At 44.2% G+C, this 72,089-nt stretch overlaps 1 protein-coding gene across 3 annotated transcripts; it reads left to right on the top strand.

Annotated features, from left to right (window-relative positions):
- The first annotated feature begins 15,567 nt into the window (after window positions 1-15,567).
- On the top strand, window positions 15,568-56,963 carry LOC137621585 (ADP-ribosylation factor 6). 3 transcript variants are annotated; one of them, XM_068351998.1, is made up of 4 exons: window positions 15,568-15,724; window positions 30,115-30,311; window positions 53,505-53,703; window positions 53,993-56,963. In XM_068351998.1, exons 2-4 carry the CDS (start codon window positions 30,126-30,128, stop codon window positions 54,133-54,135), a joined length of 528 nt encoding a protein of 175 aa, XP_068208099.1. In that variant the 5' UTR covers window positions 15,568-15,724; window positions 30,115-30,125; the 3' UTR covers window positions 54,136-56,963. The 3 variants fall into 3 exon arrangements, with proteins under 3 accessions (XP_068208099.1, XP_068208097.1, XP_068208098.1); XM_068351996.1 differs by lacking the exon at window positions 15,568-15,724 and adding an exon at window positions 15,798-16,016; XM_068351997.1 differs by lacking the exon at window positions 15,568-15,724 and adding an exon at window positions 16,105-16,305.
- Window positions 56,964-72,089: the final 15,126 nt, after the last annotated feature.

Genomic DNA, 72,089 nt, shown 5'->3' with positions numbered 1-72,089 from the left:
AAAGCATTTGATTCTGTTAAAAATTCAACAGTAATGAAAGCCCTTCAAAACAAGGAATTGAAGAATTTTATGTTAGAACACTTGAAGATACCTATACAGGAAGTAAAGAAATCCTAAAACTACATAAAGATAGTGAGAAAATTCCAATTGAGAAAGGAGTTAAACAGGGAGACCCCATCTCTCCTAAATTATTCACAACATACGTGCATACCTAGAAGAAGTGTTTCAAAATTTAGACTGGGGAAAAGTAGGAATTAATATTAATGGGGAATACCTTACCAACCTAAGATTTGCAGATGGCTTAGTTTTATTTAATAAATCAAGGGAGGAATAGCTAAAGATGATAGAAGATTTGAATGCAGAAAGCTGAAATGTAGGACTTAAAATCAATATAAGAAAAACTAAGATAATGCTCAATGAAAATGCAGACAAAAAAATGCAGTAAGGAGTATGGACGAACCTCTGGAGATTGTTAATGAATACACATACTTAGGACAGACAGAAAGTATTTCCACAGGACATAAGGCTAACCTTTAAAGAAGGATAAGCATAGGATTGACAGTTTTTGATAAGAAAAAAAATAACATTAGGAAAATTAAAATGCCACTTTCTCTAAAAAGAAAAGTACTTAACCAGATAGTTGTAGCCGTATTAACTTCTGCATCAGAAACTTGGAGCCTTACTAAACCCTTAGAACATAAGTTGTTAAACTCAAAGAGCAATGGAAAGAATAATGATGGGAATAACACTAAGAGACAGGAAAAGAGCAACACTGATAAGTGAACAAACTAAAGTAGAGGATATTCTAACAACATGTGAGAAAAAGAAATGGATGTGAGCAGGATATTTAGTAAGAATGACAGATAATAGATGGATAAGAAGAATAACAAAATGGGTCCCTATGGATTGCAAACGAAGCAGGACAGGCAAGAGAAGACGATGGATTGACGAGCTAAGGAAATTTGTGGGTATAGACTGGCATGGAAAAACCATAACCGGATGCGTGTGGAAGGACATGTCAGAAGTTTTGTCCTGCAGTAGACAAGTTACTGCTGATGATATATATATATATATATATATATATATATATATATATATATATATATATATATATATATATATATATATATATATATATACATATATATATATATATATATATATATATATATATATATATATATATATAAATATATATATATATATATATATATATATATATATATATATACATATATATATTTATATATATATGTATATATATATATATATATATATATATATATATATATATATATATATATATATATATATATATATATATATGAGATAACTCAGAATTTCCCGGGTGGTGGTACAGTAATAAAATGGAAATATTCACCAAATACAAGTTAATAGTTCTATTCTAGATGAGATCTGATGTTTTGGTGTCAGCTAAATATAATTTTTACTCTTATTATTATTATTATTATTATTAGCTAAAGTACAACCATAGTTGGAAAAGCAGGATGCTATAAGCCCAAGGGCTCCAACAAGAAAAAATAGACCAGTGAGAAAAGGAAATAAATAATCTCAAAGGGAAGTAATGAACAATTAAAATAAAATTTAAAGGACAGTTATAACATTAAATAAATCTTTCATATATAAACCATATAATGGCGGGGCTCAACCACACTGGAGAGAGGCATTAGTCTAGCAACTTCATCATCATCATCATCATCTCCTCCCACGCATATTGACGCAAAGGGCCTCGGTTAGATTTCACCAGTCGTCCCTATCTTGAGTTTTCAAATCAACACTTCTCCACTCATCTCCAACTTCACGCTTCATAGCTCTCAGCCATGTAGTCCGGGGTCTCCCAACACTTCTAGTGCCTTTTGGAGCCAAATTGAAAGTTTGATAAACTAATCTCTCTTGGGGAGTGCGAAGAGCATGCCCAAACCATCTCCATCTACCCATCATCACGATCTCATCCACATATGGCACTCGAGTTATCTCTCTTATAGTTTCATTTCTAATCCAGTCCTGCCATTTAACTCCTAATATCCTTCTCAAATCTACAAAATCTGTTGGATATTGTTTCATTGTCATACCAAGACTCATATCCATACAGTAACACTGACCTCACCAAACTGATATATATCCTTATTTTTATGTATAATTTCAGGCTATTTGATTTTCAAATTTTACTTAAACTAGCCATTGTCTGATTTACTGTTTTCAATTTTTCATTAAATTCCCAAATCAAAAGATTTTGTATTAGACATCATAGTTCCCAAATATTTAAATGAGTCTACCTCGTTAATCCTATTTTCTTCCAATGATATTTCCTTTTCCATTGCATGTTCAGTGGCCACTTTCCTCTTGGTAAGGATAGAAGAGACTCTTTTAGCTATGGTAAGCAGCTCTTCTAGGAGAAGGACACTCCAAAATCAAACCATTGTTCTCTAGTCTTGGGTAGTACCATAACCTCTGTACCATGGTCTTCCACTGCCTCTGGTTAGAGTTCCCCTTGCTTGAGGGTACACTCGAGCACACACTTCTATCTTATTTCTCTTCCTCTTGTTTTGTTAAAAATGTTATAGTTTATATAGGAAATATTTATCTTAATGATGTTACTCTTCCTAAAATATTTTATTTTCCTTATTTCCTTTCCTCACTGGGCTATTTTCCCTGTAGGAGCCCTTGGGCTTATAGCATCCTGCTTTTCCAACTAGGGTTGTAGCTTCGCAAATAATAATAATAATAATAATAATAATAATAATAATAATAATAATAATAATAATAATAATAATAATAATAATAATCTGTTCTCATCTTCTATTTATCTTCAGCCCAACCTCGTGTAATATTACATGTATTCTGGTAAGCAAGCATTGCAAATCCTGTGGTGTTTAGACAGCATTATCAGCAATTCTAGGTCTGCTAATTTCCTACCACCAATCCAGTCCAATTCTTCTCCATCATCTCCAGTTGTTCTACACATTACAAAATCCACGAGAAGGATAAACAACATAGGTGACAGCACATTCCCTCGGAGGACTACATTATTCACTGGAAATTCATTTGATAGGACTCCATTAACATTAAATTTGCACTTACTATGCTCATGAACAGACATAATCATATTTACATATTTAAGAGGAACTCCATAATAACGCAGGACTCTCCACAGAATTGGCCGGTGCACACTATCGAAGGCTTTTTTATAGTCCACAAATGTCATCAAAAGTGGATTTCGATATTCTACACGTTCCTGTACAACCTGTCTTTAAATGTTGTATGGCAATGTGTAGAATGTAAAAATCCACTAGCAACTTCACACATTCAATAAAAAAAGAAAAAGTTTAGAAGCAAGAACCTTTTGAGGTGACAAATACTAAAAACTCTGTACGTACTTCCTCATCTTACAGTTAATTGGAATGCGTGGCTTTCTAAAACACTCAAGTTCAGAGCTCCTCATAATTCCGTCGATTTAACAGTATTCTGTTCCATTTCGCTAAAAGTGGCCCCGCCCACTTTCCCGTAAGGCCGGTGGTGATTGGTTGCATGTCACGTGACGAAAGCTCACCTCTATCGCGTTTACGATTCACTCTGGTGACCAGATGAGGTGGAGGAATGTGTAACTGTGACGCTCCTCTCTCTCTCTCTCTCTCCTCTCTCTCTCTCCTCTCTCTCTCTCTCTCTCTCTCTCTCTCTCTCTCTCTCTCTCCAAACTTCATCATGATTTAATTCTGCCATTGATGAAGTACACTACTTGCATTGGATAAATTGACAAATAGTGTGCATAAGTTTGACCTCTCTCTCCTCTCTCTCTCTCTCTCTCTCTCTCTCTCTCTCTCTCTCTCTCTCTCTCTCTCTACAAACTATTACAGGAGCTTACATTAAAAAAATCGACAAATGGTGTGTATGAATTTTACCCACCATCTCTCTCTCTCTCTCTCTCTCTCTCTCTCTCTCTCTCTCTCTCTCTCTCTCTCTCTCTCCAAAACTATTACAGGAGCTTACATTGAATAAATCGACAAATGGTGTGTATGAATTTTACCCCATCTCTCTCTCTCTCTCTCTCTCTCTCTCTCTCTCTCTCTCTCTCTCTCTCTCTCTCTCTCTCTCTCTCTCTCGTTATACTTACAGGAACTTGCATTGAGTGAATCGACAAATGGTGTGTATGAATTTTACCCCATCTCTCTCTCTCTCTCTCTCTCTCTCTCTCTCCTCTCTCTCTCTCTCTCTCTCTCTCTCTCCTTACAGGAGCTTGCATTGAGTGAATCCACAAATGGTGTGTATGAATTTTACTCTCTCTCTCTCTCTCTCTCTCCTCTCTCTCTCTCTCTCTCTCTCTCTCTCTCTCTCTCTCTCTCTCTCGTTATACTTACAGGAATTTGCATTGAGTGAATCGACAAATGGTGTGTTTAAGTTTGACATCTCTCTCTCTCTCTCTCTCTCTCTCTCTCTCTCTCTCCTCTCTCTCTCTCTCTCTCTCTCTCTCTCTCGTTATACTTTCAGGAGCTTGCATTGAGTGAATCGACAAATGGTGTGTTTAAGTTTGACATCTCTCTCTCTCTCTCTCTCTCTCTCTCTCTCTCTCTCTCTCTCTCTCTCTCCACACACACACACACACAATAATTCAGAGAATAGATATATAAGTTTTTATCCTACCATTCTTGGACAAAACCGCTCGCGCAGAATCAAGCAAGAAACCGCAAGCCACGTTACTTGCAAAGCGCAGCCCAGTTGTTGTTGACAGAGGTCATCTGAGCTGTAAAAGAAGAATAGGAAAGAGAAGAATATTAATAAGAAAAAGAAGGAAAATGTGTTGTTGGTCTCTAGCGTTGAACAATAAATTTGTGGATTTAAATATTGGCGTTGCAAGTCCATAGGCCTAGGGAATTAAAACTATAACTGTGTGTGTGTGTGTGTGTGTGTGTGTGTGTGTGTGTGTGTGTGTGTGTGTGTGTAGAAACGGGATATCTATCTGATGTCTTGTTTTTATTCAAGATTTTTTAGGAGACATAACCTTATTCAATTCATGCTTCCGTTTTCCCTATTTATTTTTTATCTAAAAATACAATAGATATGTCTTCCTTCTAATTATTATTATTATTATTATTATTATTATTATTATTATTATTATTATTATTGTTATTATTATTATTATTATTATCATTAATATTAGCAAAGCTAGAACTTTAAACTTTATCATATTTATACTTTATTCTTCATCATTTGATTTGATTAAGCTATTACATAGAACATTAATATATATATATATATATATATATATATATATATATATATTATATATATATATAATATATATATATATATATATATATATATATATAGTATATATATATACAATGTGTGTGTGTGATGCTTGTCCCACCCCGAAAGCGCTTAGGCCGGGTTCCTGGTTATAACCATTTGATTGTAATTCCATATCATCTTTCTCTCTATTATCAGCATTTTAATCTACCGTTCTATATGTAGCTACTGTAAGACTATTCTTGAATTTTTTTTTTCTCAAAAACAGCTTATTACAACTAGCTTTTTCGACCTTATTTAATAATTTCAAAGAAATTCCTCTCTATCGAAGTGATTTAATTTTAAATATACATTATTTTAAGAAGAAAATATCTACTGTATTAATATCTTTTATCTAACTCGAGATTTTCACTGATAAATGAGATCATAGATAACACTATCGAGTATTTAAGAAAAGATTTAAATCGTCAATATTCTCCGTTCCTTCTATCGTCGCCAGCCATAGTCTCGACACTGCATGACAATGTTCCGGGGGGTGGTGAGTCTAGGCCTAGGGGAAGGGGAATGGCTCTAGGGGAAGGGGGATGGCTCCTAGGGGAATGGAATGGTGGGGAGAAGGTATGGGGAAGTAAACGTGAGTGATATTGAGTCTCCAATTCGCTTTGAATGTTTTTATTCCCGCCTTTTTTTTTATACAAGTCGCCATTGTTATAGAGTATCGTAATCACAATGGCGTTTGCAGACGACTTCACAAAGACTGGTCTATGGAGAGTTAGTCTATAGGAGATATCTAGAAAGAGAGAGAGAGAGAGAGAGAGAGAAAGAGAGAGAGAGAGAGAGAGAGAGAGAGAGAGAGAGAGAGAGAGAGAGAACATGCAAGTCTTAAGTGTGGGAGAGCGAGAGTGGGGGAAAGTATAGGATTATAGTAGAGAGAGAGAGAGAGAGAGAGAGAGAGAGAGGAGAGAGAGAGAGAGAGAGAGAGAGTAGACTTCACATACAAGTCTTAGGGGAGGGAAAGAGGAGGGATTCCGAGGGGAACAGAAAATGGACATGGTGAAGCCCAAATATAGAAACGAAAAGCGAAATGGGATTTTATTCTCAATGAAAATGTTAATTTCGTTAGATATAACAGCGTTAAACAAGTTAAAGTCCAAACGACCATAGAATGCTGAGAAGTGAAAATATATCTAGATCGAAGGAAAGAAAGAGAAAAAAAATAATTTTTAGAAAAATAAACACTCCTGTAATAAGAAGAAAATCTGATGAGTTTAATTAATACAAAATAAATACTGCCAATTACATTCTGAAGAGAAAAAAATATAGAAAAATTAATAGTAATTCAACAAAATTTGTATTGGAATCAGCGCAAGAGATAGGTGGAAAGTTTCCTAAATGAGATCAAGGAAAATCATCAGAAAACACCAAACCCATAATAATGAAAAGATTGGAAATGAGGGTTAAATCCAAGAGAGATGAAATAGAATTAGCAAAACTATCCAAAACAATAAACAAACTGAAGACCCAAGACAAACAGACCAATATTGAAGAAACACTAAAGAAAGGAGGAAGGATAGAGTTAATGAAAATAAGACTTGGAACAGGGAGCCATTACACACTGCAGAGGATTTCTGTACAATGATATAAAATAATGATATAAGAAATAACTTCACCAACAGAAATGATGAAAAACCTGAGCCGGTACCGGAGAAGCAAGAGTAAGAGAAATGAAGGAGGCATTACAAGGCATGAACAGGAGCAAAGCAGCAGAAGATGACCTGATAATTGATTTAATAACCGATGGATATTTCATAGTAGTAAAACTGGCGGAACTTTACACGAAATGTCTGCAAGAATGCTTTTAACCTAGAGATTGGAAAAACTTTATTATTATAGTAATTCACAAAGTGGGAGACACAAAAGACCTGAAAAATTACTGTTCAATAAATATGCTCTCAGTAATGTATAGAGTATTTACAAAAATTATATTAGGCCTAGCAGAAAGACAGCTACTCTTTAATCAACCAATTGAACAGGCCGGCTTTAGAAGCAGGTATTCAACAACTGACCATATCCATGTAATTAACCAGCAAATGGGAAAATCAACAGAATAAGAGAAATCTCTTTGTATACCATTTATAGACTATGAGAAAGCTTTTGATTCTGTCTCAACTTCAGCAGTTATGAAAGCCTTTCAAAAATAATAAATAGAAGAATCTTATGTTTTAACACTTGAAGAAATTTATACAGGAAGTACAGCAATCCTGAAACAACATAAAGATAGTGAAAACATTCTGATAGAAAAAAAAGTTAGATAGGGAGAACCTATTTCTGCATGCCTAGAAGTTTTTAAAAATCTAGATAGGGAAAATGTAGGAATTAACACTAATGGGAAAAGCTCGAACAACTTCAGATTTGAACAGAGAAAGCAGAAATGTAGGACTGAAAATGAATATGAGTGAAACTAAGATAATGTTCAACGAAAATGCAGAGACAACAAATAAAGGTTATGGACGAAGTTGTAGATTGTTAATGAATATACGTACTTAGGACCAACAACAAATATTCCCTGTGACATTAACCCGAAATCAAAAGAATGATAAACATGGGACGGAGAGCTATTGGGAAACAAAATGAGATTAGGAAATGTAAAATGTCGCTTCCCCTAATGAGAAAAGTATTTAATCAGATGGTCCTACTTATGCATCGAAAACATTGAGCTTTATTGAAGCCTGAGAACATAAGCTAGTTACAACACAAGAGCAATTGAAAGAATAATGATAGGAATAACAATAAGAGACAGAAAAAGAGCAACATGGATACGAGAGCAAAGTAAAGTAGAGGATATTCTAACTTATAAGAAAAAAAAATGACGTGTGCAGGACATATAATGGCAGGTAAAAGCTGAACATTAAGAATAGATCCCTAGAGATTGCAAACGAAGAAGGGGAAAGTATAGAAGACGAAGGATTGACGAACTAAGAAAATTTGTGGATATATATACTGGCATAGAAAGACCATAAGCAGTCGCTAATGGAAAGACATGTCTGAGGCCTTTGTCTTACAGTGGACTAGCTACAGCTGATGAAATATATATATATATATATATATATATATATATATATATATATATATATATATATATATATATATATATATATACATACATATATACGTGTATACATATATATATATATATATATATATATATATATATATATATATATATATATATATATATACGTATATGTACACTATATATCATATATATAGATGTATTTACACGCACACACACACACACACACACACACACACACACACACACACACATATATATATATATATATATATATATATATATATATATATATATATATACGTGTATACACACACACACTCATATATATATACGTATATGTACACCGTATATATATATATATATATATATATATATATATATATATATATATATATATATATATATATATATATATATATATATATATATGATTAAAAGAGCCTATGAAAGTCTTGAGAGAGAGAGAGAGAGAGAGAGAGAGAGAGAGAGAGAGAGAGAGAGAGAGAGAGAGAGAGAGAGAGAGAGAGAGAGAGAGAGAGAATGTAATCCATGTTTACTTAGTCTTAACTTTTTACATCGTTCATTTGGATCTTATAAGCACTAGCATTGTTCCTGATTATTTTTTATTTTGTTTATATTTCTATTAATGATAGCCAAAAAAAAGTAAAGAAAAAAAAAGTTCAACAAAGAGCTTCCAAATAATGACTATTTTTGGGGGTAAGAGAAACTTTTAGCTAACATCCTCATTAGAAATGATAAATCCATTTTTTTTTTGTACCATTTCCAAAACAAGAAATCATCTGCAGACGATAATCATTGTTTTATTCATATAACTTTGGGTAAAAAAAATTAAATTTTAATAAGCTTTCAAAGCAACAATGCTCGACTTTGAAGACCCACCACATGAAGGCTGTAAAATATAAAAATATTACAAAGAAAGAACTTTAATGACTAATTCATATACTTTTTTGTCTCCATAAGACAAAAGATTGCTTAGTCACAAAGCCCTTTAATACAAACGATTTAATATCCGGATCCGGATAAGTATTTTTTTTCCTTATAGAAAGGAAACGGTTGCTTTTACGTAATCTTTATTATGACGTTCGGTTTTATCTCGACCTCGTAGAATTTTTAAACTAGGTTTGTTCTGTGATTTTCACTCGAAGAAAGAAATAAAAGAAAATATTTGAAGATGATATATGGAAAACTGATGAAATTTTAAAGAAAGTTGAATTATTATTATTAAGGACAAGATTCCCATCCTCAGACTAATAACTTTTTATTATTTAATCTTTTCTTAGAAGCTATTAAACTTTTCATGACGAGAACCAGGCAGTTAAAATCAAAGGAGAGAGAGAGAGAGAGAGAGAGAGAGAGAGAGAGAGAGAGAGAGAGAGAGAGAGAGAGAGAGAGAGAGAGTGTGTGTGTGTGTGTGTGTGGCTGAGATATAGCAAAGCGTCCTTAGGGACAAAAATGTCACACCACACGCGCCAGTGTTTGACATTTAAAATCCTCCTGCGTTATCAAACCGTTCTCAAGGATACTAACTTTCCCCTGTTCTGCTTATAACGAAACAGGAAACACATTTCCTAATCGTTCAGATCAGATAGATTTCCATCGTAATCTCTCTTACAGTCATATTTTCATATATAAAACGTTTTTGTAATTTCCGCGCTTTTATTAAAATAGCACCAGCAAGAAAAACTTATATCAGTTAAAATGTCTTTATTTTAGATATTCGCCAAGAGGTATAACGAGAATCACATATTCATCTATAGAATTATAGCCTACAATCTGAGCATGTTAGGCAACTTAAGGTCGGCTTCACAATTGAAGCAGCAAGAGAGGAAGTGTGATGTGGCTACTGGCTTAACCCCTGCTGAGTACTTGTTGAATCCTTGCTGGCATAAGGCCAGTTATCTAAAAAGAATAAATGCTTATGCTAAATTGCCGAACGCAAGATTTGCGTATGCTTCAAGCATGATTTATGGGTTCCCCAAGGTTGGACGTCGGTTAATTACAAAAGAATTGGCTATCTGATAAAAAAACACGTAATTAGAATAAATCTGGGACATTTAATTTACATTTGCTCAGACTTCGTTGATAATTCTTTTCCCCTTGCCTTTCTTCTTTTTTTTTATCATATCGCATTCCTCCCTAGCTGATTACAGATGCCGTTAGAGTTACAGTACTCTTGCAGCAGTCGAATTCAGTGTGCGTGAATGATGTACAAAGCCCACAGTTCCATTGTTTCCTTCTCTGTGTCATTTGGTTGTTCTTGTACTTCAAGTGCTACTTCATTTATTTTAGAAGCTGTCTACCTATTTAAAATTCTTGAAATATGTGAAGTCTTTGCGCAACTGGCAAGTGGCAACGCTGTCTAGGTCTATCATGGCATTCGTTATCAACTCTCAGATCTCCACATTTGGACATCCAATTGGTCCTATCTCTACGAAGACAATAAGCGTTTTCATCAATTTATTGCATATTATGCTATGTATAGAGGCAAAGTCATGCATATGACTATGTTCGCAGAAGAATTGCGATGAATTTGGTCATTAACATCCGTAACATTGCAACATAAATAGATGCTTAATGTTGTAAGGGTACACGATGACGCACACTGTGACGTCATTCACTTGTGGCACAACTCGTATCCTTTGATGTGTTCCATCCGTTTTTTTTTCTTTTTTGTAACGAAGGATAAAAGTTCTCCATAATCTAATCTGGGATTGATAATGCAGTAGATAGTGCTATCTCAATCCTATCCTGTAAAACGAAGGATGTTTTGTCATGGGCAGTAGGTTGGCCAGGGCACCAGCCGCCCGTTGAGATACTACCGCTAGAGAGTTATGGGGTCTTTTGACTGGCCAGACAGCACTACATTGGATCCTTCTCTCTGGTTACGGTTTTTTCCCTTTTCCTACACATACACCAAATAGTCTGGCCTATTCTTTAAAGATTCTACTCTGTCCTCATGCACATGACAACACTGAGATTACCAAACAATTCTCCTTCACCCAAGGGGTTAACTATTGTGCTGGCAATTGCTCAGTAGCTACTTTCCTCTTGGTAAGGGTAGAACAGACTCCTTTACTTGTGGTAAGTACCTTTTCTAGGGGAAGGACACTCCAAAATCAAACCATCATTCTCTAGTCTTGGGTAGTGCCATTGCCTCTGTACCATGGTCTTCCACTGTCTTGGGTAAGAGTTCTCTCGCTTGAGGGTACACTCGGGCACGCTATTTTATCTAATATCTCTTTCTCTTGTTTTGTTAAAGTATTTATAGTTTACATGTGAATTTTTTTATTTTGATATTGTTACTGTCCTTAAAATATTTTATTATTCCTAGTTTCCTTTCCTCACTGGGCTATTTTCCCTGTTGGGCCCCCTGGAATTATAGTATTCTGCTTTTCCAACTAGGGTTGTAGCTTAGAAATTAATAATAATAATAATAACAATAATAATAATAATAATAATAATAATAATAATAATAATAATAATGATAATAATAATAATAATAATAATAATAATAATAATAATGAAAAGTCTTGAAGAACTTAAACCATGACTAATCGTTTCCGAATAAGGCAATGATTTAAAGAAACCAGCAATAATTTACGCGGGGACAGGAAAGAAAAATAACCAAAAGCATTAACAGACATACAAATTATGAATAGAAATCATGCATTATGTTTGCCACGAAACAAAAGATTGGTAAAAGGCAATATGTCTTAAGCCCTTGTCCTAGCAACTCAATTGCAAAGGAACCTGGCTGCAAGAGAACATTGTACTTTCCCACGGCAGGATAATAAGATTTCCCATTTACATCCTGATAAAACAATCAGTCGAGCTCATGCATTTCCTCTGTGCAATAGGATATATTTTCTAACTTTTCCTTTTCAAATTAGACACACACACACACACACACACACACACACACAAAATATCATAAAACGAATAGTTATAACTCAAAGAGCTATGGAAAGAATAATGATGACACTGAGACAGAAAAAGGGTAATCTGGATACGAGAGCAAACTAAAGTCGAGGATATTCGATGTGTTTGAATAAGAGCCACTTGGCCACACACTGGGACTGGGGAGACCATTCTCAAGGTGGAACAGAGACAAATCCCAACAATTACGTTTTAAAAATTGAAACTAGGTCTAGCAAAAACCAAATATCTCCTAAAACGTTATCAATACAATAGAAATAAAATATTCATTGATAGCTATTGAAATAATTCAGAAAATAAGTATCTAAAATTCCTTTTCACGTTAACTTCTTTTTAAAACTATTCATAGTTTTAAGTTTGGGGTTGTTAACTAAGCAAATAGGACTAATTATAATTATCAGCTTCTTCAACAGCTATGGACATCGACATACTAATCTTACTAATCATATCATATGCATGGCCTACTGCTGTTATTTATGTTGATAATAGTATCTCTATCTCTCTACTATTTCCGATAATAATAGTACCACTACTGCTGCCACTAAGCAGCTCTTCTAGGCGGACACAAAAATCAAACCATTGTTCTCTAGTCTTGGGTAGTGCTATAGCCTCTGTAGCCTACAATTGCATTTCAGTGTCTTGGATTAGAGTTCTCTTGCTTGGGAGTACACTCAGGCACGCTCTTCTGTCTTATTTTATTTACGTCCTGTGTTTTGAAGTTTTTTTTATAGATTATATATATATATATATATATATATATATATATATATATATATATATATATATATATATATATATATATATATATATATATGAGATCTAATTTGATGTTGTTACTGTTCATACAATATTTTATTTTGATTGTTTATTACTTCTCTTGTAGTTTATTTCCTTGTTTCCTTTCCTTACCGGGCTATTTTTCCCTGTTGAAGTCTTTGGGCTTATATCATTATTGTAATAGCTAAGCTACAACACTTGTTGGAAAGGCAATCCTGCTTTTCCGACTTAGGGTTATGACTTAGCTTGCAGTAAATGATAATAATAATGCTTATACCTTTGTTCTCCTGTCTTAGGAAGTGCCATAGCCTCTATACTATGGTCTTCCACTGTCTTGGATTAGAGTTCTCTTGCTTGAGGGTACGCTCTGGCACACTATTCTATCTTATTTCTCTACTTGTTTAGTTAAGAGTTTTTATAGTTTATATATGAAATACTTATTTTAATGTTATGACTGTTCTTAAGATATTCTATTTTTCCTTGTTCCCTTTCCCCACTGGGCTATTTTCCCTGTTGGGTCACCTGGGCTTATAGCATCCTACTTTTCCAACTAAGGTTGTAACTTAGCAAGTAGTAGTAGTAATAATAATATAAAGATAATTCCAAACTTGCAACATTGCACGTAACGGTATGAGCGCCGTGAACGTGGAGATGCTCGCTTGCTTCTTACCTGAATATCGAGGTTAACTGGAACGTATATACTCACGCACGCACGCACGAATCCCACAGGAGACTCCCCCAATCTTGGTTATGACAAAATCATGCATGCTAAATTGGAATAGTGTTCGACTGAGTACATGTGCGTAATGTGCCCATTATCATTGGAAAAGCACGGTGCTATCAGCCCAAGGGCTCCAACAGGGAAAATAGCCCAGTGAGGAAAGGAAACGGAAATAAATAAACTGCAAGAGAAGTAATAGAAACAAAATGTTACAAGAACAGAAACAACATTAAAATATATATTTCGTACGTAATTTATGAAAACTAATACAAATTACGTGTTTTGTATTACTCTATGCGTGTTGGTGTAGGCCTACGCGCACAAATAAATTCCATTAAACCAGTTTAAATATCTGGATTTTAAACACTGACGCTTCCCTTGACTAAATACATTAAAATATTAAAATTTAGCTGTAGTGCTTAAATCTGCATTATGTCTCAATTAAATATATTTTTACCTTTAAAAGCTTTGAATATACTAAATCACATATTAACTGGAATATAGCTGTATCACTTCCAAAATTTTAATTTTGCCATGTGGAATTTATTTTAAAAGCCAGATATATTAGAAAAAAAACCTTCTTCACAAAGTTTCTAGAAAAAAAAGTCTCTAAAACACACAGATTGTTGCATTTAAGACACTTCTAGCTTTCCATCATATCTGACACTTGATCACTGGAAATCCATATATGCTAAATTTTTCATAGAGAACGTGGAAAAATAACTTGCGAGCCGAGAGAAAGTTGAAGAAATGGCGAACGAGGCGTTGTCTCGAAAGGTCAGTTTACTTGAGGGGAGAGTACTCTGGCAGTGAATGGGAACCGACAGGTGTTCCTTCTGTCACCCATAAGTACAATTAGGGTCAAGGACTTGGCATAAGGATAAGGTGTCATTCATCAAAGGCCTTCGAAGGTAGAAAGCCCCACCCTCCTACTGCCGAAACCAGCGACCTTTTCTTCTGTCACCCCACTAAAGGGATTATGGGTCAAGGACTTCGGGATACAACTTAGGTCATTCATTTAGGACCTTCGATGGTGCAAAGGGCCCCATCTCGTTGCTGTAAGACCGATGACCTTTCCTTCTGTCACCCCCACCAAGGGATTATGGGTCAAGGACTTCGGGACAAAGCTTAGTTCATTCATTTAGGACCTAAGAAGGTACAAAGGGCGCCATCCCGTTGCTGTGAGACCCGTGACCTTTCCTTCTGTCACCTCACGAAGGGCTTATGGGTCAAGGACTCGGGGTTAAAGCTTAGGTCATTCATTAAGAACCTTCGAAGGTGCAAAGGGCGCCATCCCGTTGGCTCTGAGACCCATGACCTGTGCCCATGGGCATCGAACATGAGTCATTAGCTAAACGACTGTGACAGTCCCTTCGGTAGGAAGAATGAAGGATGATATCACCACTTCGGTATTTCCAAAGCAATTTAACCGAAGTTACGCAACTTTACGGCGCCTTCATCCGTCGCCATGCACTCCTTCGGGGCATCCCCATCTAATTCCTAGCTTTATCGAAGGAAGAAACAGTTAGAATTAAGGTAAATGGAGTAAAAGGGAAGGAAAGAAGGCGGTAGAGTAGGAGGCGGTGACAGGTGATAGTGGCGGCCGTAGTGGTAGCAGCGGCGGTGGGGGTAATGGAGGAGTCAGAAGGGGGGAGGGGGAATGGAGGAGTGAATGCCGCTAGGGGGAGCGATCCTAGGGAGAGGGGGCGGGAGGGGGAGGGAGAGGAGAGAGGAGTGAATGGTTGGTTGTGCATCGTGTTCGTCTTTTGACCCGGTTAGTGGCTAGAGCGGAAGGATATATTAGACGTCAAAATTTCCCAGAGGTTCTCCTTCGTCAGGAGTTTTCCCCCTCTTCAGGAGACTCGCCTCGCTATCCAGGGATGCCCACGGAGTGCCCGAACCCCCGGAAATAAGGAAATAAGCTTAGGGTGGGGGAACTACTTTGTTTATGATTTAACTTTTAGGGAGGAGTGAGACACGGTGAGAGAGAGAGAGAAAGAGGGAGAGAAAGAGGGAGAGAGAGAGTGAAAGAGAGAGAGAGAGAGAGAGAGGGAGAGAAACTCCTCCAACCGCTGACACCAACGGGATGATGATGATGATGATGAGGAAGAAGTCGAAAAGAGCTTAATTATCGCGGCGGAGACCAAAATTCCAACCTGGTTTTGTACATTAATTCTTTTTTTATAATTCTTCCCCCAAAATCATCTGCTACATGTTAAGGTAAGGCTTCGGCCGTGTCGGCTTTTCCATTTCCATTGATTCTTTTTTTTTTTCGGCGAAATCCTAAATAAAAATTGGGACTCCCTGTCTCAGTCTTGCTAGGCGCCGAGGTGTCAAAAGCCAGGGCTTTCCAGTAGGTCTAAGTCTGGAAGAAATTTGGTTAAATAGACGCAAAACGGATAAAACATTCCTTGTGGTGGTGGATCCGGATGGGGGCGGAAATTGAACAGATTGTGGTCAGGCTACCGTTGGGTTTTCCTACAAAGTTAGGCCTATAGGCTAACCATAGGTAAGGATGATTAATATAATTGGCAAGGTTTGCTAATCATTTACATCTGCACAAAGGTCTAGGCTAACCATTCACTTTAGTACATAGTTCTACATTGGGCTAACCTTTAACACCTGCAGTTGGGTCTAAGCATTCATTGACATCTGCAGTTAGGTCTAGGCTAACCATTCACATCTGTAGTTAGGTCTAGGCTAGTCATTGACATCTGCTGTTAGGTCTAGCCTAACCATTCATTATAGTACATAGGTCTACAATGGACTACTCATTCACATCTGCACATAGGCTTAGGTTACCCATCAACATTTGCAGATAAGTCTAGGCTAACCATTCACTTTAGTACATAGGTCTACATTTGGCTAGCCTTCAACACCTGCAGGTAGGTCTAAGCTAATCATTGACATCTGCAGATATGTCTAGGCTAACCATTCAAATCTGTAATTAGGTCTAGGCTAGTCATTGACATTTTCAGTTAGGTCTAGTGTAACCATTCATTATATTTAATAGGTCTACAATGGGATAATCATTCACATCTGCACATAGGCCTAGGCTACCCATTAAAATTGCTGATATGTCCAGGCTAACCATTCACATCTGTAATTAGGTCTCTGCTAGCCATTGACAACTGTAGTTAGGTCTAGGCTAGCCATTGACATCTGCAATTAGATGTAGGCTAGCAATTGACATTGTAAGTAGGTCGAGGCTAGCCATTGACATCTGCAATTAGGTTTAGTCTAACCATTCATTGTAATACATAGGCCTATATAGGGTGACCATTCACATCTGCAATTAGGTTTAGGGTAATCTCATCTGCACGGTTAGGCTAACCATTAAGCTAACGCTAACCAATAACTTCTGCTAGTTTAGGCTTACCAATCACCTCAACTAGGGTAAGGTAACCAATCACCTCTGCTAGATTAGATGAACCTATCTCCTGCTAGGTTAGGCTAACCAATCACCTCTGGTAGGTTAGGCTAACCAATTACCTCTGGTAGGTTAGGCTAACCAATTACCTCTGTTTAATTAGGCTAACCAATCACCTTAGCTAGGTTAGGCAGGCCAATCATCTCTGTTAGGTTAGGCTAACCTATCACCTCTGTTAAGTTAGGCTAACCTATCACCACTGTTAGGTTAGGCTATCCTATCACCTCTGTTAGGTTAGGCTAACTTATCACCTCTTCTGGTTTAGGTTAATCACCTCTGTTAGGTTAGGTGAACCAATTTCCTCTGTTAGGTTAGGCTAACCTGTCACCTCTGCTAGGTTAGACTAACCTGTCACCTCTGCTAGGTTAGACTAATCTATCAACTCTGTTAGATTAAGCTATATGCTAAATATTTGTTCTTTTCATTCATGAGTAACTGCTCAAGTAAATTTTAACAGGATTTTGAATGAATTAAGACCTTCATGATCAGGATAGGCCCTAGAACTCTAGTTAGGTTAGGATGTATTTTGGATTGGTGTTTAAAAGAGGGTTTTTGGTAAAGAAACGTTCAACACTTTTGTCAATGTCATCATCATCAGCCGTTACTAGTTCACTTAAATCTTTACCTCCACACCTCTAGTAAACATTAGAATGTCACATTTCATCCTAGCCCAACCTAGGATAATGCGTGTTCCTACTCAGAGGCGCGAGCCCCCTGCAAGTCCCCACTCTTTTAATAGTAACTTTGTATGTCGTGTTCCTACTAGTCGTATCTTAAAGTTTCTTTTGATTTGTGAATGATTGGGATGTACTCGTTTTTCTCTTACGCAAATAAAGTCTTCTTTTCGGTTACCTAGTTGTACTGGTGTTTGTCTACACTAGCATGGGTGAGGCCCGCAAGTTAGATCTTAATTTATTTGCGTGCATAGGAGTTTCAACTTGAGCAGACTTTGTACGCGTAGCTGTTTTTTACGGTAATTCAACCATCTTGTGTTGGAAGAATTGGCTTGTTTTGGCACTTTGCGGTAGGCTGTATAGGCTGACTTTGTCTATAACAACTGGTTCTGACCAAAACAGATTATTGCTTGAGTGTTAGTGTTTACAGAGCCCCTGAAATATCTTATTTACAGGTGCGCATTTTTCAATCATTTATGTTCTTCGTAAGTGTGAAAGCTGGGCTTATGCCATTTCATAGGGTAGTAGGAAACTAATAATTACCATTATTATAACTTTTTTTGCTGCCATATTTGGCGTCCTTTCCCCCTTGTTAGGTGGGAGTTGACGGCTAAGCATCCCTCTAGCTCTTGGCAATTAAAACAAATTTCTTATTTGGCTGGAAGAATTATTTTGCATTTTGTAAAAGTTATAGAAATGGCTGAAGATTAGAATGTGGTGAACTGTAATTGATATTGGTTCGTCTATTGTTCCCTATCCACGTCTCGCTTATAACCAATGTGTAATGTAAGAAAAGTTGGCAAAATTGACTTAAGATTTTGGACAAACCCTGATTTATATAGGAAAGTTGACGACTGCCAAAGTACCTTGACTTTATTGTATGTAGTACTTTAGGTGCTACGTGTTATTTTAGCGGTAGGTTATCTGGGTGAACATTTGTGTTAAGTTTTCAAGTATTGTGAGCCATCCAGTACAAGAATCTGGGAAGAAAAATCTTGGAGAATTTGTCAGTGCTGTCAAACATTGTGAATAATAAATAAACAGGAATAGCTTGGCTCTGCTGTTTACCTACTTGTGTAAAAGATAGGCCATTTGTTCCATTTGCTGTAGTATTTTGATAAACGTTGATTTAATCCATTTGACCAAATGTACCTCTGTAATGTATACTAACCACACAGGTGGTTGGTAGGATTATCCTTTTTTATGTTTGCCCCCAATTCTCTATTAACAGGTTTAGTAGTATTTATATAACCTAATTATCCTTTTTTATGTTTGCCCCAATTCTCTATCAACAGGTTTAGTAGTATTTATATAACATAATATAATGTCTGCAAGATTTCACATTCATTTTTTGAATGACTATATTTTAGTATAAAATCCATTTGCTCAAAATTTTTCTTTTTCCCATTTTAATTCTGAATACTTTTAAGGAGTACAGTCTGCATACATATCAATTATAATCGCAATATAATTTAGTTGAATGTATATGCTCGTCTAATGGTTTGTTAGATGTGTGTGTGATGTATAAGTGATATTTTCCTCATATTAAAAAGAATTAATGTAGCTCATGATCACATGAGGAATGCAGTTTTTTCATTTTTATTTATACAAAGGTAAACTTGTAGATAACAGATTTTCTTTGCGAAGAAAGTAACATTTCTTATCTGTGTACACTGCCGTGTAAATCTTGCTGGTATTAGAAATGTTAGTCAAAAGATATCTTTTATTTTCATCACTGCCGACAACTCTGTTGTATTTAGGTGTCTTTGAGTCAGGTGATGGTAGTTTACAGAATTGGAGCTGCTAAATTTTGGAGTTCATTTGTTTGAAGTGTTTGTGAACAAACATGAACTAAGATTATTGCCAGTATTTTCCATAGTAAATTCTTTGTCTTGATTACCTTATAATAGTAATAATGGTAGTGAAATTTGTTATACATTGCTATCACAGTAGATTACAGTATTCAACTGTAATATTTTCAGAGTATTTTTCTTTGAAATACGCCTCACATGGTCAACTAATCGTTGTTGTCTGCTATTCTTAGTGAGTTTTGAATCTTGATTTCCCCCTATGATTTGAATTGGACACCTGTTGATTTATTAGGGAAAGGTAATAGGTCATAAACATGAGGTTATATCAGTACTTTATATTTTGAGTATAGTACTGTATGAGCAATAAAACCTACAAAATGCCTTATGTTTTTACTCTTGTGCTGTACTGTATTTAGATTATATACATAATTAATATTCTATTATGATTTTGCCTCAATATTCAAGACAACCTTAGTTGTCATTTATGTTTGTAAGGTTTTAGTGGAGAATAATTCTAAACTTGTACTTAGTTTGTTCGGAGTTTGGTAAATTTTTGGATTTATCAAATACAGTTTTGTATGAGAATTTTATATAGTCTTTTTTTTAGTTGTTTGATGCAATCTTTTATTGCTATTGTGGCAGATCTGCAAAAGTGCATTCTGTCCATTAACATGATTTTACATTGAGGATGATCGAGTTATTATTATTAACCTGTTCTTTTAATTACTGTATCCATTTGTTGTTTTTTTAATATTAGAATAACAAGTTGTTCCGTAACTGGAATGCAAACTGACGCTATTTATATGGCTATTACTTTCGGTGAAGCTGAAAGGACGAGCCATTAGAATTTAGCGAGGGTTAACTACCCATCCACTCGCCCACCTGTGATGACTGAGCCTTTGCTTTTGGTTCAGATGATGAATGATTGTCACTGCTCTTCCTCCTCCAATTTGGACTGCCATTAACTATTTTTTGCTTTCTATTTTCAATGTGTGTGTGTGCTGTGTTTCTTCTGCGGCCGTGTGGACGAGGGCAGCATCTGCGGGAAGGTAGTCTGCTGTGGAGACGGATCCCCACAGCCATTGCCCCGTCTGCAGAGGACACTATGTAGACAACAAATATGATGAGTGTCGGGAGTGGTCTGCTTCCCAGTTGGCAAGGTATGGGCATAGACGGAAGGAGAAGTCTAAGCGGGATTCTTCTTTGAAGGCTTCTTCGAAACAGAAAAATACCAAGGCTGCTTCTTCCTCCTCCCGACCGTCCTCCGAAGTTCCTACTTGAACAGCATCCTCCCGGGGGTGGGAGATGCAACGAGTAGTAGTATGGGCCGTTAAACTCCTGGCCAACCTCGGTCCTCAAGAGACGGTGCTGCCTCCCCTAGTGGGGTTGCCCCGGCTCTCCCCCCTGAGCGAGGCCATGTCTCTTTCTCCCTTGTTACAGATGTGGCCGTCGTTGGGTTTGCCTAGTGCTCTTTCTAAGGAGGCATTGCTGCGGGTCTTGCACCAGGGGTGCGGATGTTCATCTTGCATCAGCGTCAGACATCGACCCCATGTCCCTTGTCAACGTTGTTTTGGAGAGCTCGTCTGCTGCCTGCCAGCTGCTCCTACGGCTGCGTCTTCTTCATCTTCCGCCGCTGCCGAGGTCTGAGCTCCTTCCTCTGACAAACTTGTTGCGGGGAGGGGGGGGGCAATATCTGAGGAAAGTCTATTCAGCTAGTGTTCCCCTTTCCAATAAAGGGTCTCACATAGAGACTCCTTCGGAAGCCTGCTGATGGTCAGCTTATGGATCCCATGCTCATACATCGTCGTGCCGGTGGTATAAGACCTCGCAGTGTTCATCCTCTGCTTTGCCTTCAGTGTGCTCCTGCTCCTTCGACCAAGAGACGTCTCTTCGCATCAAAGCTCTGCTATGGCATCACGCAGAATGGTTCCTGGACCTTCTGTTGCTCCTGACAGAGCCGCCAAGAGAACTTCCTCCACGGCACAATTTACTCAGACAGCCACATGTCAACATCTATCACAAGGCAGTAGCTTTGCTACGTCCAGCATCTCCTCACTCAGAGAGGATTTTCTCAATGTCTGGATACCTGTGAAGGTCATCAGCTTCAGTCTACCAGGCGAAGTGGAACGTCTTCTGTGATTGGCGTCGTGGGAGGGGTCTCGATCCACTTGAGGCCACTATTCCAGCAATAGCGGAGTTTTTCGTGTATTTGTGGGAAGAAATGAGCCTTTCATTTTCAGTGGTTAAAGGCTATTGCTCAGCCTTAAATCTCGCCTTTAAACTGAAAGGAATGGACATTGCCTCATTGCTAGAACTTTCCCTTCTCATACGAAGTTATGAACTTACCTATCCTCAGTTGGAAGTAAGACCTCCCCCATGGAATATGACTCGAGTTCTTTGCTCCCTAAAAAGACCTCTCTACGAACCATTACGCCAGGCAACAGATCACCACCTGACTTGGAAGACGGTGTTCTTGCTTGCCTTGGCCTCGGCCAAACGAGTTAGCGAACTTCATGGTCTCTCATATGACATTGCCCATTCAAGGGGATGGGGAGAGGTAATCTTCAGCTTTGTCCCTGAGTTTGATGCAATGTCTCACAATCCGGGAGTTTTTGATCCTAGATTTGAATCTTTCCGGATAACGAGTCTCTGCTCTTTTACTGACGACCCAGATTATCTATTACTATGCTCAGTAAGGTGTTTGGGGCACTACCTTAAGAGAATGGCTGCAGCTCGGCCCAGAGTGCCCTTGCTCTTCGTCAGCACGGGCAGAAACAAGGATGATCAAGAACAACACACATTGCATGGATTCACAGGGTCATTGACCTTGCCCTGAATCCTGATCCTCCTCCAGTACATCATTCTAGAGCCCATGATGTCAGAGGCGTAGCTACATCAGTGGCCTTCAAAATGAACTACTGTGATGCAGGTATTGCAAGCTGGTGTGGGGAAAGCCAAACTACGTTCCCTGTCTACTACCTGCAAGACGTGACCCTCTGGAACCTCGATACGTTTTCTATCGGTCATGCAGTGGCTGCACAACAGCTGGTTTAGTACCTCAAGCTCCTTATTGGACAAGTAGCAGAAGGTTGAAGGAAAAGTAATGTCTTGCTCTTTTCCTTTCTTCATACTCCCCTCCCTTGGGGGAAATCAGCATCCTGGTCTCATCGGTTATTTCCTACAAGACTCGGAATAACTTTTATCTTGACAGTCACATTGCTAGTATATCACCACATACAGCTTGTGTAGGCCACAGACCATGCTTAGTAGGTTTAAGGATTTAGTGAGGTATTAGGGTCTCCTTATTTGTGCACGTAACCCTTCACAATAGGGTGTACCCCGGGAAGGCCAAAAAATATATTGGCAGGGACATCCACCCTCCTAATGGGTGTCGCCCCTATAAGTAGTTGTATTCCAATTACTGAAAAAATGGCAATTGTTCCGTAGCCGAAATACAAACCACACTATTTAAATAGGGTATTACTTTCGGCGTAGCTGAAATGTCGACCCATTAGAATTTTAACGAGGGGGTAGGGGAGGGGTAGCTAGCTACCCCTCCCCCTTCACATACCGGTGAACTAGTTCACTTTACTTTTGGCTCGGGTGATGGGCAGACATGTCTGCTCCCACCCCCGCTTTGGCAGCCATTAATGCTTTTTGACTTTTACTTTTTCTTATACTTAATATATATATAAACATTCTTTATGGATATGTATATATTTATGTATAGAAATATTGTAAGTTTCCTTTTCAGTGTTTGTGCTGTGTGTGTAGTGTACGACAACGTCACCGGCGTAGTACCAGGCCACCATGGTTTCACTTCATGGGGCGCGGCCTCTCCCTTGGTCCTTCGGTCATTCCTTCGGCTTCCGATAATTCGGCCGCCGTAGGGAATCGTCATCGCTGGACTTTCTTCATTCATCTGTTTTCTCTGCTGTTCCTCCTCTCCTACGGGGAACTTGGATTCTCAGCGAAGGGAACGTGGGAGTTTAGATTGACTACGGTCTCTCTCTCTACTCGAGGTCGTTCACCCTTTTACTACTACTACGTACTATTACGGAAGCTACTTTCCTGTGCGGGTTGGGTTGCTATTCCGTTTATTTGCCTCAGTTATTTTTAATGAAATCTAATAAATCTAATTGTTTTTTTAACTTGTCAGCATTCTTGGAGAACACTTCCCTTCGGGGGTCAGTGGTTCTTACTTTTTGTGAACATTCTTAGATGAATTACATAATTATAATTCTGTTATCATTCTGTTTTTGTTACAGTTCTCCGTCCTCCCCCTTCTCCCTTGAATGTCAGTGGGGGAGGAGGGCGCATACTTAATTTGTAACTCTTTTGTTTCTATTCCCTCGGGGTTTTCTCTTCGGAGTTACTCCCGGGGGAATTTCTGTTAACTAATTATTTATTTTATTTTCCCAGCTAACGATGCAGTTTTTCTTCGTTTGCCTAAAGTGTGCCAACGAAGCAGAGCTGCCCTGTTGGTACCTGGGGAGTCTGCTGTTGCTGCCGTCTCTCTAGGACATCGTCATGGGCGTGTTCCCTTCTCTTAGAAGTTCTCCCGTGACAACTGTCAGCTCTTTAGTTCATCTTAGAATGCTAAGGAGGTTCGCCTCCAGGGGTAGGTAACTTCCCTTCCGAGGGAGGTTCCCTTCCCAGGTGTGAGTTTTTTCCCCTGCAGAGGGGGAACTTCTCATACCTTAATAATTCCTGGATGGGTTTTCCTGGTCCTGGGGCGGTTATGCTCTTGGTGCTGAGCGACCGCACTTGTAACCTTGCTCAAGGAGCTGAGCGGTTGCAAGGCTGGGCGTTGAAAACTTCAGGTGGCTATGCTCTAGGGGTTGAGCGGTCGCACCTGCAGCTATGCTCAAGGGGCTAAGCAGCTGCAGGATCTGTCTTGTGACCTCTCTCGTTCGCGAGGGGGGCCACTCAAAAGGACTCCTCTTCGGAGGATTGCTCCTTATAGGTCAGCTTGCTGATCCAACGGCCCTAAGGGGCGCCATCACCAGTGTCTTCAAGTCTCTTCTACGAAGTGTTCACCTCTGTTGTTCGCAAGAGAGGCACGGGCTCTTCATTCTGTTCCTGCACGTCAATCTGATTCCTGCTCACGCGCGCGAGAGTGTTTTCAACGGTCTCGTGCACGACCACTGGGTTTTTCCCATCCAGGTGAGGCCTTCTCCCACTGCACCAATGGGAGAAACCCCACCTCGACCAGGAGAATCATCCCATGTTGGGGCGAGAAGAGCCCTCAGACTTCGTTGTTGGAGTCCCGTATCTCTCCTAGGAGGGAACCGAAGGACTCTTAAGAGTCTCCCCAAGTAGAGCCTTTGGGGACGGGAGACTTTGCTGCCAGCTCTCCAGGGGGGGAGCAGCAAGAGTCTGAGCATGCCTTCTGGCAGGTCTTGGCTCTGATGAGGCATCTCAATGGGTTCAAGGACCCTGAGGTTCCCCCTCGTGAGGGCAAGGACACAGTCCTGACCGAGTCTTTGGCACTCAGAAAACTGCTAAGGCCGGTGCGGTTTTGCCCCGGTTCCAAGGGGCGAAGAGTGCCTAGGGGTAAGGTTGACGGCCAACTCTCCGAGCTCGCCTCCTACAGCCGTTCCACAACTGGCAACAAGCTCCTCCCACCTCCACCAGAGGAGGTATTTTGAGATCATGGAGGAGCCAGGCATAGCTCTTCCGTTGCACTCTGTGGAAGAGCATACCAGGGGAGTCCCTCTCGAGAGACTCTCTAGTCGGCAAGTGACTTTCTCGGCGACAGAGATCCTAAGCCAGGAGAAGGTCCAAAAGTGTGCCATGCAGGCTACTTCGTGGCTGGACGTCTGGTTGGGGTCTCTTGGCATCGTGTTGCGATCCGAAGTTGTGTCCAAAGAAAGCACCAGGAAGGCACCGGAGACCTTCCTCCTTTCGGGCTCCTGCACCATTGAGTTCTGGCCCACCAAGCCTCGAACTTGTGGGCCAATTCGATCTTGAAAGGACGTGATGCGGTGGCAGAAAGGTTCCTTTCGAGGGTCTCGGCCTTCAAAGTCGGCAAGCTCAGACACTCTTCCCTTATGGGAAAGAGTCTGTTTGAGCCCAAAGATGTGGAACAGGAAGCTGAGAGGTGGAGGAAATCCAATCAGGACTCTCTCCTCCAAAGGGCTCTCACAACGAAGCCCTACAAACCTCCAGCACCTCAACCATCTCACCCGTCCAAGACGACGAAATTGGCAGCAGCCCTTTTCTGTCAAAGACAAGAAGGGCAAAAAGCCAGGGGTGACAAGAATCCTAGAGGCAATAGCCGAGGCCGCAAACGCTAGGATTGGCATTCCCCTGCATGTCCACCAGTGGGGCGATGCCTACAAAGTTGCGCATTCAGGTGGCAGCAACTCGGGGCCGATTCCTGGACGATTTCCGTAATCAGTCAGGGATATCGCGTCCCGTTCACAACATCTCTACCTCCCCTGACAGCGAATCCATTGTCATTGAGCTCCTATGCCATGGGATCGGCAAAGGTGCTAGCCGTACGGGCAGAAGTCGAGACCATGCTAAGGAAGGATGCTCTCCAAGAGATCGTCGACGGTTCCCCAGGCTTCTTCAGTCGACTCTTTCTTGTAAAGAAGGCGTCTGGAGGCTGGAGACCAGTCATCGACCTCTCAGCTCTGTACAGGTTTGTCAAACAAACTCCGTTCTGCATGGAGACCGCAGACACGGTCAGACTTACAGTGAGACCACAAGACTTCATGTGTACACTGGATCGGAAGGGCGCGTACTTCCAGATCCCAATCCATCCGTCTTCAAGGAAGTACTTAAGATTCAGCCTAGACAACAAGATCTACCAGTTCAAGGTGCTGTGTTTCGGTCTCCACAGCACCTCAGGTATTCACCAGAGTGTTCACCCTGATCTCTTCGTAGGCACACAGGATCGGCATCTGTCTCCTCTGCTATATGGACGACTGGCTGATCCTGTCAGACTCGGAGTCGCCCCTTCTTCGACACCAAGACAAGCTTCTGAGACTTTGCCAAGATCTAGGGATCATGGTAAATCTAGAGAAGTCTTCTCTGTCTCCAGCTCAACGACTGGTATATCTAAGCATGATCTTGGACACCAGTCTCCACAAAGCCTATCCATTAGACGACAGGATAGCAAGGCTGAGGAGGGTCGCTGATCCTTTCCTCAAACGAGAACTTCCAGCCCAATCATGGTTACGTCTTCTCAGTCACCTTTCCTCCCTGGCCCGTCTAGTTCCAAATGGGCGCCTCAGGATGAGATCCCTGCAGTGGCAGCCCAAGTCCCGGTGGAATCAAGGTCACGATTCCCCGGACGTTTTGGTCCCTATGGGTCCTGCGGAACAGACGGACTTTCAGTGGTGGGTGACAGACGAAAACCTCCGAAAGGGAGTGGATCGTCTCGTCCTCCCCCCGGATTTGATGCTGTCATCCGACGCCTCAAAAGAAGAGTGAGGGGCCCACGTGCTGAACCACAGGACCTCAGGCCTATGGTCAGAATCAGAAAAGTGCCTCCACATAAACCTGCTAGAGATGAAGGCCGTATTTCTGGCACTTCAACAGTTCCAACAGTATCTGGCGATTCACTCCGTAGTGGTGAGGAGCGACAACACCACGGTAGTGGCATACATCAACAAGCAGGGAGGTGCCTTTTCACAACAGCTATCCCATCTTGCAGTAAAGATACTGAGATGGACCGAAGTCCACTCGTTTCCACTATCGGCTCGCTTCATTTCGGGCAAAAGGAATGTTCTCGCCGACAGTCTGAGCAGGGCATCCCAGATCGTGAGTACCGAGTGGTCTTTGGATCCTCTAGTAGCCAACAAAGTCCTGACTTTGTGGGGCTCCCCGACGGTGGATCCGTTCGCGACAGCCTTGAATTTCAAGCTTTCGCTGTACTGCTCCCCAGTCCCGGACCCCAAGGCACTCTGGCAAGATGCCTTCCAACAACGGTGGGTCAACATCGGCGTTTACGCCTTTCCCCCGTTCTGTCTGATGAGAAGGGTGCTCAACAAGACCAGAATATTGGTCGACCTGTCAATGACCTTGGTAGCTCTGCTATGGCATCACGCAGAGTGGTTCCCGGGCCTTCTGCAGCTCCTGACGGAACTCCCGAGAGAACTCTCTCCTCAACACGAGCTACTCAAACAACCACACTCCAACATCTCCCACAAAGCTGTAGCATCGCTGCGGCTTCACGCCTGGAGACTTTATCCAACATCTCCTCACAGAGAGAGGTTTTACGCAGCAAGTTGCGGAAAGGATTTCTCGCCACCTGCGAAAGTCATCCGCAGGAGTCTACCCTGGCGAAGTGGATAGTCTTCTGTGGTTGGTGTCGTGGAAGGGGTATCTTTCCACTCGATGCCACAATTTCAGCAGTAGCGAAGTTTTTCGTGTATTTGCGGGAAGAGATGTGCCTTTCAGTCTCGGCAGTGAAAAGCTATCACTCAGCCTTAAGTCTTGCCGTCAGGCTAAAAGGAATGGACTTTTCCCCCTCGCTGGAACCACTCATACGAAGTTATGAACTTACCTGCCCTCAGTCGGAAGTGAGACCTCCTCCAGGGAGCGTGGTTCGAGTCCTCAGGTCTCTTAAGAGACCTCCGTCGAACCATTACGCCAGGCTTCTGATCGCCACCTGACTTGGAAGACGGTGTTCCTACTTGCTTTGGCCTCGGCCAAGCGAGTTAGCGAACTTCATGGTCTCCCGTATGACATCGCTCATTCAAGGGGATGGGTAAAGGTAACGTTCAGGTTCGTCCCTGAGTTTGTGGCTAAGACTCGAAATCCAGGAGTGCCGGACCCCCGGTTCGACTCTTTCCGGTTTCGAATTTCTGTTCTGTAACAGATGACCCAGACCATCTCCTACTGTGCCCAGTAAGGAGTCTGAGGCTCTATCTTAGGAGAACAGTTGCAATTCGTCCTCGAGTGCAAGCATTGTTTGTGAGCACAGGAAGGACGAAGAGGAGGGTCACTAAGAACACTATCTCAGCATGGATTCGCAGGTTCATCCACCATTCCCCGAATCCAGACCCTCCTCTGTCACGTCGCCCTAGAGCACTTGATGTCAGAGGCCTCGCTACGTCCCTGGCATTCAAGAGAAACTACTCAGTGACGCAGGTTCTACAAGCAGGGGTGTGGAAGCGTCAAACGACCTTCACAGCCCACTACCTGCAAGACGTGACCCACAGGAGGCTTGATACGTTCTCTATCGGCCCTGTGGTGGTTGCACAACAGCTGGTTTAAACCTCAGGCTCCTTAATGGACAAGCAGCAGAAGGTTTAGGGCATTGTTACCCGGTGTTAGTCTGCATGAAGGAAAAGATATGCCCGGCCCTTATTTTTTTCTTCATCTTTCCCTCTCTTGGGGAAAGCAGCATCCTGGGTTCTCTGCACAGCTGACCTCAAACCACTGCAGGTAAACCATACTTCCTTGTGTTCGTAGTATTAAGATAATACTTTCGCGTCCCCTATACCCTTACGAGGTGGTATTGGGAACGTCCTAACCTAGAATTCCATCTAATGGACTCCAGGTCAACTTCCAAGGACAAGTCACACTTCATTCCCTCACACACACGCTTACGTAGGCCGTGGTCCTTGCAGAGCAAGGTACTTGCGAGGTGCAGGGACTCCTTATTTCGAGTTTTACACACTCAGATACTGAGTCCCCGGGCAAAAGCCAAAAAGCCAGTAACGGTTGGGACTTACCACCCTTCCTAAGGGTTAAGTCACCCTATTTAAATAGCGTGGTTTGTATTTCGGTTATGGAACAAATGACAAATTCGTAGATAATTTGTATTTTTCCTAACCATACAAACCTTAGCTATTTAATCAAACTTGCCTGCCAGCCCTGTCCCTTGGGAAGTCCTACCTCTAAGCTAAGTGAACTAGTTCACCGGTGTGTGAGGGGGGAGGGTTAGCTAGCTACCCCTCCCCTACCCCCTCGCTAACTAGCGAGGGGGTAGTAAACCCTCGTTAAAATTCTAATGGCTCGCCATTTCAGCTTTGCCGAAAGTAATACCCTATTCAAATAGCTAAGGTTTGTATGGTTAGGAAAAATACAAATTATCTACGAATTTGTCATATTCGGAGGTAAATCATATTTTTCCTGACGATGTAAACCTTAGCGATTTATACATACTTGTCCACCAACCCTGTCCCCCGTCGAAGTCCTACTTCCAAGCAAAGTGAGGCTCGGTCACAGGTGTGTGAGTGATGGGTTTAGATAGATTCTGATGACTCGTCCTTTCAGCTTCGCTGAAAGTAATACCCCTATAAATAGCTAAGGTTTGTATCGTTAGGAAAAATACAAATTACCTCTGAATTTGTCATACTTGGTTTTTTTTGCTTTTTGTAAATAACATTATATTTAAAGTCATGTTATTTTGTAACATTTATAATTTCTTTTGATCTTCACAGGGCGAGGCAGAATGGGCAAATTATTAAGCAAAATCTTTGGCAATAAGGAGATACGAATTTTGATGTTGGGCCTTGATGCGGCAGGAAAGACAACAATTCTGTACAAGTTAAAACTAGGTCATTCCGTAACTACGATACCAACTGTTGGATTCAATGTAGAGACTGTTGCATACAAGAACGTCAAATTTAATGTTTGGGTAAGTTGATATTTTGTACTTGATTGCATGAGTTAATATGTACAGTATTGGTATAGACATAATGCTGGTTGTTTTATTGTGATTTGTTGTAAGTAGATGCCTCCGTGAGTATTTTATTTAAATTTTTTATCATGAATAACGGTAGGACCATTTTTAAGAGTAGATTTTGGAGTTTTCATAGCAGTCTGGCCTATATATTTGTAAGGCTTTCAAAAGGGAAAAAAGGTCAGTTTATAAAGTGAAATGATTATGAAATTATTTGTTAAGGTTTATTGGGCTTAGAAGGTTACAATCAATAAACCAGTCTTCGAAAAGCGCCTGCATCTTCCATGCCTTACAATTCGAGCTGTAGAAGACGGGGAAAGTGTGCTTACTCACATTCTTGAATGCTCGCGGATTTTCAGAGTGATAAATGATAGAAAGCTTCAGTTTGAACTGAACTCCGTGATTTTTCCATTAGGCAGAAGCGTAAGCTTAACCTGAAGTATTTAAATTTGAGCATGATTTTTGCTTCTTTGTGGGTGTAGGTGCGTGCTGGCATTCGTTCCCCAAATAATTCCGTTTCGTCCACATTAAATATTTACTCTGCCGGATAGCCTATATCCTTAATAATTTTGTCAATATCATCGACAATCTTCCTCTTGTATATGTTGGTAACTTTCTTAGTCATAATCGGTGGGGCTAGGAGGCACCTTAAAAGGAGGTTCTTAATGTCTGTTACGAGTAAACACAAGATCCGTGGGATACAATAAAAGAAACCTTATCAGGAAGAGGGTCGAGGACAGACAAGCTGTGCATCATAGGAACGATAGATGTTGCCACGTCATATTACTGAAAGTACATGGATTAATATAGTGACATGTAAAATGTGATATAATGTTTTGTTCCGTAACTGAATACAAACCTTAGCTATTTACATGGGGTAATTACTTTGGCGACAGCCGATGACGAGCCATAAAGTTTTAACGAGGGTTTCCTACCCCACCGCTAGTTAGCGGGGGTTAGGGAGGGGTAGCTAGCTACCCCTCCCCCCTCACACCGGTGAAGATCCACTTTACTTTTGGCTCGGGAAGAGAACAGACCTGTCTGTGCTCTCCCACGCTTTGACCGCCATATTAATCTATTTTGCTTTCTCTCTTTTGCAGTGTGTTTGAAGTTGGCCTCTACTGACAATGCGTACTGGCCCTGGACTTCCCGGCCGCCCTTGTGGGACCTTTATGTCGGCCGTGGAAACGGATCCACACTCCTTATGCCCCCAGTGTAGGGGCCAACGGTGTGATAGTTCGAATTTGTGCATTGAGTGTAGGGAGTGGTCTACCTCCCAGTGGGAGAGGTTTGCCCGGCGACGTAAGAAGAAGGCTAAGAGGGATCTTTCTCCTTCCGAGGTTTCTCGGAAGAGAGAAAATCCTAAGTCTTCCTCTTCCGCCGCCCGTTCCTCCTCCGAAGCTCCCGCTTGGGCGGCCTCTTCCGAGAGGCCGGCGAGAGGTAGAGTAGACCGTAATGTTGATGTCATTAACCGATCCCGTGGCGAGGGAGAGGTCGTTGCCTACCATAGCGAGGCGGCTGCCCCTCCCCCCTCGGAGGAGGTATTTGTTTCTAACAATGACCTTTTTCAGCTTTGGGCTTCCTTGGGGCTACAGGGTTCGCCCTCCAAGGAAGTCTTGTTTGGTATGATCAAACGGGGTGCGGCTGCCGAACAATCGTCAACCTCAGCGGACATAGATCCTCTGTCTGTGGTTGACGTTGTTGTGTCGGAAACATCCCGTGGGTCTGACCAAACTCCTGTTCCTGTGGCTGCGGTAGCAGAAGGCTCTGTCTCTCCCTCTGAACATACTTTGAGGGAGGAGCTTAGTCCCACGGTCTCTCCTTCCGCTGAGACTTCATCTCGGGGGAGTTCTCTGGTAGAGACGCCTCTTCGGAGGCCTGTTGATGGTCAGCCTGCTGATCCCACGGCCCCTCGTGGGCGTATAAGGCGGAAGGCTCGTCCTCCCCTTCGCCGAAGAGGCCTTCCTTCCCCCTTCAAATGGGTTAGGAGGCGCCTCTTTGGCTCGTCGTCACCACAGTCCTCTGCGGAGGAGACGACTCGCCGTTCAACTGATCTACCTGCTACCACCCTTGACCTCTCCAGGGACCGTTCGCGATCCCCGTCGGAGGATGGTTGTCCTTCGGGACAATGTGAGCTGTCACCTCAACCATCTACATCTAATGCTGCTGACGCGCTTTACGCGCCGGAGACTGCCACTGCGCAACCTCCTGACCCTTCGGGGTCTCAGGGACTTGAGCGCGCAACTGCGCCGCTCGCCCCTAAGCGTAAGGCTCCGCCTGCGCACCCTGTTGCTGTTGTTCCTGCCGTTCCTGACAAAGCGCCTCGGCGCTCACCCTTTGGGGTTCGCGCCACTGTTCCTGTTGCTCGCCAGGGTTCCCCTGCGCGCCCACGCCCATTGGCGCCCCGTTGCCCTCCTGCAGTTCCTGATGTAGCGCGTAATCGCCCAACTGCGCAAACGTGCCCTGCTCCTGTTGTAGCGCCGCCGCGCTCTCCTGCGCACTTGCGGCCAGTTCCTGATAAGGCGCCTACGCGTCCACCGGTGCCCCAGTGGCCTTCAGCGTTCACGCACCCTCCGGCACCTCGCCGGCCCCCGGTTCCTGTTTCACTGCGCGCGATCCAGGAGGTTCCTGAGTTGGCGCACAGGCGCCCACAACAGGTTCCTTCGGACTCGTTGCACCCTGGGGGGGAGAGATGTGATACGCGTCCCCGCGCGATTCCAGCTCCAGCGCTCACGCGCACCCCAACACGCCCACGCGCTGCTTTGGGCCCATCGCGCCCACCTAAGGAGGTTCGCGATACAAGGGAATCTCGTGATATGAGAGAGGTTCGCGATGCGCGTCCGCGCGCAGTTCCTGTTACAGCTCCAACGCGACCACGGGTTGCGACGACTCAGCTCATCGCCCCAGAGGTTGCCAAGCCAGCGCACGGGCGCTCACGGCCGCCTCTGGAACTGCGCGAATCTGTTAATGCTGCGATCGCGCTCAATGCGCCCCAATCGCGCCCTGTTCCTGCTTCACGCCCCGTGCTTGTCTATAAGACAGCGGTGGTGGCGCAACTCACTCCAGAACGCCCTCACGCGGCTCGCACCTCGCGACCTCCGAAGCAGCAAACTCCGACGCGACCTGTTCCTGATACGCGCGCCCACGATCGCCAGCGCACCTAGCGTTTGCACAGGCGAGTAAACCGGTCCAGCCAGACCGTCATCAGACCTCTCGTTCCCAGGTCGCTCGCGACCCTGCTCCCGCACTATCGCTCCCTCGGCCAGTCCTACCGGACACCCGCTTGGGCGCTCCTGTTATCTCTCGCCCTCTGGGGCTGCACCAAATCACTGCGTGCCCGCGCGTTTGGCCGCCTCCTGTTCCAGCTCGCCTCACGCCCACGCCATCGCCCACTCGCGCTCGCGGGCATGTTCCCTCTCAGGCTTCCGTGCGCCCTCTCGGCCACGCTCCCGCTCTGTCTCCAGCGCGCCATCGCGCCCGACCATCCACCTGCACACCATCGCGCCATCGCGCCCGACCATCCACCTGCACACCATCGCGCCCCCGCGGGTCGCGCGCGCGATTTTCCAGCTTCGCGCCCTTCTCTCGCGCGCGATTCTGATTTGGGCCCGGTTTACGAGCCCCAGCGCGATCGCCGGCAGGCGGTTTCTTCTTTGTCACGTTCCCCTCCCCGCAAGCGCAGACCAGCGCGCTCGCCAGAGGGGGAACGCTCCTCTGACAGGTCTAGGGATTCTTCTCTTACAGCCCGACAGGCGAACCCTCGTGTGTCGACTCCTCCTAGGGATCCGTCGATCCCTTTCCTTTCAGAGGGAGTGTCTGAAAGCGCTGCTGTCAGTCAGCAGCCCTGGTTCGACACCCTACTCAAAGCTCTCGTGCGGGCTATTAAGCCAACACTGATTCGGGTCGCGAACCAGCGGCAGCTTCCTCCCCCCTGAAAAGGAAGAGAGGAGTCTCTCCTATGGATCCTCCTCCGGGGCCTGTGCTGCCCCCGCGTAGATCCTTGCGCAAGGATCCTACTCCCCCTCAGACCTTCTCGCCCTCCCCTGCGGAGGAGGTTTACCCCTCCTCAGGGGAGTCGGTTGAGCAGGAATACTCCCCCATCGCACCAATGGTGGATGTTCCTCCTCTTCCTGAGAGGTCTCCTCGTCCCGAGGTGGAGAAGGACTTGCCCCCTTTGCTTTTAGAGTCCTGCATCCCTCCCAGGAGGGAACCTAAGGACTCTAAGACGATTCCAAAATCGTCTTCTAGGATCAGACAGGAACAGCCCAGAGCCGTAGAGGATGCCCACGTTTCCCCCCAGGAAGAGCCTCTGGGGTCTGGAGACTTCGCTGCAAGTCCGTCTGGAGGCGAGCCCCAGGAGTCAGAACACGCGTTCTGGCAGGTCCTGACTCTCATGAGGTACCTTAATGGGATTCCAGACCCTGAGGTCCCACCTCGTGAGGGTAAGGACACGGTCCTGGATCGCATCTATGGCACTCAGAAGCCCTCTAGAGCCAGCGCAGCATTGCCCTGGTCCCAGGGGATGAAGAGCGCCAGAGACAAGATCGAGGGCCAGCTCGCGGAGCTTGCCTCCTCCAGTAGATCCAGTGCCGGAAGTAAGCTCCTCCCTCCTCCTCGTGTCCATCAGAGGAGGTACTTTGAAGTCCTTGAGGAGTCTGCGCTGAGCCTTCCCCTATATCATTCCGTGGAAGGACTCACAGGGGGGAGTCCCTCTCGAGAGGCTCTCCAACCGGCACGTATCCTTCTCAGCCACTGAGATCCAGAGCCAGGAGAAGGTCATCAAGTGCGCTATGCAAGCCACTTCATGGCTCGGGATCTGGCTGGGGTCTCTGGGCATCCTGGTGCGTTCCGAGGATCTCTCCAAGGAAAGCACCAGGAAGGCGCTGGAAACTTTTCCCCTTCTGGGGTACTCGGACCATCGAGTTCCTATCCCACCAAGTCTCGATCTTGTGGGCCAACACGATCCTCAAACGCAGGGACGCTGTTGTCGAGAGGTTCCACCATAAGGTTACCAGCGCCTAGTCGAGCAGGCTCAGACACTCTTCCGTCCTCGGTAAGAGCTTGTTTGAGCCTAAGGATGTGGAGCTCTCTGCCGAGAGGTGGAGGAAATCCAACCAGGATTCCCTCATCCAAAGGGCCCTAACATCGAGGCCCTATAAGCCTCCGGCGGTTCAGCAGCCCCGTCCCGTCAGGGATACGAAGAAGACTACTGTAGCAGCGAAGCCCAAGGTGTGTAAGCCCTTTCCTGCCAAGGGCAGGAGGGGGAAAAAGTCCTCCAGGGGAGGCAAGAACCCTAGAGGCTCTGACCGAGGCCGGAAGCGCTAGGGTTGGCATTCCCCCCGCATGTCCACCAGTGGGGGGATGCCTGCAGAGTTGCGCAGCAAGGTGGCAGCAACTCGGGGCGGATGCCTGGACAGTCTCCGTGATATCCCTAGGGTATCGCGTCCCGTTCACAGCATCTCTCCCTCCTCTGACAGCGAATCCAGTGTCGTTGAACTCTTTTGCCATGGGATCGGCAAAAGGGCAGGCCCTTCGGGCTGAAGTCCAGACCATGTTGGAGAAGGACGCTCTCCAGGAGGTCGTGGACGGGTCCCCAGGCTTCTACAGTCGACTCTTTCTTGTGAGAAAGGCGTCTGGAGGCTGGAGACCAGTCATCGACCTCTCGACACTGAACGGGTTTGTCAAGCAGACTCCGTTCAGTATGGAGACGGCAGACACGGTCAGACTTGCAGTGAGACCACGAGACTTCATGTGCACACTGGATCTGAAGGACGCGTACTTCCAGATCCCAATCCATCCGTCTTCAAGGAAGTACCTGAGATTTTGCCTAGACAACAAGATTTACCAGTTCAAGGTGCTGTGTTTCGGTCTCTCCACAGCCCCTCAGGTGTTCACCAGAGTCTTCACCATCATCTCTTCATGGGCTCACAAGATCGGCATCCGTCTCCTCCATTACCTGGACGACTGGTTGATCCTGGCAGACTCGGAGGCATCCCTTCTTCGCCACCGAGACAAGCTCGGTGGGGATCGTGGTAAACCTCGAGAAGTCCTCTCTACAGCCCTCTCAGAAACTGGTATATCTAGGCATGATCATAGACACCAATCTCCACAAAGCCTTCCCATCAGACGAAAGGATAGCAAGGCTGAGGAAGGTTGCAAAACTTTTCCTCAATCGAGAAGAACTCCCAGCCCAGTCGTGGCTTCGTCTCCTCGGCCACCTCTCCTCCCTGACCCGTCTCGTCCCCAACAGTCGTCTCAGGATGAGATCCCTTCAGTGGCGACTCAAGTCTCGGTGGAGTCAAGGACTCGACTTCCCGGACATCCTGATCCCCATGGGATCTGCGGAACGAGCGGACCTCAGATGGTGGGTGGTAGACGAGAACCTGCCAAAGGAAGTGGATCTTCTCGTCTCTACCCGGGATTTGATGCTGTTTTCGGACGCATCAAACAAGGGGTGGGGTGCCCACGTTCTGAACCACAGGGCCTCAGGCCTGTGGTCAGAATTAGAAAAGTACCTTCACATAAACCTGCTAGAGATGAAGTCCGTATTTCTGGCACTTCAACAGTTCCAATAGTATCTGGTGATTCACTCCGTGGTGGTGAGGAGCGACAACACTACGGTGGTGGCTTACATCAACAAGCAGGGAGGTACCTTTTCGAAACAGCTGTCCCATCTTGCAGTAGAGATCCTGAGATGGTCCGAAGCCCACTCGATATCACTTGCGGCTCGCTTCATTCCGGGCAAGAGGAATGTGCTCGCCGACAGTCTGAGCAGAGCGACGCAGATAGTGAGTACCGAGTGGTCTTTGGATCCTCGGATAGCCAACAAAGTCCTGACTTTGTGTTGTTCCCCGACTGTGGACCTGTTCGCTACAGCATTGAACACCAAGCTTCCGCTGTACTGCTCCCCAGTCCCAGACCCCAAGGCCCTCTGGCAAGATGCCTTCCAACAACGGTGGGACAACGTCGATGTGTACGCCTTTCCCCCGTTCTGTCTGATGAGGAGGGTCCTCAACAAGACAAGAACATCGGTCAACCTCTCGATGACCTTGATAGCTCCGCTATGGCATCACGCAGAGTGGTTTCCGGACCTTCTGCAGCTCCTCACGGAGATCCCTAGGGGGCTCCCTCCATGTCACGAGCTATTCAAACAACCACACACCAACATCTTTCACAAAGCCGTAGCTTCGCTTCGAGTTCACGCCTGGAGACTATCCAGCATCCCCTCAAAGAGAGAGGATTTTCGCAACAAGTTGCGGAAAGGATGTCTGGCCACCTGCGCAGGTCATCCGCAGGAGTCTACCAGGCGAAGTGGAGAGTTTTCTGTGGTTGGTGCCGTGGAAGGGGGTATCTCTCCCCTCGATGCCACTTTACCAGCAATAGCGGAGTTCCTTGTGTATCTGCGGGAAGAAATGCGCCTTTCAGTCTCGGCAGTGAAAGGCTATCGTTCAGCCTTAAGTCTTGCCTTCAGGCTCAAAGGAATGGCCATTTCCTCCTTGCTGGAACTGTCTCTTCTCATACGGAGTTACGAACTTACCTGCCCTCAGTCGGAAGTGAGACCTCTTCCTTGGAACGTGGTTCGGGTTCTCAGGTCTCTTAAGAGGCCTCCCTACGAACCATTACGCCAGGCTTCTGATCGCCACCTTACCTGGAAGACGGTGTTCCTGCTAGCTCTGGCCTCGGCGAAGCGAGTCAGTGAACTGCATGGTCTCTCCTACGACGTCACCCATTCAAGGGGATGGGGGGAGGTAACGTTCAGCTTCGTCCCTGAGTTTGTTGCTAAGACTCAGAACCCGGGAGTGCAGGACCCTAGGTTCGACTCTTTCCAGGTCTCGAGTCCTCGTTCTGTAACAGATGACCCAGACCATCTCCTACTGTGCCCAGTCAGGAGTCTGAGGTTATATCTCAAAAGAACAGCTGCAGCCCGCCCCCAGGTGCGGAACTTGTTCGTTAGCACCGGGGAAACGAAGAGGAGGGTCACCAGGAATACCATCTCGGCCTGGATCTGCAAGGTGATCCACCTGGCCTTGAGTTCTGACCCTCCTCCGTCACGGCGCCCTAGGGCGCATGACGTCAGGGGCGTTGCTACGTCCCTGGCCTTCAAGAAGAACTTTTCGGTGATGCAGGTCCTGCAAGCTGGGGTGTGGAAGCGTCAGACCACCTTCACGGCCCACTACCTGCAAGACGTGACACACAGACGGCTCGATACGTTTTCTATCGGCCCTGTGGTGGCTGCACAACAGCTGGTCTAACCTCAGGCTCCTAATTGGACAAGTAGCAGAGGGTTGAGGGCATTGTTACCCGGTTTTAGTCTGTGTGAATGAAAAGATCTGTCTCGCCCTTTTCTTTTCTTCATCCTCTCCTCCCATGGAGAAAAACAGCATCCTGGGTCCTTTGCACAGCTGACCTCGAACCTCTGCAGGTAAGCCATGCTCCCTTGTGTTCCTAGTATTAAGTTGTAATACTGTCATGTCCCCATACCCTGATGAGGTGGTATTGGGTAGTCCTAGCCTAGATTTCCCTCTAAAGAACTCCAGGTCAACTTCCTAGGACATGTCACTGCTCACCTTCACACACGACTTGCGTAGGCCGCAGCAGCCCCTCAGCTGTCTGCGAGGCGCAGGGGCCCCAACCCTTGAGTTCCTTTATGAACTCGGGTTAGGAGCCCCCGGGCAAGCCAAAGCCAGTATGGCAGGGTACTTACCTCCCTTCCTAAGGGTTAAGTCTCCCCATGTAAATAGCGTTGGTTTGTATTCAGTTACGGAACAAATGATAAATTCGTAGATAATTTGTATTTTTCCTAACGATACAAACCTTAGCTATTTACAGTTATGTGCCCGCCAGCCCTGTCCCCCAAGATAAGTCCTACCTCTAAGTAAAGTGGATCTTCACCAGTGTGTGTGAGAGGGGAGGGGTAGCTAGCTACCCCTCCCTACCCCCCGCTAACTAGCGGTGGGGTAGGAAACCCTCGTTAAAACTTTATGGCTCGTCATCGGCTGTCGCCAAAGTAATTACCCTATGTAAATAGCTAAGGTTTGTATCGCTAGGAAAATTATCTACGAATTTGTCATTTTAAAGTACATATTAAATGAAACATAAGCTACTTAAAATTATCATAATGCTGGTACATGTGAAATGTCTTCATGTATAGTACCTACAGCGTGTTCCTTCCTCATCTGCACTCGCACATTATGCAGTTGAAATCTTTTCTTGAATCTTTTGAACCAGCCAGTATTTACCTTGAATGCTTCTTGTTCCTACATTTGATACAAACCCTCATTCTTTACTATAGGAGATATTCTAGCGCGAGCTGAAAAATACGGCAGAAAAACCTTAACAAGGTCGTTAACGACCGGGCAGGTAATTACCCACCTGTTAGTGGTGGTGTTACCGCCGGTCGGTCGCTGCTGTTTACCTTCAATCGAATTCTAGCCGTCGCAGTGGTAACATCACTGCTCCTGCTTTATTTGCCTGGCAGACTAGCCTTTCTTTTTTGAGTTTTGTTTAATCCTTTTTCTTTTTCTTTGTTAGATGATGTCCTCTATTTTGAGGAAGTGTTCATGGCGCCTTTATGTCACCGCTGGATGTGGATCCTCTTCCCCTATGCCCTGTTACAGAGGTCATGGGTGTTCTGAGGGTTCCCCTGCCAAGTATGTAGAAGTGGTCTTCGCAGTACCTCCTCCTCCTCCTCCTCCTCCTCCTCCTCCTCCTCCTCCTCCTCCTCCTCCTCCTCCTCCTCCTCCTCCTCCTCCTCCTTGTTCTTCCCTCTTTGGAGGCTAGGAGGGAGAGAGAGAAGAGGAAAAGGAGAGCTCGCACTCCTTTGCCCAGTCGTTCTCTCCGGAGACACAGGGGACATAGGAAGAGACATAATCGTTCTTGCTCTTCCTCGCCTTCTGTCTCTTCACGAGATGTCTTGCCGCAAGACTAAGCGCTCTCGTCACAAACTTAAGAGCGCTTCCTCCTTACCCTAACATGAGCATCAAGAGCGTATGCACCAACATGCGCATACACTCCAACAAGAGCATAGCTCCATCACGCGCCATGCGCTCACCCGCGCGCAAACTCCTGTGCGCCACCAATCTTCTGCGCAATGGGGCTCTCCTGCACGCCAGTGCTCTCCTATGCTCTCCCGCACGCCAACATTCTCCTGCACGTGCGCATACGCGCCCAACACCTCACTCTCCTGCCCGCCATACTGCGCACCATCCTACGCGCCAGGTAAAACCTGCGCGTCAACTTTCTACTGTTAGAAGGACTTCTGACAAGTCAGCCATGCTGCCTCCTCCCGCGCTCCAACTCTTACCAACGCACCAGCGCTTATCATCGTGCCAGCGCTTACCAACGCGCCAACGCTTATGGGCGCCAGCCTTCTCCCGCATCCGCAAGGATGTGCGCGCACACCCTCGCGCCCCATATGATTCCACTGCGCGCTAGGGAATTTTCTCCTGCGCGCGCGCGCCCTAAGGCTGGCACAGACGTGCGAGAACACTCTCCCGCACGCCCATTTACGCCTTCACCTAGATGTTCTAGCCGAAGAGACAGGCTAAATAGGAAGAAACGTTATCATTCTCGCTCTTTCTCGCATTCTGTCTCTCCCCGAGACTTCTTGCCTCGAGATTATATACGCTCATGCCACAAACCCGAGGAGAACGCTCCCTCTCGTTATCGTTCTGCCTCTCTGTCGTCGTCATGCGAGGGATCATCTAAGAAACAGGAGCGCGGCCAAGGGCAAAGCACGTCCTAACCTCGAACCCTCTTCTTCGCATAATAGTTTGAGGGTCTCCGTCCGCTCTAGAAAAAGTCAGATAGAGCGCTTTTCCTTGTTTCACTCTATCTTCAGAGAGATCGCTCTCGCCTTTGAATTCTCGATCTTTGACCCTTTGGGGTCTCGTGACAAGGAAACTTCGGTTTCCTGGTGCGCTTATCCCTTCGTTTTCTCACAGCAAGTTGCTGAAACCTCGGGCTCTCGTGCATTTAGTCTCGCTGACACTTCGGTGTCTCGTGACAAGGGAGACCTGTTTTCCCGTTGATCTAGCCCTTCGGGTTCTCGCAACACAACCTCTTGGGGCATGCACAATCACGCTGAACCTTCGCGTTCTCGTGACACAAGTCATCAAGAGTGTTACTCTTAGGTCAGAGAGTCTTCGGACTCTTGTCGCGCGGAATGTTCGCGTATGCCCATCCAACACTGCGCCCATGACAATCAAGAGTTCAACTCTTATGGCAGAGTCTTCAGACCCCAGTCACGCAGGTGTTCGCACACAATTAGCGCTACACACGCAAATCTCCGGTCATACACTTGCGGGGTCAATCCCTCGCTCCCGCATTTCAGACAGACAACTTCCCTAATTCTTTTGCTCCCTAATGAGTTAAGGATTTCGAGTCTTTCGGAAACCTCGAAAGAAGATGCAGGGGTTCGGCCCTTCTTCTCTTCGGTTGAGAGCAGAGGGGAAAGGGAAACGTGTTAGAGAGGCTAAAGAAAACACCCAGATAGCAGCGACATAGAACGCAATGCCGAGGGCTTTGGCCCCTCTGTTCATTATCCTGCGCTTCATGTGGCAGCTCATGAGCTGCCCATGTTACGAGGTAACACACGTTGTCAACCTGCAACTTGATTAACTTATTGGGAAACTTAAATTGCTGATAGGAGGTTCGCCTCCAGGGATTAGAGATCCTTCCCTTACGAGGGAGTGATAACCTTCCTCGGAATTGGACTGCGTGAGAGATCCATTCCCCTTCCGAGGGAAAGCTTCCCACTTCAGCCAGTCAGTAACCTTCCCTCCTTCGTAAGGAGTTGCGAACAGTTCAATGAGTTTTACCTCTGCTATCTCGTCCCTGAAGACTGTGCTTTCTCCCCTGGAGCTAGGGAAAAGCAAGTCTACGGCTTGTTCCTCCTTCGGAGGGGAACTTCTCCCTTGGAGTATGCTTGGCTCAGGCGATATCCTTCATCGGGAGGACTTCTCTCTCATTCACGAGAGGAGATTATTACGCCTACGTTTTTTCCGTAAAACTGGGAGAAAACTTGCCTCAGGCGATGCCCTCCTTCAGAAGATCTTCTCTCTTGTTCGCGAGAGAGAGATTATTACGCCTACGCTTCTTTCCCATAGAACTGGGGGAAAGCTTGTCTTAGGCAATGTTCTCCTTCGGGAGAACTTCTCTCTCGTTCGCGAGAGAGATTATTAAGCCTATGCCTTTTTTTCCATAGAACTGGGAGAAAGCTTGTCTTAGGCCAGGTCCCCCTTCAGGAGGACTCCTTTCTCGTTCACGAGAGGGAGATTTTTACGCCTACGTTTTTTCCCTAGAACTAGGAGAAAACTTGTCCTAGGCGATGTCCTCCTTCGGGAGAACTTCTCCCTCGTTTGCGAGAGAGAAATTATTACACCTACGCTTTTTCCCATAGAGAGGGGAGAAATCTTGCCTTTGGCAATATCTTTCTTCGGGAGAACTTCTCCCTCGTTTGAGAGAGAGAAGTTACTACGCCTACGCTTTTCCCCATAGAGCAGGGAGAAAGCTTGTTTTAGGCGATCTCCTTCGGGAGAACCTTCCTACCACTCACGAGAAGAAAACTTGTAGGAGTTTGTTGATTCACGCTCCTCCCTCTTACGCTTTTGGTTCTCCTCCAGGGGCGGAGCGAGAGCCTTGTATTAAACGATATTCTCCTCCTTGGGAGAACAAATCTACCCTGCGTAGGAGTTATTTTCATCCCTGACGTTCTCTCCCTCGTGCTGTAAGGAGACGTCTTTTTGAACCTACTGGTTCCCCTCTCGTGACCATCACCCTTTCGGCGGGCGTGATCGGGAGCCTTTAAACTTTCGTCATGTTTATCCTACGGGTTCTCATAACCTTAGGAGTCCTTCGAGCCTCTGTCGCGTTGGATTTTCGAGTTCACACGACTTGGAACCTTCGAGTTTCAGTTATGCTGAGTAGTCTGGCTCTCTTAACAATTAGCACAGTGTTCGTGCATGCACGCGACCATCGTCATTAAGAGTTTTACTCTTATGACAGGGTTTTCCGACACTTGTCAACGGTCTTCGCCATTACCTCCAGACACTCCGACTTCTACCATTCTTCCCCCTTTCGATAAGAAAGATATGAGGGATAAGATATAAGGTTTGTCTGCTACTCGCGTCTCCACTTTTACCTGTAATAACACGCGAGGAATTATTGCAGCCTGAAGATTCCTTGGGAGAGCTGCCGTCGAGGGACTTTGAATCCTCCTATTTTAGGAATCCAAGAACTATGTGTTATATCTCATGCCTCAGCGATTTGCATCTGTCTCCTCGACCCTTTGACTCTCCAGCGTTAGACAGGCTATGTAGTGACAGTCTGGGGTTCGAGTCCCGCCCTGACTCGTTAGTGCCATCAGTGCCTACAACCTTACCATCCTTGTAAGCTAAGGTTGGGGGGTTTTGGGGGAGCCTATCTGCTGAGTCTTCAGCAGCCACTGCCTGGCCTTCCCTGGTCCTAGCTGAGATGGAGAGGAGGCTTGGTCGTTGACCATATATGGTCAGTCTCTAGGACATTGTCCTAACGGCTAGTGCAATGTCACTGTCCCTCGCCTCTGCCTTGCTTGAGCGACCTTTAAACCTGGTCTGTTCTCCAAGATCAGAGACGTCAACCTTCTCCTCTGATCTTGGATCCCCTCACGGCGAGGCTCACACCAGGCTAATCCTCGAAGAGAGACACTACACTTCCAGGCTCTTCTCAGTCACAAAAGCCTCAGCAAGGGAAACGACTTCAATGTCCCTTCTGGCTTGACACGTGGTCTGATACAGTTGGCTACCTTGTGAGCCACGAGGACTTGCCAAACCAAAACTCTAGGCAGTCCCTACAAGAAGTCCTAACTGCTGGGGCTAAGACAATGGACTTCTTAACCGCTGCAACAGCAACAATGTGGAGCAATTGGGTTCTCAAAAGGAAGGATCAGTAGTTCCCAGACTTCCTTTTGTACCTCAGTGAGGAAAGCTTCCCTCAGTCTCGGCGATGAAGGGCTATCGTGCAGCCTTGAGCCTCATCTGTAGACGGAGAAGGGGTTGACCTCTCCGCTTCAGAAGACATCACCTTGGTTGTTTCGGGGTTTGGAGTGATCTTGCCCCCCAGTTGAGTTTAGACCATCTCCTTGAGACATGTCTTACGTTTGCTGAAGGGTCTGCCCTATGAGCCCTTAAGGGCCTCAGGCTACTCTCTGAACCTTAGGACAGTCTTCCTCGTACCTCTGTCCTCCGCTAAAGGGGTCAGTGAGCTACATGGTATGTCTTATGTCACCCATTCTAAGAGTTGGGGGGGGGGGGGGGGGGGCGAGAGTCTCGCAACTTCGTACTGGGCTTGGTGGCTAGACTCATAATCCTTCATCTACCGATGAGAGATTTCGAGAATTTCCACACTCAATAAGAAATATCTGAAGCGCAACACACCTTTCAGACCACGTCTCCATCATCTATTCCTTGTACCAACAGGGTAAAAAAGAGAATCTCTCGCAACACCATCTCTTTCTGGCTCAAGAAAGTTATTGCGAGGTCTTTTCACGGAGACCCAGAGGCAGCCCAACCCAGAGCCCATTAAGTTAGGGGAGTGGCTGCCTCACTGGCATTTAAGAGAATTTTCTGTCTCCCAAGTCTTAAGTGTTGGGGTCTGGAAACGCCAATCTACATTCACTGCTCACTATTTGAGCGACGTGACACATAGGTCTCTAGACACCCTTTCTATAGGGCCTATTATGACAGGTCAACAGGTGCGGTAGTTACCTTACGCCCTTTCAGGGGACAGTAACCATTGGTTGAGGAATCTGGGTTACACTAGGTTTGAAGAAGGACATCCATCTATCTTCTTCGTCTCCTTCTCCCCCCCATCTGGGGATCCTAGCCTGTATCCAGTTTCGGCTGGACTCGCCAATGGAAATAAGGTATACTCATCTGATTCCTCTCATAGGGTATAAGTTATACTCGTGGTCACGAGGTTTCCCCATTGCAAGGTCGGGGGAAGCCTAAGTTTGAAGGGGTCTGAGTCGAAGGTTCCTGACCCACTTCATCTTGAAACATTTGTTTCCTCGAGGCTGCAAACCTTCAGTCATGCTGAAGATTATGGGGATCTACAAAGAAAGATGATTAACAGAAGTTGTTGCTTCAAAAGAGTCTAGTTTGTGGACTATCTTCCCTAGGAATAGGGAACTCCTTGGCCGCCCTGGCCTCAAGACTAAGTCTCCTATAGTAAAGAATGAGGGTTTGTATCAAGTGTAGGAACAAATGACAAACTTATAACAGAGTTTGTATTTTTTCCTAACATACAAACCCGAATTCTTTACTCGAATCTTCCCTCCATCACCGCCCCCCTAGGATAGTCCTAGCTAGAATCCGATTGAAGGTAAACAGCAGCTACCGACCGGCGGTTCCCCACCACTAACAGGTGGGTAATTACCTGCCGGGTCGTTAACGACCTTGTTAAGGTTTTTCTGCCGTATTTTTCAGCTCGCGCTAGAATATCTCCTATAGTAAAGAATTTGGGTTTGTATGTTAGGAAAAATACTAACTCTGTTATAAGTTTGTCATATTGTATACTTCTGCAGAATGTTCACTCGATGTCTAAAATAAACTTCTATCCTTTGCTTATACATAGTAAAAAATGCTTATTGGTGTCCATCTTTGGATTTGATCTTCTATCCATGAGTGCAATAATTTTTCCTTTTCATGAATAGGCCCGGTCCGTTGATTGTTGAAGTCAGGGGTGCTGAACCCTCCTCTCTTTGTCCTTGAGAATAGTCAACATCATGGGGTGTGATTGTTTCATCTCACATGCTATCATTTTACTTTCTTTCCTCCTTTGTATTGGTTAATCACCTTCAGTTTGATGTTTCAGATCAGTTGCCTTTCTTTCCTTCTTGGCTGAGGAGAAGATAAAGGCAATTGCCTCTTGGTGGACATTGTGGGGGTGTTTTCGATGAAATTTGTAAGACATGATAACTATATTGTACTCTTACTGGTTATAAACTGTATCTTCATGTGCGTGTCCAACAGAGGACTGTAAAACAGACTCAAATTGCCTGTTTGCTTTTTGCTAGAATTATAACATTACCAGACATTTAGTATAATACTTATTTTCTTGGATTTGCTGTAGGTACTGTAATGCAATACTCAAAGCAACTGGTACAGACCACTGGAATACAGTACTTGGGATCGCTACTTGATGTTTCTTCAGTGGGAATAATAATATTACTCAGAAATTAAATCATTCTATTATTCAGCTCAGCGTGCCTTCTGCCAGAAATATAATGTGACTTAACAAAGAATGACTTGCAAAATATATAAAACCCTTCTCTGTTTTTCTTGCAAAGTATTTAATTTTTTTAATGTAAAAGAAAGTATATTATTTCTAAGAAAATATTTGTCCTCTTATTGTACTTTCATTAGATAAATATCGATCTATTATCAGAGATGAAACAAATGAAATAAAACTAGCGAAAGATATGAGAATCTATCATAGGTGTAGAGTCGAATTTATGCGAAGTAGTATTCATAACAACCAATACAGACCCATGAAATACTTGGTATCTTTAACTCGATATTTCGATAATGGGAATGTTAATATTAATCTGTAACTTATTGAAAGGAAATTACTTAATTTGCCCACTCGCTTTCCAACAGAAATATGGTTTCATTAGTCTTACAATGTGAACTCGGCAGACATTAACAGCCTTAATGTATTATCTTTTAAAAGATGGATACTGTTTACAGTATTATCAATAAAAGGGAAATACTAATGTACCAAGAGAAGTTAGTTCATTTTTATAAAAGAAAATATATTTTTAAGGAAATACATGTCCTATTAGTGTACTATTTCTGATAAACTTGTGACGTCACCACAGTCGCAAAAGTAGTCCTTGAATCGAGCAGTTTCAAGCCAGCGACTATCTGTAGAACCACCTTTCTTGTTAGTACAGTAGTCTCAGGACTGCTGACAACGGAGATAACAATAAGAAAAATTTTTGAAGAGAAAACAACCTCATACAGCTTTCTCGAATAGCACAAAGTCTATTTGAATTCTCCTTCTGTAGAAAATTTACCTGCATCCTTAGTGATTAAGGAGGAATACAATGCAAGACTTAAAGAACGCTCATAACTGTCTCGCATGCCCACACAAGTTGATGCTTATACTTTGGACAGTTTGCCAATCATTGGAAACTCTCACGCTTGCCCTTAATTAAGGAAGAGCATATTGCACTCAACTACATGGTCGCATTTATCGTGCTCGTCTAACGGTTTATCTCATTGCACTCGCTTTTACAATCCAGCAAACGTAGACAGGCACTCTTATTGTGTTCACCCAGACAACTGTGGTCTCATGGTTACCTTTACAAACATATTCATTGCATTCTCCAGAACAAAAGCTACCATTGCGCACTCCCCTTGTATACAAAGGAGGCGGTCAGTATTTCACGTGTCTCAATTGAATGAATCATGCTGCCTAGCGAGTGTGCTACGAGCTCAGTCATCGCAATTAGTTACATGTGCAGAGCGTTCAAAGCTGGACAGTGCACCACTCAAGTGATTGCGAATAGGCCGCGAAATGATTGCTTGGCTATTTGCGTGCATTCATCACATGAGCTTCGATTACATGAATATACGTGCTTAAATTTAGGTGTGCTAACACCTAGAGTATCTGATTCCTCGCTCTCTTAAAAAGATGCGCACCCTCTTAAAATATTTGTGCTCACCTTTTAACTCTTGCTGATCGCACTCACCTGGTCATACAAGCTCATCGGCTCGTGGTCATATGGGTGCTCTCCCTTTTGTGAGCCTTCAATTGGCACCCTCCAATGAGTACAATAGAGCAGTCACCTGTTTGCCATCACAGGTGGCTCTCACCTGTTAGCATGCGAGGACAAATGTCTTGGGCTTCTACAGTGGACTTTTCCGGGTGGAGAAGTCAACTGGGGCCTGAAGACGTGGCATCGACCTCTCTAATCTGAACCATCAGATAAGGAGACTTCATGCATTCAGTAGGTCTGAAGAATGCATACTTCCAAATACCCATTCATCAGCATTTTTTGAAATACCTCCTCCTCTTCCTCAAGGACTTCTTTTCTGGCACTCAGCGTCTGAAGATGGTATAAGAAAAGAATTTCTGTAGGACCAGAGAGGTTCGGTTTTAGCATATTTTGTAGTGTGGTAGCCAGCACCCCCAGACTTCAGCTCCGGAGTCCCTCCTGTCCAAATCATTGCTCAAGTGTTTTAGCCACCTTTGTATCCTTTTCATAAAATGTCATGTGTTCCCCGTGCTGACCAAGAATGGTTATTATTCTCTCTCTAGATTGAAGAACCTTTTGCAGACTCATGTACTGTACAGTCTTTATTAATTCTGGAAACGCAAGACACGAGCTGTTGAGTGGGCCGATTTTAACCAACTGACTGACCATTTCAAAACATGTGTCTCATACTTTGTACTGCTCCCTGGTGTTTACTTGGCTATTAACTCTGGTGGTAGTTTAGGGCCCTTTGCATGCGATACGTCTGTTTGGTGTATCTCAATGATTTGCCGATCTTGGCCTCAGTAAGGCATTTCCTACAGGATCGAGACCGGCTTATTGCCATTTGTCATGATCTGAGAATTGTGATAAATTGGTTGTTGAATCTCATACCCAAGCATAGATTAAAGGATGTGGGCTTGCTAATAGATGACGGTAGCGAAAGTCTTTCCATTAGACTATCGCATCAGCAACCTTAGAAAGGTAGAACAGCTGTTTCTTTCCAAGACTGCCGGCAGTTTCTCCTAGTCTAATTTCCTTGCTGCAGAAGTTCATTTCACACGAGTACCGCCACCAGAGATCCTTTCAGTGATGTTTGAAGGGTTATTGGTCATTCTCCAGGGATCCCCCGAAAATCATCTTGTCCCGGTATGACAGGTGGCATGTTGCATAAGATTTTTCATAACTCTGACCATCCTTTATATTCAGATCTCCCTGGATAATTCTATCCTGTTCGTAATACTAGGCAGACAGTTAATTCTAATAGCCAGGCCTTCTCCATCACGAGGCTCAATACTACGCAGTACTCTAGAAGATTTATTCCAGCTGTGACCAAGTTGTGGAATGATCTTCCTAATCGGGTGGTTGAATCAGTAGAACTTCAAAAGTTCAAAGTTGGAGCAAATGCGTTTTTGTTGACCAGGCGGACATGAGTCTTTTTATAGTTTATTTATGAGATATTTGTTTTTGATGTTGTTAATAGTTTATATATGACATGTCTGTTTTGACGTTGTTACTTATTTTAGAATGATTTATTGTTAATTTGTTCTCTTCATTTATTTATTTCCTTATTTCCTTTCCTCACTGGGCTATTTTTCCCTGTTGGAGCCCCTGGACTTATAGCATCTTGCTTTTCCAACTAAGGTTGTTGCTTGGATAGTAATAATAATAATAATAAAAGAAGCCAATCTTACATGTTAGGTAGAAGAGATAAACCTCACCAGGGAAGTCCCAGGTTATTCCCCACCTCCTAACACCTAACCATTCTCATATTTGTTGAAGTAGTGGGGCACACGCCTGGGTGACCTGGTCACCTCAGGTGTATGATCAGTAGCAGAGCATATGCACATAACCAGCTTTGAAATGCAAGCAGAGTTTCTAGCTCTACAAGCAATCCAAGAACACTTGAGGAAGCACTTGGTAGTGGTGATGAATGACAACACAATCATATTTGCCTATGTCAAGAAACAAGGGGGCACGGATTTAGTTAAACCTTTGTTATCTGACAAAGCAGATGCACAATTGGGTGGTGTACCACTCTAGAGTTGTCGGCCACACAAATTCAGAGCAAAAGGAATATACTATCAGATAAACTTGGTCACCTGGCCCAGGTTGTAAGGCCAGTTTGGTTCCTACTTTCTTGCATAGCAGAGAGGCTTCTATGTGGATCATCGGGGATCAACCCATTCGCCACACGGCTAAACAGGAAATTCTTGGTTTTCGTTCCCTCATTCCAGACCTTAGAAGACGCCCATGCTTTCCCTCCGTTCCGCTTGATTTCATGGCTTATAAATTAACCGTTGATCACGCCATGCCTCAGGATGACCAAAGTTGCTCCCTAATGGGCACATGCTGATTGGTATCCTGATCTCTTAGCACTTCTATTCAAGGTCTCAAGAGAACTATCCCCATGGATAACCCCTGTCTGCCAGCCACACCTCCAACTGTGAAGTGTACAGATGGGTGGAGTGGGATGGAGGCCCTTGATCTTAAGACTGTGTACAATACCTTGTATGAGTCCTTGAAAAAAATTCAGATAGAAATCGGACTCTCAAGACAGTCTTTTTGTGTGCGAGTTGCTTGTCTCTCTTATGTAATCTTTATGTAATAACCAATGCTGAGGGCTGGAAGGAAGTCTCTGTTAAGCTTATGCCAGAGTTTGTGGCCAAAATCCATGATTAGGGAATGGTGCAAATTTTGGGAATGAAATTGAACCCTAACAAAACTCATAGTATGGTTGTAAGTGGGTTGAGGACATTGGCTTCTACATCCAGATCTTCACTTTAACAATCTCTCTCTAACTACACAAGTCATTTCATTCTTTATTACAAATTTAATTTTGAGTAACATATTTGGTCTGTTTATTTTTCAATTGCACAAAAAACTGCCTCATTGAAAGTTTCGAGATTTTTGGTGATCAGGCTATCCTTAAATGTTTCAATTTGTTCATTCTGCCTTGTTTTGAGTATTGTTTTCTTGTCTGGTCTTCAGCTGCTGACTATCATCTTAATTTATTAGATAGAAACTAATAAATTTGTTATTCCTGATCTTGATATTAATTTTTCGCATTCAGTTAGTATTTTATGCCTATTACATAAGATTTTTCATAGTTCAGATCATTCATTTCACTCAGATCTTCCTAGAATGTAACATCGTGTACATTGTACTAGGTATACAGTTAATTATGCCATGCCTCTCTCCAATATAAGGTACAATACTACACAATATTCTAGAAGTTTCCTTCCAGCTGTGACCAGAATGTGGATTGATCTTCCTCATTAGACAGCTGAATTGGTGGGACTTAAGTTCAAACTCTTTGTAAATACTTCTCTCTTGAGAAGGTTTACTCAAGTCTCTTTTATAGTTTATTTGCTATTACCTTCCCACACTGGCCCACTTTCCCTGTTGAAGCCCTTGGACTTGTAGTATTCTGCTTTTCCATCCAGGATTATAGCTTAGCAAGTAATAGTGATCATAATAATATCGGTAACCTGTCGAGATATGATCCCAGGTTCAAGACCTTTCCTATTCACTTTATACGTGAAGTGTCGGGTGGAGGTGGTTGCCCCTAGTAAATGTTTTGTGGTGCTATCTAAAGAATACTCAACGTCTCGGGCCCAAATGTCTCCGTGTCTAACTTAGCGCTGGAAGAGCTATGAAAGAGGTGTTGAAGAACATGGTCTCTTTCTCTGCACGTCATGATCCGTAGAGCATGTCTCCACTACAGAGAGGGACAAGGTACCAGTTCAGGCTAGAATTCAATGAGTCAGGGGTGTAGATCCCACCTTAGCCTTCAAGAGGAATCTTTCAGTCTGCCAGGAATTGAAAGCAGGAGTTTGGAAAGGCAAAACATTATTAGAGCCTTTTATACAGGAGTATACCCACAAGTCCCACAACATTTCTGGTTTCTGTCCTGTGGTGGCTTCTCAAGTGGTTGTGTAGCCTTCTGGTTTCTGTCCTGTGGTGGCTTCTCAAGTGGTTGTGTAGCCAGCCCAGCTCCCACGCGGGACTGAAAGCTTCTTTTTTATATATACATACATACATATACCAAGGCACTTCCCCCAATTTTTTAGGGGGTAGCCGACATCAACAAAGAAACAAAAACAAAAAGGGGACATCTACTCTCTACGTTCCTCCCAGCCTAACAAGGGACTCAACCGAGTTCAGCTGGTACTGCTAGGGTGTCACAGCCCACCCTCCCACATTATCCACCACAGATGAAGCTTCATAATGCTGAATCCCCTACTGCTGCTACCTCCGCGGTCATCTAAGGCATCGGAGGCAGCAGCAGGGCCTACCGGAACTGCGTCACAATCGCTCGCCATTCATTTTTTATAATGACATATAAATATAAGTCTGGAATGGAAGGTGGAATGACTGGGTCTTCCCTTTCTCTCCTCCTTTTGGGGATGAATTAATTGTACTGTTACTTGCTTGATGTGATTTTGATGCTGGTAAGTTACACTTCTGAGCTCCATTCCTATTAGAGTAGGTCTATAAGTAGTTGTTGTTCCTCCATCATTGCTTTATGAAGGGAAATATGGTGGACTATATACCGTCCCATTGGTCATCATATGTCAGGTATTTCAATTTGGACTGCATCTCTGCTTTTGGGTGAGAAGGATTGCTTCTTTAACCACTTGCCTGGTACTCACCAAGTACAGGCAAGGCCTTATTTTGGGTAGATAGGGGGGTTGCGGGAGTCTCTCATTTCACTTGTACGAGACCATGGAAACTGGCTTGTTTGAGGGAAGGAAAAGAACCAACCAGTTTGCCAATATAGGTATTTCTTATCTGCTAAGAAACTAGTTTACGTGAATTGAAGGGCGAAATCTTACTACTGTATATGTGTAGGAACAAATAAACTTTTAAAGTAATTTTATTTTTCCTAGCTATACAAACCTTCGTCCTTCAACCACCCCTCTCAGTCCTGGTGGATTGGCGGAAGTAATAACTGATGTCATAGTTCCACTAAAGATTCCAAATTTCAAAGAGCTCAGGTTTTATATCTAGGAAAAATATGAATTACAGTACTTTTAGAATTTTAAAATTCTAATGGTGTATCAGATTAATAAACTCATTGTCATTGGAGTTTCTATTTCATTGATTTTCAGGTTTTGTACTTTCTGGAGACTAGGATTTCAAAGTAACGTAAGTCATTGTAAAATGTGAAGTAGAAATATTTGATTTATTTTTAAAGTATAGTACATCATTTCTGTATTTATATATAGATGTTGGAAGTGTCCTTCCTAAATGTAAAGGCGGGATTTTTCAAGTCTAGACATTTAACATCCCAAGTCATGAGCTGTATGTACTTTAAACTTAATTTATAAAGTTGGAATAATTATAGAATAATTTTACAAAGTTGATGAATTTGAATAAGTATTGACAAATATTTTTATCTTTATCAGGATGTGGGTGGACAAGACAAAATTCGTCCTCTTTGGAGGCATTACTACACGGGAACCCAGGGTCTCATTTTTGTAGTGGATTGTGCTGATCGAGATCGTGTTGACGAAGCAAGGCAGGAATTGCATCGCATTATAAATGATAGAGAAATGAGAGATGCTATTATTCTTGTATTTGCTAATAAGCAGGATTTACCAGATGGTAAGTGGTTGCTGTTCATGGTTGTGGAAATTAAAACTTTTCTGATTAAGCAAATAATGTTTGCTGAAAGGTTTAATCAGTTCTATAGTTACTTAATTATTGATATTAATTATACAGAGCAGTTTTTTCTACAGTACTTATTTTTGTGGAAGATGTATAGAAATATTTAAGGTTAATTTTTCCTTTCTTTAGGTGTGTAGCCTATTCTGCATATGCTTACGTGTGGGTGAATTTGTCTAAGTGTTACCAATGTTTCCAAGCTGGTTTAATATCCTATTATTTTTTTCAGCTATGAAACCTCACGAAATACAAGAAAAATTAGGCTTAACAAGAATTCGCGACCGAAACTGGTATGTTCAACCATGTTGTGCAACAACAGGTGATGGACTATACGAGGGTTTAACGTGGCTGACCAGCAACCACAAATCATGATGATTTCGTGGAGTGCTTGGCTCTTAGCTTCATTAGTCAACTCGGCAGAGAGAGATGGCGCCTCGTAATGTGGTTGAGTAGTTTGCTTGAATTGGGAAGTATTTTAAAGTGATGATCTTGCGAGTGTGTAAAAATCTCGCACACCATGGGGAATGGTATAGGCAGTTCTCAAGAGTTTATTGGGATGTTTTGATGAAGCATGGTGTTGTGAGACATGAAAATGTGATATGTAAATGTACTCCTTGTCTAAAAGATGCAGTGGTCGCTGAAAACCGGGGAAACAAATCATGCCCGTGTGGATCTCCTCACCAGTCAGTGAAGAACTAATGACCTGATGACAGTGTTTAGCTGTAGGGTGCCATCTCCACCTGCCAAGCATCATTTATAAATCTTGTAAAATATTGGTGAACATATATTTTTGATTAGTTGGATATTATTGTTTACAAAAACTTACCAAATGGATATATTTAGATGATCTCCTTTTGTTTTATCCTTTTGGGATAAATTTCTTTATTTTTTATTTAGAAAATCTGTTGTTGATGTAGATATGTTCAAAGATTAATCTTTCTGAATAATAGTTAAGACCTATTTTTTTTTTTTTTTTACAATGGTGCATCCATAAACCCTTTTATTATTACAGAGTAGGTTTGAATTCATGTAGGCAAGCTTTAGATTCCATTATTGGTCATATTTTCACTCGTTCTTCCCGGGCACAAAGACACAAAACTTGAGCACTGCACTTATAGTTTTTAATGTTGTACATAGAATTCATATGGTGCTCTCCAGATCCTGCGGGAGAGCAGCTCAAGGTACCCTGTTGTTAGATTTAAAAAACAAAAAGAAAGCTAAGACAGAGTTCGTTAGAAGGACTCTTCCATGATAAGTCATATGTCCGATATGTCAGGGGTCAGTCAATTTTGACAGTGTATAGTTCCACCTATTGTATTTATTGTCTCAAGTTGCGAACATAAGTAGCTTTATGGGAATAGTTAATTTTATACACTTGAGAGTAGTATGAATTATGTAGTAATTATGATGTATATATTGACAGTAATGATATGCAAGTAGTTGGTGCATGTGATGCTTCATTGTAAAAATTTGGCTTGCAGTTACTTTGAAAATTACGTTTCTTTCTTTGTTTTATTTTGTTACGGTTCCATATCCGCGTATATTATTTTTTGTGATAGGGTTTTGTGATAGTTTATCAACAGGGCTTTCGCTGAGTTTATTCTATGGAATTCTAAGAATTTGAATCGCTCCTAGAAAACTTCCTTACACGTTTTATTAGCAACTTGTAGGGTCAAGCTTAAAAGGTACTGTGAGGTTTGTACATCAGTAATTGCCAGCGTTGTCATGCTTAGTTGCAAGGTTATCAAGAAGCCTAGTGGCATCGCCATTTTCTATGCCGGTCACAATGTATAGTCCCATACTATGAGAATAATTTCAGTATTAGTTTATGCTAACCTATGGATAATATATATACAGAAAAATATGTTTTATTATCTTAAATCTTTTTCAATTCTTTATTTTTTAAGCATGGCACTTTATGTCGTTCGAATGAAGCGTTTTGAAACTTGAGGAACGTTTTAGCCGAACTTTAACGACAATTGTTCTGCTTAAGAGATCACCTCTCACACTGCCATTAACATTTGTAATTTTTCTTGGGGTTTTATTTTTCCTTGGATTTATGTGGAATGCTGTACTTGAAAAAAAAAAAAACGAATTTGAAAGTTGATTTGTTGAGCTCCTAATTTGTTGAAGTTTTTGATCCAGCACTATATTTGGTGTATATTTTTTGAGTGCATTAAAGTATGTTATTAATGCTGTGTCATTTTCTTACTATATCATGTATAAATTATTTGAATTGATGTAAATTTCATTATCAAATTGCGTAAGTTTAGGTTTACGAGTGGCTGTTTGCTGTCAGCAAAGTGATGGAATCTTGTTAGGTATTGCATGGCAGATATTACCTGCATATTCATATTTTATTTCCGTTATTAATTAGTAGCATCTGTCACGTGGATTGCCAAGTCCATGACAAAACTCTTTAGTAGTTATTTTCCGGTTCCCTGTTCATTATTTTGTGGGGAATAGAATCACTGCACATGTTATTTGAATTTATTGTAATATACTAGCTTTAATGTAAATTATTTGTCTTCAGATTTTTATAATGTAAAGGGATTTTCCTCTCGGAAATTTAAACCGCAAAGCACATAAAATGCACTGTGAAGTTTTACACCTCATGAGCTGCTGCTTGTACATTACATGTGCTTACTTAATACATATAGTTATAATTTGTAAAATAAAAGTTTGTCATTTTTTATCTGATGCCAGTGGATGTAATGTAAGAGGGGCAGCAAAGTGATTGGTACTTTAAACTGCCTAAAATTGTTTATTGTATATTGTATTTTGAGTAAAGTTATAACAAAATTATGTTTTTCTTTATAAGGAGAGAAGTGAAATGAAAATTTTTGTTCAAAAGTAAAGACCAGAGTAATTTCAGTTTTTAGTTGGTTGTAATTGATGTTGCATTTAAAATTGGTTTCAGTGGAGCTAGAGTGAAATCACTTGTCTAATCATTTATAATATCTTTTTTGTTGTACTAATACAGTACTCTTAAACATAGTGTAATTGTATTTTCTATTTGATATCCTGTCTATTTTGGAACAAAAACTTTTAAAACTGAAAACTTTTCTAAGATGTTTCTTTTTATTTTCAAGACCCTTGTAGTGTGTCATGTAACATATGGTTTTCAGCATACAGTGGTATTCTGGATGAATTGTTTAATATTTATTATTGCTTATCAAATTTTCATTCAAGTTTTAAAAGGATGGTTTTTTAATCAAGTCCCAAGAGTGTGATTTTTCCTTTCTACTTTGACGTGACTGTGGAGCTTGTTAACATTTCAGAAGGGATTTATGACAAGTTAGGATTTGAAAATTAAGAGTACAGACTAGAGAAAAACTAACGTGTTTTAAATAAATAAGTTGAAGTATACAAAGGGAAACGTAGAAGGTAAGAGCATTTGAGTAAAAACAGTAATAAGCCGTGAATTTCTATATAGTTACGATAAAGTATGAATGTATGTTAGTTAAGACTTCTCTAAGCAAACCAGTTGACCTTCATTGATTGATGTGGTTGAACTTTATTGGCAGTAAGCATTAGTAATTTCATTTAAGAAGATTGCTATACCTTTTACAGTACTTCATTAAAGAGCCTTATCTGCTAGTTGAATATTGTTTCATAATTAAAATCAGTAATTTTTTTCTTAAGTTCAATTTTAATGTGTACAAGATGTAAGTTTATGTCTTGTATTATGAAAAATGGTTTTAAAATATACACCACTAATTTCAGGTTATCTTTTCAAGCAAGAAGTAAACCATACATGGTAATGGTAATTGTTAGATGGAGGAAGATTGGACCTAAGATGAATTTGAATATTTCTTTTATTTTGGTTACATGTTGGGTTGAGATGCCATAGAGAAAGAATAAGAATAGCTCCAAATAAAGTGGAAAGAAATTGCTCTTCCTCGGGTAAGTAAGTGCAAGTTTTATGTAAGCAAACAAAAAATGCATTATCAAAACTGCTGTACACAGTGAAGGTACAGGTACAGTATTTGTAAAGAAAATTTTTTTTTTTTAATGGTATTGTGTAGTACTTGATATTCAATAATATTGTGTGTGAAGATCTAGAGTAAATTTAAGTTCAGAGAATTTAAAGAGGCTGAAAAATAGTAGATAATTAGCTGCCCCTGTGAAAGGATTATTATTATTATTATTATTATTATTATTACTTGCTAGGCTACAACCCTAGTCGGAAAAGCAGGATGCTATAAGCTCAGGGGCTTCAACAGTGAAAATAGCCCAGTGAGGAAAGGAAGCAAGGAAAAATAAAATATTTTAAGAACAGTAACAACATTAAAATAGATATTTCCTATATAAACTATAAAAACTTTAACAAAACAAGAGGAGAAATAAGATAGAATAGTATGCCCAAGTGTACCCTCAAGCAAGAGAACTCTAACCTAAGACAGTGGAAGGCCATGGTACAGAGGCTATGGCACTACCCAAGACTAGTGAACAATGGTTTGATTTTGGAGTGTCCTCCTAGAAGAGTTGCTTACCATAGCTAAAGAATCTCTTCTACCCTTACCAAGAGGAAAGTGGCCACTGAACAATTACAGTGCAGTAGTTAACTCCTTGAGAGAAAAAACAATTGTTTGGTGATCTTTGTATAGTCAGGTGTTTGAGGACAGAGGAGAATATGTAAAGAATAGGCCAGACTATTCTGTGTATGTGTAGGCGAAAGGAAAATGAACCGTAACCGGAGAGAATGATCCAATGTACAGTAGTACTGCCTGGCCAATCAAAAGACCCATAACACTAGCGGTAGTATTTCAACGGGATTGTGTGGAATGCAATAGAGCAATTGTAAGATGCCAGTTAACCAGATAATAATTAAGGGCATTGGTCATGAGGACCTATGCCAATGCAAATTACAAGTACAGTATAGAGTTAGTGCAATATTGAAGGAAATGGAAGAAACACTTGAAGGAAAAATACCAGATATGTACTGTATTGACTACTGAAGTCTAGAATTAAAAAACCCAGTTGTTCCAACACAGAATACACTTACCTCGAACTACTTTCTTAGGTGTATCTGGGATCTCCTCCCAACCGACCAGAGTTTTGTGTAGTTTACCCTAGTCCCGTTTTCTATGAGGGGTAACCTCAGGTGGAGTGGAACACGCCCTTAGGCTATCCTCAGGTCAGAGAGCATGCTTGCTCAGGTCTCGATCTCCAGTAAGTTCTCTGGTCGCGTCGTGATAACATCTCGTCGCTCTCTCCTTACCCAGTGCGACCCTTTGTGTCCCCGACCACCCTTTTGTGTCTTACGCGGTCCCCACGTGGACCCATTGTGTTCATTCTATACCCCTTCCTACCCTTATCCTCTGTGTTCGTCGTGTAGGGGCAGCTTATGTTCTCCTACAGCCACGTGTCCGGAGTGCGGGTCCTGGAACGTGGTGCAGTGGGTGCGCTTTGGCACCAAGAAGAAGAAGGCGTCCAAGAGGTCTCATAGGAAGACGAGCCTCTCCTCGCCGCTTACTTCTCCCGATGCCTAGTTGAATGGAGCTTCTTTTATACAGCCATCTTCCCCTACCCAGAGTAGGGGACGAGGTAAGTCAGTTGTGGGGAAGTGGCCCATTGCTCTTCCCTAGGAGTCTGAGTGGGTGCGGTATAGCACCAAGAAGAAGTAGGCGACGAAGAGGTCGCCTAAGAAGCCTAGGGCCCCTTCCTCCCATGCTTCGCCGAGCGTCTCGTCTGACAGAGCTTCCCTATCACCCTCCCCTACCCAGAGTAGGGGACGAGGTAAGTCCGTTGTGGGGAAGAGGCCCGCAGCCCTTCCCCAAGAGTCTGATCTTCAGGATAGTGGGTTTGTGGCGTCGTTCCAGACGAGTGAGGGGCTTGAGGGAGGGGCGGGAGTGTGTTTGGAGACGGAGTCCTGGTGCAAGCAGGCCACGTCTCCTCTGATGACCCTATGTGGGGGAAAAATGTCCCTAATTCTACTCCAGCCTCTTGGGCGTGTTTTTCAGTCACTTCTGCAGCCGAGGACGTCGCCGAGAAGGAGCCTCCCAAGACGAGGCGCTGAGGAAGCTCAGGAGACGAAGGGAGAAGCCCCGCAAGAAGTTGTTGCGTTCTCACTCCCCCTCGGGGTCGCGCAACGAGAGTCGGCGCTCAAGATCCCCCAAGAGCAGTGGGTGGGTGGTGGTTCACCTCGACAAGCTGCTGGAGCTAGCGGCGGCACCGGGCCCTTAAAGTTGGCGTCCGAGGACGAACTCCCCGGATAGACACTCCTCTGGCAGCAGCGGCACCCGACGGAGGGACTCATCATGGCAGGTTCCAGTCGACAGGCGTAAGTCCGCGAAGGCTCCGGCTCCATCCGCCCAGCGGAGAGAGTCGCCCCTTCGGTCTGGCAGCCGAGTCCTGACCTCCAAAAGCCACCTAGCTCGTCACGAGCGCAGACCTCGGTTTTCCTCGACAGGCAGGCCCGCAGATACGAGAACCTCCGGAAGGATCGTTGGACCCAGGACGGAGGCCCCCGTTCCGACGGCGGTGTCCGTCCTTCGACATGAACCCCGGCAACCCTACAGCAGGCTCTGGCAGACCGGCATAAGTCCGCGAGGGTTCCGACTCCTTCCGCCCAGCGGAGAGTCGCCCCTTCGGTCTGGCAGCCGTGTTCCAGCCTCCAAGACTTTGACAGCCAGGTCTCGGTCGACAGGCAAAAGCCCGCGAAGGTTCCGACTTCTCCCGCCCAGCGGAGAGAGTCGCCCCTTCGGACTGGCAGCCTTGTCCCGGCCTCCGGTTCTTCGATGGCCCGCCCTGAACGAAGGAACCAACCAGCCAGCACGGGGAAGCCCCTGGCTCCATGGATCTCCGCAGGAGCTCCATCCTTCCAGCGGAGGTAGCCGCTGGCTCGACCCGGCAACATGGCATCCATACCCGGTACCACGACAGCTCCATTCAGGCTTCGTGGTCAACCGCTGGTATACCAGGGTACTCACACCCCACGGATTCCCCGGGAGGGGGGAGACCCATGACGGCTACCTCCGTCCCAGTGGCTTCAGCCGTGATGGAGATAGCCTCTCCATCATCCCGGCCAGTCCCATCCAAGCTTTGGAGGTGGCCGCTGACACACCCATGACGGCTACCTCCGTCCCGGTGGCTCCATCCTTGATGGAGCCAGCCGTGCCATCGTCCCGGCCAGCCCGGTCCAAGCATCGGAGGCGGCCGCTGACATGGCAGGGTACTTAAACCCCACGGATTTCCCCGGGAGGGGGTAGACCCATGACGGCTACCTCCGTCCCAGTGGCTTCATCCGTGATGGAGATAGCCGCTCCATCGTCCCGGCCAGCCCCATCCAAGCATTGGAGGTGGCTGCTGACACACCCATGACGGCTACCTCCGTCCCGGCGGCTCCATCCTTGATGGAGCCAGCCGTGCCATCGTTCCGGCCAGCCCCATCCAAGCATCGGAGGCGGCCGCTGACATGGCAGGGTACTTAAACCCCACGGATTTCCCCGGGAGGGGGTAGACCCATGACGGCTACCTCCGTCCCAGTGGCTTCATCCGTGATGGAGATAGCCGCTCCATCGTCCCGGCCAACCCCATCCAAGCATTGGAGGTGGCCGCTGACACACCCATGACGGCTACCTCCGTCCCGGCGGCGGCTCCATCCGTGATGGAGCCAGCCGTGCCATCGTCCCGGCCAGCCCCATCCAAGCATCGGAGGCGGCCGCTGACATGGCAGGGTACTTAAACCCCACGGATTTCCCCGGGAGGGGGTAGACCCATGACGGCTACCTCCGTCCCAGTAGCTTCATCCGTGATGGAGATAGCCGCTCCATCGTCCCGGCCAGCCCCATCCAAGCATTGGAGGTGGCCGCTGACACACCCATGACGGCTACCTCCGTTCCGGCGGCTCCATCCGTGATGGAGCCAGCCGTGCCATCGTCCCGGCCAGCCCCATCCAAGCATCGGAAGAGGCCGCTGACATGGCAGGGTACTTAAACCCCACGGATTGCCCCGGGAGGGGGTAGACCCATGACGGGTACCCCCATTCCTGACGGCTCCATCCGTGATGAAGGCAAAGTGGTTTTCCCCCTAGCGGGTCGAACGGGGCTATTGCCTCTCCAGTGCCTGCCTCAGTGGCTGCTGGTGAGAGACCCCCGCACCTTTGCCCAGTGCCTCTTCGGCTCCGTCCGCCCGTCGGATGTAGAAGTTGGCACACGTAATCTTTCCCTTGCCTTGCCCCCCGTAGGGGAGCTTCGACTCCTCAGTTAACCTTCAGACCCTCCTACTCGGACTCCAGGAGAGGGCGTTCAGGCCGCGGCTCTCGAAGGAGTTAGGAGGGGAGGCCCCCTACTCCTGCTGGCGCCTCAGGTGGGGGGATGCCTCAAACGATATTGGCAAGCATGGCGGGACCACGGAGCGGATCCGTGGACCGTAGCAGTACTAAAGGAGGGGTACAAGCTGCCCTTCCTAGCGGACCCCCACCTCGGATCCCAGATCAACAGGCGGAGTGGTTGGCACCCAACGACCCCTGGAGAGTAGCAGTATTGCAGGAAGAAAGCTCGGCAATGCTGGCGAAAGGGGCAGTAGAACCAGTCGAGAAACAGAGTCCAGGGTTCTACAACAGACTCTGTGGAGAAGGCGACAGGGTTCTGGAGATCTTTCAGTCCTCAACAATTCGTGTGCAACACCGACTTCAAGATGGACACTCCGAAGTTGGTCCTAGCGACCTTGAAGGAGGAGGACTTCATGAGGTCCATAGGCCTCAAAGACGTCTACTTCCAGGTCCCTGTTCATCCCTCCAACAGGAGGTTCCTAAGGGTAAAATGGAGTACCAAAACATGGCAGTTCAAAACCCTATGCTTCGGACTATCGACAGTCCTCAGGGCTTCACGAAGGTCTTCGCAACAGTTTCAGGCTGGGCGCACGAACAGGACGTCCGCCAGATTCGGTACTTAGATGACTGGTTGTTGCTTTCAGTCTCAGAGGAAGTACTCTCAGAGGAAGTACTGAGGGAGCAAGACGAGAAGCTCCTGCAGTTCTACAACGTCCTGAGTATCATCATCAACCTGGAGAAGTCCCGGCTGATTTCCTCCACCAGGATGACCTACCTAGGGTTGGTTCTAGACTCCCGGATGGCGAGGGCCTTCCCCTCCGCGGAGAAACTGGACACCCTGAAACAGATACTCTGGCCCTTCCTGTCGGGCCAGCCCAGGAGAGCCAAGGTCTGGCAAAGACTGATAGGACTCACCGCACTAGATAGTCCTGGTGTCCCCGGAGACGAAGGAAATCCTGGGGTGGTAGCAATTGGAACGAACATCCTCAAGGGAATGCCCTTTTCTGCTGACCCTCCGGAGATGCTCCTGTTCATGGACGTATCCAAGAAGAGCTGGGGTGCCCATCTTCTCGACAAATGGCAAAAGGTAAATGGGAAGTCGAGGAGACGAACCTGCACATATACGTGCTGGAGATGAGGCCCGTACAAAGAGCGTGCCTAGAGATCGTCCATCTACCCCGGGGAAGCTCCGTGGATCCGGGGTGCGACAACGCCACGGTGGTGGCCTACGTGAAAGAGCAAGGAGGACTGAAGTCGAAGGAACGGTGCAGTCTCACGATGGAGTTCCTAGAATGGGCTGAAGTGGAACAAATTAATTTTTCAGCCAGGTTCTCTCCGTGGAAGAGGAACGTCCTGGCCGACGGCCTCAACTGGAAGGGTTGAGTGGTAGGGCCCGAGTGGTCCCTACACCCAGAAGTGGTCAAAACCCTCTCCCTGAAGTGGGGCTCGCCAGTGATAGACCTCTTCGCCACGAGACTAAAGGCACAGCTCCCCGTGTTTTGTTTTCCTGTGCCAGATCCAGCAGCAGCGTTCGAGGACGTCTTCCAATGAGACGGACGGCCAACCTGTGGGTGACTTTGGTAGCGCCCTGGTGGCCAGAGAGAGTGGTTCGCGGATCTAAAGGAACTGGCATGCCTTACACCTGGGCCACTTCCAGACAGACCAGACCTTCTCCGGCAGCCTCACTTCCAGAGGTTCCACGAAAACCCTTGGTCCCTCCTTCACGCGTGGAGGTTATCGAGCGTCTCCTGAAAAAGGAAGGATTTCCGTCGAGGACAGCATCAAGGATGTCAGGGTACCTGAGGCGTTCGTCAGTCGAGGTGTAATAGGCGTAGTGGGCTACCTTTACTAAGGGTTGCTCCTCGAAGAACATCAGGCCGTTAGGGACCTCCATTCACGAGATAGCAGACTTCCTGGTTTATCTCAGGGACGAAGTGGCCATATCCATCCCAAGTCTTCCTCCTGAAGGACATAGACCTGAGTGCCTCCAGGTAGATCTCGACGCTCTTCAAGAGCTTCGAGCAGTCGTTTTTCCCTCAAGCCGTTAGAGTGCCCCAGGGGGATGTGGCTAGGGTACTTGAAGATGCTTTTGGAACCTCCCTTCGAGCCTCTAAAAGACATTCTAGACAAGGAGCTCACCCTCAAGGCAGTCTTTCGTTTAGCTCTGGCATCAGCAAAGAGTAGGTGAGATTCTTGGCCTGTCGTACGAGATCTCACACTCGAAGGGCTGGCGAGAAACTACTTTCAGATTCTTACCTTCCTTCGTAGCCAAGTCTCAGAATCCAGCTGTTTGGGACCCCAAAATGGAATTGTTCTCAGTGCCAGCTATCCCTCGTTCGGACAACCCGAGGGACTTGCAGTATGGCAGTTTTTAGAAAGGACAGCTAGACTTCATCCCGAGATCAAGAGTCTGTTCGTTTTCCTCGGGACTGTGAAGGAGCCAGTCTCCAAGAACACTTTCTTCTTCTGGATAAGGCAAGTGATCGTCAGGCCCTACAGTAGTGCAGGGGTCCCCTTTCCAGGAAAGCCCAGACCCCACAGCATTAGGAGTCTAAATGCTTCTTTGGCATTTGAGAAGAACATGGCGGTGGGCCAAAGCCTGAGGGCAGGTACTTGGTCTAACCAGTCGACCTTTACGGCTCACTGCTTGAAGGACTACTTGAGAAAGTCCCTGGGCGGGTTCTCGCGGCGTCCCGTCATTTCCGCGCTCCAAATGGTTTAAGGGTGTAGCCCCAGTGGTAACTGCGGGTAGCGAGTCCAAGAGACACAGGTTCCTTCCTGAGCCCCCTTGTTCTTCCTTCCCCTATTCCCTTACCGGAAATGGCTCGGGTAGCCCCCTGAAACTGCCATGGGATACACTATCATTGGAAGGACATGTCTCCTAGGATTCTTGCAGAAGTGAGTTACTTAGACACTAAGATGGTTTTTTGCGTAGTTTTCCCTATTTTCTCGTGTTTTCTTTGAGGTCAGCAGAACCTAGTCTCCTTCCTAGGTTCCTCTTCTATTCTCGTCACGGTCTCTAGGTCCTGAAGGACACTCCCACCTCCTAAGGTATAAGTCTCCTAAGAAAGTAGTTTGAGGTAAGTATTCTGTGTTGGAACAAATCACAAATTTTAAGTCATTTGTATTTTTCCTAACAATACTTACCTCGAACTACTTTCGGGTAATGGCCCTCCCATCCTACCCAGAGTGCCTTGCTGGACTTCATAGATACCTAAGCTATCAAGAACTTACTGGAGATCGAGACCTGAGCAAGCATGCTCTCTGACCTGGGGATAGCCTCAGGGCGTGTTCCACTCCACCTGAGGTTACCCCTCATAGAAAACGGGACTAGGGTAAACTACACAAAACTCTGGTCGGTTGGGAGGAGATCCCAGATACTCCTAAGAAAGTAGTTCGAGGTAAGTATTGTTAGGAAAAATACAAATTACTTAAAATTTGTGATTTTGTTTGAGATTGTTTATTTCTTGGTAAAGTGCTTATTAATTTGAATGTCTCCCTTTAGAAGTGCGATTACTGTCCGTGCACCTCATGTGCACTTGTGTCAGTACTTATGGGTCTTCTGTGCATCTCTTTGGTCCCTAGCTGCTCACACTATTTAGCTTATTACTACTTTTTGATACACCTCCATTCTTGCTTCCTTTCTTCCATCTTGCTGTCCAACTTTTTATACTTAAACCTAGTACAGCTGCTTAGTTATCCCCCAAGTTTCACTTTGATGATGAATTGGCCTTGCAGTCTCCATCGCCAGGTCATATGGCCTAGATTCTTGAATCCAATCCACTGTATAGAGTGACAATATTTGATGCTAAATTGAGAAAAAATAATTATTTTCAGCATTGAACTTTGACTTAAGAATACAGTACTTTTATTGTACTTTGAACAAAATTGGAAGAAACCAGTTGAAGCAGTATCCCTCTTTATAGCTGTTCGATAGACATCAGTTCTGACGACGTTTGTTATTCTTGAACATTGGTTACGAAAATAAAATCTGCTTTATACCGTTTTATGTGACCGTGCATCTGTCTTGACGCCAAACCATTAGTGTTCAATACAATAAACATGGCGAAAAAATACAAATTTTAATTCTTTATGAAATTAGATCATCAAATGCACATTCATTATGAAAGTATGGGTAGTGTACATAGTGTGGCCAGCTCTGTAAGTGTAGTTTGACTCATTGGCTTGGTTAATCTGCTCCTTTTCATGATGATAATAGTATACATAGTATAAACAGAAAATATTATAATTACCCATACGTATGAAGGAAAACTTGCTACATCTGAAATTGTTTTTGATTTTCTCAAAGGCATACATTAAAAGTTCTAGCAACCAATTTCATCCATATTGCTAGCTTTGTTACTTTGTTAAGTCGAACAATTATTTCAATAGTGTTTGTTAACAGCATAATGTGCTTAACGCTTATTTGTTCTTATGCTGATACAAACTGAATGATTTAAATGGGATTACTTCTGGCAAAGCTAGTTTTGCCAGTTGAAGAATTATCGAGCATCTGACAAGCTAGCATGGATGCATCACCCTCCCTCATACTATATAGGTTGGTATGCTGTTGCTCGTGACTGATGTCTCACCCATCTTCTGGCCACTGAAGCAATTGGACGCCTGTTATTAGCCTCCAGTTTTCATGCTTTGTTTGATTGCTGTACCTTTTTTGTTACAGAAGTATGAAACAAGTGTGTGGTATGCATACATGTCCTGGTATTTAGGAACATTGTTATTCATCCATTACGTCTTTCATGCCAAGGACATAGATACTCATTGAAGTCCCCTTGTGTTGAACATATGGAGTGATCATCCTCCTAATGGGAAAAGATTAAGGCCGACAGAAGAAGGCAGCTAAACGTGACCGTTATCCTTCAAGTACCTTGGCTTCAAAGAAGAGTAAAAAGTTTAGATCTCTCCTTTCTAGTCCAGATCTTTCCCCGCCTAGTCCTTTGTTATCAGGTCTTAACCAAGAGGCTATAATGGAGGATGTTAACTGTGTGTGCGCTATGCGCCAAATATCGGCGTACTCGGCTGAACTTCCTCATCTTTGTTGGTGGGAACCTACTCCCCTCAACCCTTGGTGAAGTCAGGATTGCTTCTTAACCCAACAGATATAGAAGTTCCTTTTACCTTCTCTCTTAAGTGGTCTTCGTCTCGGGCACATAAAGATCAATGTATTGTATCACATTTGGAGCACCAACCAATGGTAGGTTTGGGCTCAGCAGATCATATACAGTCTTACAAACTACCCACGTGTCTGCTATGCAACAATCCTACTAAACGTGCAACGCGCCTCGCTGTTTGCGTTTAGGATGAACACACCATTTCTAGCGTGCATCCCACAGCCATTAGCCCAATGGATCATTGGTCTGTAAGCACTTTGTCCTTACCCCAAAGCTGTATGGTTAGAGGGTGATACCCATCATTCAACTTACTCTCGACATTTTTCGACCATTCCTAAGCATGATGCTTCAATCCTGGGAGTTTCTCCCTTGCCTGTAAGTTCAGATAAGAAACGATGTGCTGATCCTTATCCTCCGTTTCCTCAGGTTACTCCTCCTGCCTAACAGTCCTAACATCGGATGGTTAAAGCCCCTACGTGTTCAAGACCTCTCTCCTCAGGAGCTACTATAAGTTTATAGGCATCTACCTGATTCCTGCGACACCGCTGTTGTTAACACTGAACGCTTGCAAGAGGAGTATAAGTTGACGAAAATCAATTTCTCTCGTATTTCCATCGAGGAGGATGTTAAGACCTTGTCTCCTCCTCTGACTATACATTCTACAGTAATCTACTTTTCCGGATTGTTAGCTAGTTTTAGTCACTCGCATTCCCCTTCAGTTTCTTTGATTAGCACCCCAAATGTGCGTCGAGAACAGAAGGGTATTCTGGAGTAGCGTAAGAACTCTCAGGAGTTTCTTTAAACAGGACCCTTCTCATACTCCACCTCCACCAGTTACACCTAGGGTCCCTTCGCAAGGATGTAATACCGTATCATCAACGATGATTCTCTGGAGTTTCCTCTCAAAGTGTAACCTTCCTACCAAGCAGGAGTTGCCCCTTTACAGGTTCCTGCTTCAGGCCCGGGTTAAGAATCTTCTTTTATGAAGGTCCTGAGAATCATGAGATTAAATAATGGCCTGGGAGAAACCCCCCATGCCCCTGTCGTTAGGAGACATACTCTCATGGGTTTTTCTCGGAAACTTCTTCCATGGTCTCAACAGGCTCTTGACACTTTACAACAAGTGGAGAAGCATGTTTCAGATTCAAGATCACTCTTGAAAGCTGCAAGATCATCAAAACTGTTACCACCTGCTCTTTCACGGTAACGTAAGTTTTGTATACTGAAAGGAGTACATCCCAACCCATTGCCCATTGACCCGGAGATTGGAACTCCGAAGGGGGTGTTGTCTGGGGAATGTCTAGCTCAACAGTCGGCTGGTTTCACTGCTGCCGAGCTATCTAACTTAGAGATGGCCTCGGTGTTGGCATTCCAAGCTTACTCCTTGCTGGACCACTGGTGTTGAGCAGTGTCTTTTCATACAGTTTTTTAAATATTTAACTTAGCCGGTGAATATATAATAGCTGAGCCTCCGGCGGCTCGACAGAAAAAAACACAAAAACTCGCGAGCGATCGCTATGAAGGTTGCGGGTGTGCCCACTAGCGCCAACTATCGGCCAGATACCGCATATACATGTAAATAGCTTCAATTCTTCTCTGTCGGTCTGATCGACAAGACGTACCATTACTCGCTGTTAACCTGGAGTTTTTCAACAGTCTTGGTGAAGTACTTCCTATTGGTTTGAGCTTTTGCAGTGCAGGTGTTTTATCTTCAACTTAAATCTTGAACTCTTTTTTGGATAGATTTAATTGTTGATGACTTTGGATTGTTTTTTGGACTTTCTTTGACTTTTCAAAATGGCCGACCCTTCCCTTAGTACGGAAGTGTGTTTTAGGCTTTTAGCTATTATCTTATCACGTTATAAATTGTTGTTGTTAATTATAGATTTTCCTCTATATATTTTATATCTCACCCGCCTTTATTAGGCCTCTTCGATTAGCTTTCCATTTATAATAAACATCAAGATAAATTTTAATGATTTGTTTATATGCGGCCTTACCTATTCCTCCCCTAATCCGAGAGTAGGCGGTCCTAACTTGGAAACCGAAGTTAAACAACGTTGAGCCCTTTCAATCGTAAATAACTTTTACAGAGCAAATGATTTAAAACTTATTAAATGAATATTTTTTAGTAGATATTTTATGAAAGATTTTCTTTGAATAGTCTTCGTGCTGTTTCAAAGATGAACTAACGTTTGGTTTATTTATGCTACGTAGTTTGCGCTCTATCGTTACGATAGAGAGAGAGAGAATCACGGTTTCACTTTGCAGAAAGAGTAAATCGATTCTGACGTTTTGTTCATTCTTCTTTCAAACTGAAATGTTTTAAATACTAATTTAAAGGAACTTGTTAATTTTCAATTTCTTAGTCCTTTCAGTTTTTTCCTTTGGTCAAATAACCTGTTTATTGACGAAAGGTGAGTGGGCTTTTCTCTTCGGTGTGAAATCAAGAGAGAGAGAGAGAGAGAGAGAGAGAGAGAGAGAGAGAGAGAGAGAGAGAGGAAGAGAGAACGTTCCGATCTTTATTCTCGTCCCAAGCGAGTAACGTTGTTCTCGAGTCAGTTGTTTACTCTCGTCCCAAGTCTCTGTACGGGGAGAAAGGATAAAACGTTTTTAGTTTTTATTCTCGTCCCAAGGCACTGTACGGTGAGAGATTGAAAACGTAGTTTTGAATGAACTAGTGTTTAGTCTCCTCCCCAGTCACTGATCCTTTTATCTTTATATATTTCCGTTTTATTCGATATATATGTTTACTGTTTTTTGCTTGTATTAATGTGCTTACATTATACGACTTATTTCGCAATTATAACCTTTTGATGTAGGGTAGAATTGCGTGCTTCAGGTAGAAATCAGTTTTATTCATGCCTAATGTGAATTATTGAAAAATTCGATTTCAGTGAAGTAAGTGTAAAACAGAAAATCGTAGTGATAAAGTGATAATTGCGCAAAGTGTTATCAGTGTTGCGACAGAGGGTTCGTCTGTTCGTGCCTGTCGTTCGCCTAGTCCGAGACCTCTTGCAAGCTCCCATGCCCCAGGGAGAAGTAATGTCGTAGGACTTATGGGTTCGAGAGGCTTTAACCAACGAACAGACGTTCCCTCTATGGTTTCAGGCGTGTCTCGTCAAGACCGCCCCTACCATAAGACGAGCGAGACGGTTTTCTCCTCGTCATCCGAAGGCTTATCGCGTAAGAAACCGTGGAGCAAGGTTTCGAGACCCTTAAAGCGAAAGTCAGTCCCTTCAGGACAGGTCCAGCGTCCTGGTTGTAGCCATTGGGACAGCTCTGACCCTGTGCAGTCATCGGAAGACTGCTCGACGCCTAAACAGAAGCGTAACACAGGCTCCGAGAGTCTTATTGTAGGCAAGGTTTTGCAGTCACAGACGTTACCCTCGTCTCTTACCGCACCCATTCCCGTTGATCCTAAATGGGTTGTACTGCAAGACATGCAGAATAAGCTTGCCTCTCTTATGGAGGACTATTCTGCTGAGCAGGTTCACGATGATCCTCGCCGCTTAGCTGATCGAGATCCTGGCCGTCAGCCGCCCAAACGAGCCTTTGCTCGTCCTGTTGACGTTGACGTTACAAAGTCACGTCAATCACGTTTTGTAGAGCCTCACTCGATGCAGTCCCGTGTTGACTCTCAGCCACTTGTGGACGTTCAGCCGCTGCCGCTTGCTCTTGTTGACGTTCAGGACGTTCGCCAACCAGCGAAGTTGACTTGTTTTGACGTTGAGCGTCAAGCACCGCAGTCAAGAGTTGTTTTGACTGCTCAGTCTAGGCAGTCAAGGCAGTCTCGAGTTGACGTCGAGCGTCCTCCCGCACCTGTTGTTGTTGCTGGTCAGTCCTTTAAGCAGTTACATGACATAGCGTCCTTGACTGCTACTGTTGCTCCTTTGCGTGTAGACTCTGCTTGTCAAGCATTGCCACCACGGCAGGTCTCTCCCTTGCTTGAGACTCGGCAATTGTCGGACAAGGTTCCTTCAGATGAGGAAGTTGCTGATCCCCCTCCTACTGATATTCCCTTGGGGACTCTGTCAGACGGAGAGGAGCCTAAAGCTGCTCAGCCCTCTATGGACTTTAAATAAATCTTGCTGATTTTTAAGGATCTTTGTCCGGATCTTTTTGTAACTGCTGCTCCTCGTTCGCCTAAACGTCAGAGCTTACACTAGGCCTAGCTACTTCGAAGCCGTTGTTTTCTAAGCTAGTGCTCTCTCGCTCTTCTAAGAGAGCTTTACGTTTGCTAGGCAACTGGTTGATCACCAGGAGGAGTTTGGGGGGAGACAGCCTTTGCTTTCCCTCCTTTTAAACTGGCTTATAGAGCGAGAGTCTGGTATGACACGGGAGAAGTTCTCGGCTTGGGAGTTCCTGCCTCTGCCCAGATAGACTTCTCAAACCTCATAGACTCTTCCTGGCGCCTGGCCATGAGACGCTCCAAGATTTTATGGTCGGCTTCAGAGCTAGACCATCTCCTGTTAGGAGTTTTTTCGAGCGTTTGAAGTTTTGCTGTACAATTATGTCATGCATAAACAAGGCTATCAGGGATGGCTCCAATAATCTGACAGCCACGTTCTCTGCAGGAACAAGACTATCAGGGATGGCTCCAATGATCTGGCAGCCACGTTCACTGCAGGAGTATGTAAGAGGCAAGTGCGCTCAATGTGTTCATTGTCAAGACAAACTTCGCGATGAAGTCTACCAGGCTGTCTTGACAGCATTAATGGAAGGCGACTGGATGGTCTCTCTCGACCTTCAGGATGCATACTTCCACATTCCTATACACCCGGATTCCCAACCGTTTCTGAGGTTTGTTTACAGGAATGTGGGGTACCAGTTTCGAGCCCTGTGCTTTGGCCTCAGTCCTGCTCCTCTCGTGTTTACGAGGCTCATGAGGAATGTGGCAAAATTCCTCATCTATCGGG

The sequence above is a fragment of the Palaemon carinicauda genome, chromosome 28, assembly GCF_036898095.1.
Source record: "Palaemon carinicauda isolate YSFRI2023 chromosome 28, ASM3689809v2, whole genome shotgun sequence".
NCBI classification, from domain to species: domain Eukaryota; kingdom Metazoa; phylum Arthropoda; class Malacostraca; order Decapoda; family Palaemonidae; genus Palaemon; species Palaemon carinicauda.
The sequence above is the reverse complement of the archived record's forward strand: the minus strand, read 5'-3'. Positions and strand labels throughout refer to the sequence as shown.

Bases quoted from the DNA above. Each gene is read 5' to 3' on its own strand.
- LOC137621585 (XM_068351998.1), top strand. From the start codon at position 30,126: ATGGGCAAATTATTAAGCAAAATCTTTGGCAATAAGGAGATACGAATT. The intron at 30,312-53,504 runs GTAAGTTGATAT...TATCTTTATCAG, and splicing joins ACGTCAAATTTAATGTTTGG to GATGTGGGTGGACAAGACAA. The intron at 53,704-53,992 runs GTAAGTGGTTGC...TATTTTTTTCAG, and splicing joins TAAGCAGGATTTACCAGATG to CTATGAAACCTCACGAAATA.